Raw genomic sequence first — 72,089 nt, 5'->3', positions numbered from 1 at the left:
TGATGGAACTAATGCACAGTTGATCAAAGCATTTAGCTCCTCTAATGATAATGATATTGAAGAAGAAATCCAGAAGGTCATAAAGGAACATGGATTGTCCCCCAAAGGTTTCCATAAAACCATATTTTCAACTAAAAACTCAAATCCTGATAATTCTGCCAAGTTAAGCAGACCATATACTAGACTATTTACCTCAAAATCTTCCCAATGATCAGTACAATCATTTGAAATGCAAGGGGTATTAACACTCAAGGAGCTATGGAGAGACTCAAATCTCTTAAAAATATTCACCACCTTTCCTTAATTCTTATTTTGGAGCCATTTTCTAATAACTCTCAGTTGAACAATTTCACGAACCAATTGGCTATGGACCATGCAAAGTGTAATACCAATGATAAAATTTGGATATTTTGGACACTTGATATTGATTGTAATATCCTGAAATCTAATGAATAATAGCTCACCTATAATATTACACATGTCAAGATCCCTGTCTAATTCAACACTATCTTTTTATATGCTAAATGTACAAATCAACTCAAAAGGCCACTTTGGGACAAACTTCTACACTTTTGAAATGTCAATAACAGGATTCCTTGGTATATAGTAGGAGATTTCAATGTCATCATTTGTACTAAGGAGAAATTAGGTGGCATTCCTTACAATATGAAGAAAAGTTTTGAGTTTAATGGGGTTATTGAAGCGTGTGGTCTTATGGATCATGGTTTTAATTGCCAAAAGTTTACTTGGTCTAACTAAAGGGGGATAAATTTCAGAATTTGGAAGAGGTTAGACAGAGCCATGGTGAATGATAAATAGCTTGAAGATATGCCCACCACTACCATTTCACACCTACCTTCTGTTGGATCAGATTATTGTCCTCTTCACATGGAGATGACTGAGAATCATGAAACTTCTATTAAGTACTTCAAATTCCTCAATTGTTAGACTGATCACCCCACCTTTTTAGACACAGACAAGGAGTGCTGGGAGAGAATTATGAAAGGTAATCCTATGTGAATGTTTCACCAAAAAATGAGAAGACTTACTTCTACCCTTAGCTTGGGAGAGAATTATGGAAGGCAATCCTATGATTGGTTTTACTCCCAAAAGTCAACCATCCTAATAAACTCTTATAATTCAAACCCATTAGCCTGGGTAACTACACCAACAAAATAATATCCAAGCTCTTTTGCTTGAGACTTGAACCTATCCTCACCAACCTGATTTCGTTGAACCAATCAAGATTTGTTAAAGGTAGAAGCATTTCAGAAAATATTATGTTGGCTCAGGAAATTAGTCATCAAATCAAGAAATCTATCATAGGGGAAAATGTTGTTATCAAGTTGGACATGACCAAAGCCTATGATAGGTTGTCTTGGTCCTATATTAGCCTTGTTCTAAGGAGAATGGGATTTGGAGAGCCATTCATTGATATGACTTGGAGAATTATGGCTAACAATTGGTACTCCATTATTGTTAATGGTGGAAGACATGAATTTTTCACTCTACAAGGGGTCTTAAACAAGAGAAATCCCTATCCCCTACCCTATTTATTTTAGGTGCAGAACTTCTGTCACGACTATTAAACAATCTCCATCAGAACCCCTTATACCATGGTTTCTATTTGGAAAAAAGAGGACCTTAAATCAATCATCTCATATTTGCTGATAATGTGATAATTTTCAGATCTAGTAGAAAGAATTCCCTCAAGATGATCGTGCATACTCTGACCACTTATAAAGAAGTATCTGGACAACTGATCAACAAAGACAAAAGCCATTTTATGATTCTTTCAAATGCTTTCAGACCCACCACTAACATGATCAAGATGATCATTGATTTTAACCAAAAGAAAGATTTTATCACATACTTGGGTTGTCTATTTTATGTTGGTAGACAAAGAGTGATATTCTTCTCAGATGTGATATCCAAAGTTGTTAACAGGATCTCATGTTAGTTAACTAGGATCCTAAGCAATGGGGGAAAATCCACTTTACTCGAGCATGTCCTATAATCTCCTCCCATTCACTTACTTTTCGCTATTTCCCCTCCTTCAACAACCCTTAAACAGATTCATAGCCTTACAACTAACTTTTTCTGGGGATGGAATAATGATAGGAAGAAGTACCATTAGTCATCCTGGAAAAATCTCAATTTCCCTTATGAAGAAGGAGATATTTGGTGTGAGAATGATTACTGATGTTTGCTTATCCTTTTAATACAAACAGTGGTGGATTTTCAGGACCAAAAATACTTTATGGGGTGAGTTCCTTAAAGATAAATATTGTTAGATATCAAACCCCATAAGCAAGAAGTGGCATGCTAGGCAATCTTCTGTGTGGAAGCACGTGATGAAAAATAAACACACGATTGAACCTCACATACAATGGAAGATCAACACTGGTACATTCTCTTTTTGGTGGGATAACTGATTAGGAGTGGGTCCTTTGACAAATTTCAGAAGTGAAAGTACCAGACAGAACAACACTAGAGTTGCAGATTTTATGGTAAATGGACAGTGGAATCAGGATAGGATTATTCACCTGGCACCTCCACAGCATATTTCAAGCACTCTGGCAACCCAACTTCATCCAAATTAAATAGTTCTTGATCAACCTTTCTGGAAACCCAACATTGGTATGTTTACCTATTCTTCATCATGGAATGTGATCAAGGAACAAAGAGTGAAAACCAAGATCAACACTTACACTTGGCATAAGAAAATTCCATTCAAGTGTTCTTTCTTACTATGGAGAGCTTTGAGAGAAAATTATCAACTAATGAGAGGATTACCAGCTTTGGAAATGATCCAACACAATATTTCTACTGTTATATGCCTGACATGGACACTATTGACCATATTTTCATAGTGGACACTTTGCTACTAATACATGGAAGTTCTTTACAGATTCTTTGAGTAGTAGTAATGACTACAGACTCCTACGACACCAAATTATGAACTAGTGGAGCTTTAACTATAAGAATGAACCTCATAAGTTAATTCTCCATGCTACTCCCATTTTTATTTGTTGGAACTTGTGGAAAAATAGATATGCTTGCAAATATGGAGGAAAGAAATTCAATTTAGCTAGAGTTAAATATGTTATTTTCAGGGACACCACCAATCTACTTACCACTATTTTCCCTTATATTCACTGGCCAGCTTGCTAGAGGGACCTGGTCCTTCTAGTTAAAAGCTGCAAACATGAGATTTAGGTCACTACTGTCTACAAGCTAAAACCTACTACTCAATGGGTTAAGCCAAACACTGATGGTAGTGCAACTACCAACCCTAAAGAGACTGGAGTTGGGGGTATCCTTAGAAACCATAATGGGGATCTTATTTTTGCCTTTACAACTCCTTTAGGTGAAGAAACAAACAACCAATCAGAGATGGGGGCTACTGTTTTTAGCGCCACTTGGTGCCTTCAACTTGGTTATAATAATGTAATACTGGAAGTTCACTCAGAACTTCTTGTGAAATGGATAAAGCAACAAACTAAACTACCTTGGAATATTAATCACGAACTATAAAAGCTCCACAACATCATTAGCCAAATGAAAAACTTCAAATGCAATCATAGTTTTCTAGATGCTAACTACACAGCTGATGCATTATCAAAGCACAGTCACAAGATCAATATACCTCAGCTTTATTTCAGCAGTTAGTAGCTTCCACATGCAGCCAAATCTTACTTCCAGTTGGATAAAATTGGGATGACCAATTTTAGAAGGAGGAAACTCAAAAGGATCAAGAAACCACCATAGATAGTGGTCATTGTTGGGATTTGTTCTATTGCTATCTAACACAGGCTCTTTCTTCTTTTTGGTGATATTATGGCATCTTCACATAGGTTGTCTCTATGTCTTAGTAGTTATAGCTTTTTTGAAGTTGTTTTTGTTGTATTTTGCATTGTAAAGGAGAGAGTCTCCTTTATTTATGCATTCCTAGTATTTATGTTTTGAGAGGAGTCCTCTATTATAGGTGCTTAGATACTAGGATTTTCTTCTTTTAGTTATGCGAATAAGTTGGATGACCTTAGTAGATTGGCTGACTTATACACCGCCATAGGTAGGAGGTTAGGTTTTTATATCCCCTCTTCATGTATTTTGATGTTGTTTTTCATATATAATAAGGCCTGGGGTTGTTGATCAGCCCCTAACCCATCCAAGGGTCATCAAGATAAAAAACAAATCAACATGAATAGTCTCAAAAGAGAATAAGCCACAAATGTAAAGACGACATAGACTCCATGAACATCCAACATGCCTCTACTAATCTAGATAGGGGCATAAGACAAGCTCCTAGATCACTCAAAATAAAATATAGTCATAAAATATGAAAAGATAAATTTCTTGTCCTTAAAGCATGAGGGCTCACCAACTATGAGAAAATAAAGATCAACTCTAGATACGAGTGGAAGGAACGCGATGATTGTTGGTCGCTATATTATGATACAATATAGACAAAAAATATGCATTAGTACATGAAATACACTACGCATGTGAGAAGTATGCATGAAAAATAAAAATATGACATAATCAATATGAGCATGGGATGCATGACAAATATCGTAAAATCATGAGTAAAACTTGAAAGTATTTAAAATCATAATCATGTGGTCAATGCATCAAAACATCATCATGATAAATTATACCATTTCATATACCTTGAGAAAGCCTATATGGCCTTTTTGGAAACAACTTTCTTCAATTTAATCCAAGCGGGATCATCATCTTGCTTTGCTTTTACATCCGCCACAAGAAATATTTAGGAACCATTTTGTACAATAACTCCACTAGCGTTCAAATCAACCAATCGTACACCCAAATAGTCTAACCTATGCATATCCTAAACTATCTCTTTCTTTTCATCCTCAATATGAGCAAAAATATTCATGGACAATCTACTAAGAGCGATGAAAACTACATTTTTCTTACCCAAATGGTATAGTACATCATGTCATAATCCTTCAACAGTTCAAGCTACCTCCTCTGTCAAAGATTCAATTCTTTTTAAGTGAACACATATTGCAAACTCTTATGATCTGTGAAAATATCTATATGTACACCATAGAGATAATGTCTCCACAATTTTAAAGAAGCTACCATCATCGTCAACTCCAAGTCATGGGTTGGGTAATTCTTCTCAAGTACCTTGAGTTGCCTTAAAGCATAACCTATCACTTTTCTATTTTGCATTAGCACACAACCTCTCTCTTCTCGATATGTGACTACATTGGATTCCATGTTATAGCTCGCATGATCTTATATGTTGGTTAAAAGTCCTATCCCACACCAAGGTATATAAAATGGTATAAGTTCATATGATGATGTCTTAGTGTATTGACCACATGATTATAATATTTAAATACTTTCAAGTTTTACTTATGTTTTCACGATATTGGTCATGCATCTCATACTCATATTGATTATGTCATATTTTTATTGTTCATGCATACTTCTCACATACTTAGTGCATTACATATACTAATACATATTTTTGCCTATATTGTATCATAATACAAGGACCGATGATCATCGCGCGCCACCTACTCATGGCTGGAGTTGAGCTTTATTTTCTTATAGTTTATGAGTCCTCATGCTTTGAGGATGAGACATTTTTGTTTTCATCATTTTATGAATTTATGTTTTATTTTGGTTGAGCTAGGAGCTTATCTTATGCCCCTATCTAGATTAGTAGAGGAAGTTTGGATGTTCATAGAGTCTATATCGTCTTTACATTTGAGACTTATTCTATTTTGAGACTATTCATGTTGAGACTTTACTTCCGCATCCATGATTTAGTCATATTGTTTTTTTACTGTATGTATGCTCATGTATGATATGCTAAGAGGCTTGGTTGGGGTCCTTCGAGATTCCGATCATCATGTCACACCTAGGGCCTAGCATTGGTCATGACATAAGATCATGAACTTCATCAAGGGTTAGTATTGTGATATAATCTCGATAATTTATGTCATTTTTCATTGATTACTTGTGTTATTTATTTGTTTTAGACCAAAAACAAGGCAAGAGACTCTGAAAAGGGAAAGTTCAAGTTCCTTAGGAGTATTCAGACTTGGTTTTGAGTTAGGTGATGGTTTACTTTTCCATACGTATTATGTATGCCGGTTAACTACATCATTAGTATTTTTTGCATATATGTGAATAGGAAAAGATGGAATGAACCTAATGAAATGACTATTTATGATCAATTGCATTCAATGAATCTGTTGCTTGATTGTGCAATTGGGTAAACTATTCATTGTGATTGTGGTTGTTGGATCGGGTACCACCCTAGTATATATTGAAAGGGGTTTCACACCAACACACTAACTATTAGAACGGATGTCATGCCGGCACACTAACAGTTTGGGTATGGGTTCCATGAGAAGGCCACCTTTGATTGTTGCATTTGTTATTGACATTGTGAAACTGTGTACTGATCATGAACTGATAACTGGATAATCTATTCTCTATATGTGTTATTTACTATGTTGTGGTTACTTGTATATATTTCATTTACTAGAATGATCGTGTGATCCTACCAGATCATTATTGTTGTGTGTAATGATATTGTACTTACTCTTTCTATGTTGAGTGAAGGTCATCTTCAGGCAGCTAATGATAGACCTCAACTAGGAGATCACTGACTTGTCAAATTTAAGCGTGAGCCAGTTTTTTCAGCCTATCTTGGATCCATCTTAACTCTCAGTACATGCTTTCGAACTTAGGCTATCTCATTCGAACTTATTTTATATTTTTTTTTTCGGGTTGCATCCTTTTATCTTAGACTTGTTACTCAGTAGTGTTGGTACGATGACTTTCAGGTTCTAGGAGTTAACTTCTGCATATTGATGATTGTTTGGTTAGTTTTCTTAGTTTATGGGAACTCAGTTTTAAAAATATTAGTTAAACTTATTCCAACATCTTTAAATGTTTGTTTTCGTATTAGGATGTTTAGTGTAGGGTATAACATTGGTTTTCCCGTTGGAGGGTTAGTGTGGGTGTTACTCATAGCCCGATTTGGATCGTGACACTTAAATCTTAAATTTTTCTAGTTTTCTACTTTCACTTTGTTTCAAGAGTTACTATTCTTGGTCTAAGGTAAGTTCTTCTTTTTAATTTTTTTATTCTTTTAATTATGTTTATTCTATTGTAATATGCTTTTAATGTTTAGTTGTTATTTTTTTGTGTTCATAGGAAGAATAGAAGATCAATATCATCTTGGAGAATGGAAGATTGAATTCTACAAAATACATGTAAGTTTATCACAACTTATCAATCAAATTTAGAATATCTTTATAACTATATTTTTATAATATTGAATATTTTTAGTCAAATCTCCACACCCGTATTCATACTCGAATTCAAATCCCCGAATTTTAAAATTTAGATTTTGCCGAATCCGATTTTCAAATTCGCATTTGTCTCGGACACCCACACCCGAGTTCGAGCAACTTAGCAGAAAATACCTTCTTCATGAACACTTGTATGAAATTTATCAAAGCTTGAGGCATGTCAAATACTATTCTTATGGATATTTCACCTGGTTTAGGTGTATCTCTAGGATTCAACAAGCTCTTTTAGTATAATACTAGAAATCAGAAACTAACAAAGATTCAATAAAAAGAAACCACATCAAAACTATAGTATCTTTTAAAAGGAAGAATATATATGTATGTTGGTAAAAAAAATTAAAATGAAGAATATATATGTCATCAATATATAAACTTATGTTGGTACTTATGCTTAACACAATATCACCAAATTAAAGCCAAGTATCAACACTAGATGGATACAAATCGATCTTACAAGAAAATTAATTTTTTCAACAATAAAATCAATTATTGTTAACACTTATGCTAAACAAACGCATTATCACTAAATCACACTCTAAAAAAATTAAACAAACTCTAATCAAAATGTAAGAGTATTGAATCAAAAAGGTAGTCGAGAATATAATGATTACGATTCTCTAGAAAATTATACCTCATTTTTTCTTAATTAAGGCTAGAAATGGAGAGGTTGGCGGTAGTTGACTCGATGATGTCAAATAAAGAGAGCAAGATGTGCATCTATGCTCAACAAAAAAAAAGGATTTCAATCAAAATTAAGCGAGCAAAAGCATTGTATTTACTTTGATATGGTGATCGAGATTTCAAATAAATAAAGAAGACTATATTTTGTTAGCACATTATCATAAAACCGACTAAATGTACAAAACTAAACACATCCCAAATGAAACAAAAATAAATTTAATAGATTACCATATACTTATGAAGCAACGATGGAGGGTCAATGACTGAATGGAGGTCTTCAACGATGGAGCAGCGACAACTTAACCTAGCTTAGTGTTTGTTTTTAGAGAAAGAAAGGTGATGACTGAAATGGGGAGAGTGTCTACTACATTAAAAATACTGAGCTATGGAAGTCGGTATTTTTTTAAAAAAAAAAGTTGTAATATATATATATATCGACCTCTTGAGGTCGGTTTTATCAATTTATATTAAAAATAAATTTAATAAATATTAACATTGAAAAGTCAATATTATTTATAATAATTAAATAAAATAATAATTTTAAAATGTCTAATGAATACCAACCACAATAGGTTGTTGTAAAAAATAAAAAATAAATTTAACACACCTAGTTTTTGAGGTCAGTTTTATTAATTAATTAATATATATATATATATATATATATATATATATATATATATATATATATATATATATATATATCAATTATAGTAGTTTATATTTATTACCTCCTAATTATATCAACGTATTCACACATGGATTTATCAGTGTTTCTTTAATTTAAAAATTATTTTATATCTGAATCATTAATATATAGGGCTTAGTTTGATATATTACTATAACACCCCCCAAAATTCTTCACTAAGATTCGGACTCTTCTTCATATACGTGTAGGATCAAATCCGACTATTATGAAGTGTATGCAGAGCGTTAGAGTTGATGTGGGGTCATAAAGAACCCTTAGAACCAAGCTAAGTCCAAAGAATTTGTCTTGGCTAAGTTTTAGAATGAGTCCGTAGAAGGGGTCAACTTCTAGCGACCATATATTTTGCAATAGGACGATCTAGGTGGCCCATGACATATTAAATTAAAGGTCTTCGAGTCTTCTTTCCATCGCCGCCAAGATTGTAATTTTTGAAGTTCGAAGTCAAAAGTTATAACTCTCCTAAGATGGACTAGTACTGCAGGAATTTCAGCTCTGAGTGGCAACTGCTGGAAACCTAGGCTTGGCGCCGCAGTGGCGCGATGCGCCACTATCGCGCCAGGAACAAGCCTCAGTAGTTTGGTCCCTGGCGTGGTGCACCACTAGGAGATGTGTAGGATTTTAAACCTATTTTTCCAGAACCCAAAAAATATAGGCTTGGGGCTGTAAGGGCGCGACGCGCCACTATCGCGCCATAAAACAGCCTCAGTAGTTTGGTCCTTGGCGCGATGCGCCACTATCATATGTGCAGGTTTTAAGCCTAAATTCGACTTGGCACCGAAGTAGTGCGACACGCCACTAACGCGCTAGGAGCGTTTTAGCCTATTTTCTAGATTTTTGGAGAAAGGGCATTTTGGGTATTTTCCTAAATTATATATACATCAACCTTGAACATTTTTGGACCATTATTCCAGTCCCTCTCTCTCTCTCTAAAAGCCCTAGAAATTTCCCTCTCTTCTTTTTGTTCTCCATTTCCAACAAGGATTGCTTCAAGAACTTCAAGAATTCAAGCCTTCCATTGAAGACCTAACATCAAGGTTTCTTCAAAGTCTTCACTAAGGTATGTAAGGCTATTCAAAGCATGGGTTGAGTCCACCCATGTGCCCTACATCTTCTTTGAAATTTATTGTTCATAAGAATGAAGTTTATTGATAGAGTTAGGTCCAAATAGGCCATTTTCATCTATTACCCTAATTTCTATTATGTTGATGTTGTGGAGTCAAGAAAGTGATGTGCTACATGTTGGTATGAGTTGATGGAGATGAGAGGTCGATCATATATATTGTTAATTTCTTAACTATGTTGATTATGATAAAAAAAATGTTAAATTTCTTAAATGTGTTGCTTATCTAGAATTGTTGATTTAAAACCTTGGAGTTATGATGAGTCCCAAAAGATTTGTTAAATGAATAGAGAAAGGATTGCATATGTTTCTATGTTGTCATATATGCATATTTAATCTACTCTTGAAAGATATGATTGGGATTGATCAGATAGTATGATTGGGAGAGGTTTGATTGTGATAGAGTTGATGAGTTGACAAGGTTGTAAATGAGACTTGTCGGTATGATTTGATTGAGTTGATTGGATGGAGTTTAATGAGCATTGAGTCTTGGGAGGAGTATCCAGAACCAAATTGGGTAAGAGTAAGTAATAACTCGAATCCAATAACTACGTCACCAAATGTAGGAGGGGATTGAACCGTTAAAGTCGGATGCTTCCCCAAAATTATTGTTCTGACACTATAGGACTTAGTTGGATTGGATCCATGATTGGTTGATTCGTTCATACCCTGTAAAGTATGAACGGACGCGGCAACAACGACAGTTTGTTGTACTATCACTAGCTTATAAGTGATAGTTGTCGGATAAGAGAAACTCCCATATAGGTCTTGATAGTACTTTGAGTCGAATTGAGTTGAATGGTATGTGATTGGTCCCGTCTAAACCATATTCTTATTTAGACTTACGACACTTGAATGAGTTGTTCTTCTTTCTGAGTTAAGATTCCGAATTGGTTTGATTTCTTTCTAATGTTGTTTCATTCGGCCATTTTACATACTCATACATTCCATGTACTGACGCCATTTGGCCTGTATCATTTCATGATGCAGAGACAGGTACTAGATATCGTCAACCAATGCACCATTGAAAATCGACTTACTTCTAGCTAGTTGGTGAGTCCTCCCTGTTCTGGAGGATACCGAGATCTATCTTTGTAGTTGTGATTTGTTTTTCCCTTATTTTGATTTTGTGGTAGCCATGGACTTGTCATTGGCATCTCCTACATTGTTGATAGAGGCTTCATAGACTAGAGTGTGGGAATGATGAGTCATTTGCTTGACTAGTTTTATTCTAGCTGATTATTGATTTGATAGTGGTTTGGCCTTTGGCCCTATATTATGGATAGTATTCCTATGATTGAGTCTTCCGCTGATAGAATGTGAATGAATGAAAGTGTGACTGGACCAGGTGGTTCGCTTGAAGGCCAGAAATGGCTTTCGAGTGCCGACCACGCCTAGGGTACCCTCTCGGAGCGTGACAAACATGGTATCAGAGCACAGAGTTCAAGAGTCCTAGGGAGTCTATGAAGCCGTGTCTAGTAGATTCTTGCTTATGGGTGTGTTGTGCACCACACTATAATCAGGAGGTTATAAGACATTAAGAATTATTTCACTTCTTTCATACTCTGAATTCGTGCGATAGAGTTAAACTCTATAAACTTCCTTTCTAATTCATGCGTTTATACGTTACAGATAATGCCTCCTAAACATACTGTTATCTAGAGGAATGCTGATAACGTAGAGATTCCACAGTCAGAGGTACGCTCATCGAGGGCTAGGGGCCGACCTACGAGGTATGCGGAGGCACCTCAAGTGCCTACTACTCCGCCTGCACCAACTTTGGAAGCAGATTTTCGAGGAGCGATTGCTATGCTCACTCAACTAGTGGCTGCCTGAAATGGTAACCAGAGTTCGCCGACTCTTAGCTCTAGTTCTCAAGAGTCGTCTGCTGCCACCAGAATTAGAGATTTTCTGAGAATGAATCCGCTGGCATTCACGGGTTCTAAGGTTGATGAAGACCCCTAGAATTTTATTGATGAGATATGGAAGATCCTGAAAGCTATGCATGTTACGAAGATCAAGGGGGTTGAGTTGGTGTCTTATAAACTCAAAGATATGGTGAACATTTGGTATCACCAATGGGAACAAGGTAGAGGTGAGGATGTTGAACCTTCTATGTGGGATGAATTTGAGAGAGCCTTTCTTAACCATTTCTTCCCTAGAGAATTGAGGGAAGCGAAGGTGGAAGAATTTGTGAATCCGAAACAAGAAAGTATGACTGTTAAGGAGTATAGTCTAAAGTTCATCCAGCTGTCCAGATATGCTCCAGATATGATCCCAAATGTGAGGTCGAAGATGAGGAAATTTATCTCCAGTTTGGGAAGACATGTGAAGAAGGAGTGTAAAGCGGCATTACTAATCTCCGACATGGATATTTCAAGACTAATGGTGTACACTCAATAGGTGGAGGATGAGAAAAGGAAAGATAGAGAGGAGCACATGAGCAAGAAGGCAAAATCAGCGGGGCATGAAAATAAACAGAGGCAAAACAAGGGCAACAAGTCCTTCTTCCAGAAGAGGCCTTTCAACTATACCTCATCTATCGCCAGTGCACCTATGCCGCAGAACAGGTATGATCGGCAGGGACAGAGTTGCCAGAATTTTAGACCCCAGGGTTCTCAATCCCAGGCTAGCGTGGGTTAAGGTTCACAAGAGAAGCCACCATACGGCAAGTGCGATAAGCTCCACTTGGGAGAGTGCAGAGCAGGAAGGGTTGGTTGTTATAAATATGGCCAAATAGACTATTTTCAGAAGGAGTGTCCAACATGGGGGAACAGAGCCCACTATTTTACCACTGCACCACCAGCTAGGGGTAATTAGAGGGGCACTACTTTGGGTATGAGCGGAGGTACGAACCATCTATATGCTATGGGTAGTCGCCAAGATCAGGAGGACTCCCTAAACGTCATGATGGGTATGATTTGAGTCTTTTGTCTTGACTATTATGTTTTGATGGATCCGGGTACCACCCTATCTTTTGTGACTCCTTACGTGATAAGTAAATTCAATAGAATTCCTGAATGTCTTCATGAGCCTTTCTGCATAGCTACTCTTATCGGTGATTCTGTCGTAGCTGAGAAAGTCTATAGATATTGCACTGTGTCAATCCATCACAGGGATACCTTGGCTTGCTTAGTTGAGTTGGACATGGTCGATTTTGATGTGATCCTTGGCATGGATTGGCTTTATGTCTATTATACCTCTATTGATTGTAGGACTCAGACTGTCAAGTTCAAATTCCTGAATGAAGTTGTCATAGAGTGGAAGGGTAGTCCTGTCGTGCCTAAGGGTAAGTTTATTTCGTATCTTAGGGCCAGAAAGCTAATCTCAAAAGGGTGTATTTATCACATTGTCTGAGTGAAAGATGACAAGGTTGAGTCTCCATCCCTTGAGTTAGTTCCGATTGTCAGTGAGTTTCCTGAAGTCCGACTTGCCTGGAGTCCCTCCTGATAGGGAGATCGACTTTGGGATTGATGTTCTTCCTGATACCCAGCCTATCTTCATCCTTCCATATAGAAAGGTTCCGGCTGAGTTGAAAGAGTTGAAAGAACAGTTGAAAGACCTATTAGATAAAGGATTCATTAGGCCGAGTGTCTCACCATGGGGTGCTCCTGTCCTATTCGTGCGAAAGAAAAATGGGTCCCTTAGAATGTGTATTGATTAAAGACAGCTGAACAAGGTCACCATAAAGAACAAATACTCTCTCCCCAGAATAGATGACTTGTTTGATCAACTTCAGGGTGCCACCTGTTTCTCAAAGATAGACCTAAGATCGGGCTACCATCAGTTGAAGGTGAGGGAGTGTGATATACCAAAGACAGCTTTTCGGACCCGTTATAGCCACTTTGAGTTCTTGGTGATGTCCTTTGGGTTGACTAATTCCCCCGCAGCTTTTATGGATCTTATGAACCGAGTATTTAAACCATATCTTGATATATTTGTGATTGTATTCATAGATGATATTTTGTTTTACTCCAAGAATAAGGAGGAGCACGCCTATCATCTTAGAGTCGTCTTGCAAACTTTGAAAGACTAGGTATTGTATGCAAAGTTCTCCAAATGTGAATTTTGGCTTGTATCGGTGGCTTTTCTAGGCCACATTATATCTGGAAATGGTATTCAGGTTGATGCTCAGAAGATTGAGGCAGTGAAAATTTGGCCTAGGCCCACATCCCCAACAGATATAAGAAGCTTCTTGGGTTTGGCTGGCTATTATCGAAGGTTTGTAGAGGGATTCTCATCTATATCATCACTATTGACAAAGCTGACCCAAAAGAAGGCTAAGTTCTAATGGTCCGATGCTTGTGAGGAAAGCTTCCAAGAATTGAAGACCAAGCTAACCACTGCTCTTATTCTAACTTTGCCCGAGGGAACAGAGGATTTTGTGATCTATTGTGATGCATCTAGAGTTGGTTTGGGATGTGTGTTGATGCAGAGGGGAAAGGTGATAGCCTATGCTTCAAGACAGCTTAAGATTCATGAGAGAAATTACCCTACTCATGACCTTGAGCTGGCAACTGTGGTATTTGCTCTTAAAATTTGGCGCCATTATTTGTATGGAATGCATGTTGACGTGTTCACCGATCATAAGAGTTTAAAATATATCTTTAGCCAGAAGGAACTCAATCTGAGACAAAGGAGATGGCTCGAGCTACTCAAGGACTATGATATGAGCATCCTCTACCATCCAGGTAAAGCTAACATTGTTGTTGATGCTCTTAGCAGGTTGTCTATGGGTAGCACTGCCCATATAGAAGAGGGAAGGAAAGAATTGGTGAAGGAGGTACATAGGTTAGCTTGATTGGGAGTTTGCCTTGAAGAGAACAATGAAGGCGGAGTTAATGTTCAGGATGGGTCTGCATCATCACTTGTGACAGACGTAAAAGAGAAGCAAGACCAAGATACCATCCTTCTCCAGTTGAAGGAAGTTGTTCATAAGCAAGAAGTGATGGTTTTTACCAAAGGGGGAGATGGTGTGTTGAGGTACCAAAATAGATTGTGTGTCCTAGATATTGATGATGTGCGAGAAAGGATTATGGCCAAAGTGCATAGTTTTAGATACTCTATTCATCCTGCTCTACAAAGATGTACCATGACTTGAGGGAAGTTTATTGGTGGAATAGAATAAAGAGAGATATCACGGAGTTTATTTCCAAGTGCCCGAATTATCAACAGTTTAAAGTTGAGCATCAGAGGCCATGTGGGTTAGCTCAAAATATAGAGATTCTAGAATGGAAGTGGGAAATGATCAACATGGACTTTATCATGGGTTTGCCGAGGTCCCGAAGGAAATATGACTCGATTTAGGTGATTGTGGATAGGATGACAAAATCAGCTCACTTCTTGGCAGTTAAAACTACTGACACCACAAAAGATTATATAAAATTATACATTCAGGAGATCGTTAGATTGCACAAAGTTCCCCTGTCTATCATCTCAGACCGAGGAGCTCAATTCACTTCCCAATTTTGGAAATCCTTCCAAAAGGGACTGAGTTCAAAAGTGAATCTTAGTACGGCCTTTCATCCCCAGATAGATGACCAAGTAGAGCATACCATCCAGACGTTAGAGGATATGTTGAGGGCATGCGTACTTGACTTCAAAGGAAATTGGGATGATCACTTACCTCTCATAGAGTTTGCATATAATAATAGCTATCATGCAAGCATTCAAATGGATCCTTATGAAGCTTTGTATGGGAGAAGGTGTAGGTCACTAATTGGGTGGTTTGAAGTTGGTGAAGCTGAGTTGATTGGGCCTGATTTTGTTCACCAAGCCATGGAGAAGGTGAGAGTTATTCAAGATAGGCTAAAGACAGCCCAAAGCTGTCAAAAATCTTACACCGATGTGAGGAGGAGAGACTTAGAGTTCAAGGTGGATGATTGGGTATACTTGAAAGTATCACCCATGAAGGGCGTCATGAGGTTTGAAAGGAAAGAAAAGCTGAGTCCTCGATACATTGGTCCTTACCAGGTTGTGAGGAGGATAGAGAGTGTCGCTTATGAATTGGAGTTACCCTCGGAGCTAGCCGCCATTCATCTGGTATTTCACGTTTCGATGTTGAAGAAGTGCTTAGGTGATCCCTCATTGGTATTCCCCATTAATAGTATTGAAGTTAAGGATAGTTTTTCCTATGAAGAGGTTCCAATCTAAATTCTTGATTGCCAAATTCGCAAATTGAGGAACAAAGAGATTGCCTCAGTCAACGTCTTGTGGAGAAATCAATTTGTTGAGGAAGCCACATGAGAGGCAGAGGAAGATATGAAATATAAATATCCACATCTATTCGTGCCTACCGATGAGAATGTTGAAGGTAATATCCATTTTCTTAACTTAAATTCATTTGTGCATTTTGAGTTTGGATGGTAATTATTTTGAGAATTTGACTGGTTGCATTGACTGAATTCTGATTGTGATTTGTAACCTGAGTCCATCCTTGGTTTACGCATCATTCGAGGATGAATGACCCCAAGGGGGAGATAATGTAACACCCCCCAAAATTCTTTACTAGGATTCGGACCCTTCTTCGTATACGTGTAGAATCGAACCCAACTACTGTGAAGTGTATGAATGAGTAGGATGAGTTCACAAGTAATTGAAGAGCGTTAGAGGTGATATGGGGTCATAAAGGACCCCTAGAACCAAGCTAAGCCTAAAGAATTCGTCTTGGCTAAGTTTTCGAATGAGTCCGTAGAAGGGGTTGACTTCTAGAGACCATATCTTTTGAAATAGGACGATCTGGGTGGCCCATGACATATTAAATTAAAGGTCTTCGAGTCTTCTTTCCATCGCCGCCAAGATTGTAATTTTTGGAGTTCGAAGTCAAAAGTTATAACTCTCCTAAGATGGACTAGTACTGCAGGAATTTCAGCTCTGAGTGGCAACTACTGGAAACCTAGGCTTAGCGCCGCAGTGGCGCGATGCGCCACTATCGCGCCAGGAACAAGCCTCAGTAGTTTGGTCCCTGGCGCAGTGCACCACTAGGAGATGTGTAGGATTTTAAACCTATTTTTTCAGAACCCAAAAAATATAGGCTTGGCGCTGTAAGGGCGCGATGCGCCACTATCGCGCCATAAAACAACCTTAGTAGTTTGGTCCTTGGCGCGATGCGCCACTATCATATGTGCAGGTTTTAAGCCTAAATTCGACTTGGCACCGCAGTAGTGCGACGCGCCACTAACGCGCTAGGAGCGTTTTAGCCTATTTTCTAGATTTTTGGAGAAAGGGCATTTTGGGTATTTTCCTAAATTATATATACATCAACCTTGAACATTTTTGGACCATTATTCCAGTCCCTCTCTCTCTCTCTCTCTCTAAAAGCCCTAGAAATTTCCCTCTCTTCTTTTTGTTCTCCATTTCCAACAAGGATTGCTTCAAGAACTTCAAGAATTCAAGCCTTCCATTGAAGACCTAACATCAAGGTTTCTTCAAAGTCTTCACTAAGGTATGTAAGGCTATTCAAAGCATGGGTTGAGTCCACCCATGTGCCCTACATCTTCTTTGAAATTTATTGTTCATAAGAATGAAGTTTATTGATAGAGTTAGGTCTAAATAGGCCCTTTTCATCTATTACCTTAATTTCTATTATGTAGATATTGTGGAGTCAAGAAAGTGATGTGCTACATGTTGGTATGAGTTGATGGAGATGAGAGGTCGATCATATATATTGTTAATTTCTTAACTATGTTGATAATGATAAAAAATGTTAAATTTCTTAAATGTGTTGCTTATCTTGAATTGTTGATTTAAAACCTTGGAGTTGTGATGAGTCCCAAAAGATTTGTTAAATGAATAGAGGAACGATTGGATAAGTTTCTATGTTGTCATATATGCATATTTAATCTACTCTTGAAAGATATGATTGGGATTGATCAGATAGTATGATTGGGAGAGGTTTGATTGTGATAGAGTTGATGAGTTGACAAGGTTGTAAATGAGACTTGTCGATATGATTTGATTGAGTTGATTGGATGGAGTTTAATGAGCATTGAGTCTTGGGAGGAGTATCGAGCACCGAATTGGGTAAGAGTAAGTAATAACTCGAATCCAATAACTATGTCGCCAAATGTAGGAGGGGATTGAACCGTTAAAGTTGGATGCTTCCCTAAAATTATTGTCCTGACATTATAGGACTTGGTTGGATTGGATCCATTATTGGTTGATTCGTTCATACCCTAGCAAAGTATGAATGGACGCGGCAACGTCGGTTTGTTGTACTGTCACTGGATTATAAGTGATAGTTGTCGGATAAGAGAAACTCTCATATAGGTCTTGATAGTACTTTGAGTCAGATTGAGTTGAATGGTATGTGATTGATCCCGTTTAAACCATATTCTTGTTTAGACTTAGGACACTTGATTGAGTTGTTCTTCTTTCTGAGTTGAGATTCCGAATTAGTTTGATTTCACTCTGATGTTATTTTATTCGGCCATTTTATATACTCGTACATTCTATGTACTGACGCCATTTGTCCTGCATCATTTCATGATGCAGAGACAGGTACTAGAGATCGTCAACCAGCGCACCGTTGAAGATCGACTTACTTCCAGCTAGTTGGTGAGTCCTTCTTGTTCCGGAGGATACCGAGATCTATCTTTGTAGTTGCGATTTGTTTTTCCCTTATTTTGATTTTGTGGTAGCCATTGACTTGTCATTGGCACCTTCTACATTGTTGATAAAGGCTTCATAGACTAGAGTGTGGGAATGATGAGTGGTTCGCTTGACTAGTTTTATTCTAGTTGATTATTGATTTGATAGTGGTTTGACCTTTGGCCCTATATTATGGATAGTATTCCTATGTTTGAGTCTTCCACTGATAGAATGTGAATGAATGAAAGTGTGACTGGACCAGGTGGTTCGCTTGAAGGCCAAAAATGTCTTTTGAATGCCGGTCACGCCTAGGGTATCTTCCCGGGGCGTGATGATTACTTGGCGAGTACATATAACTCCTTGAAATCAACATACTCCATATATACATATATTCGATGGCTTGTAGTAAACACCTTTTGTCTACAACATTTCTACATGAGATATTCATTCAAGTACGGACGTACAAATATATATTATAATTCTTCATGTTATATATATATATATATATATATATATATAAAGTAAGTTCTATCAAGATTTGTACGTCCGTACTTGAATGAATATCTCATGTAGAAATGTTGTAGACAAAAGGTGTTTACTACAAGCCATCGAATATATGTATATATGGAGTATGTTGATTTCAAGGAGTTATATGTACTCGCCAAGTAATTATCACGCCCCGGGAAGATACCCTAGGCGTGACCGGCACTCAAAAGCCATTTTTGGCCTTCAAGCGAACCACCTGGTCCAGTCACACTTTCATTCATTCACATTCTATTAGTGGAAGACTCAATCATAGGAATACTATCCATAATATAGGGCCAAAGGTCAAACCACTATCAAATCAATAATCAACTAGAATAAAACTAGTCAAGCGAACCACTCATCATTCCCACACTCTAGTCTATGAAGCCTCTATCAACAATGTAGAAGGTGCCAATGACAAGTCCATGGCTACCACAAAATCAAAATAAGGGAAAAACAAATCACAACTACAAAGATAGATCTCGGTATCCTTCGGAATAAGGAGGACTCACCAACTAGCTGGAAGTAAGTCGATCTTCAACGGTGCGCCGGTTGACGATCTCTAGTACCTGTCTCTGCATCATCAAATGATGCAGGACAAATGACGTCAGTACATGGAATGTATGAGTATATAAAATGGCCGAATAAAATAACATCAGAGAGAAATCAAACTAATTCAGAATCTCAACTCAGAAAGAAGAACAACTCAATCAAGTGTCCTAAGTCTAAACAAGAATATGGTTTAAACGGGATCAATCACATACCATTCAACTCAATACGACTCAAAGTACTATCAAGACTTATATGGGAGTTTCTCTTATCCGACAACCATCACTTATAAGCTAGTGATAGAACAAAAAACCGACGTTGCCGCATCCATTCATACTTTGCCAGGGTATGAACGAATCAACCAATCATGGATCCAATCCAACCAAGTCCTATAATTCAGGACAATAATTTTAGGGAAGCATCCAACTTTAACAGTTCAATCCCCTCCTACATTTGGCGACGTAGTTATTGGATTCGAGTTATTACTTACTCTTACCCAATTCGGTGCTCGATACTCCTCCCAAGACTCAATGCTCATTAAACTCCATCCAATCAACTCAATCAAATCATATCGACAAGGGTATCTTACCGGGGCGTGATAATTACTTGGCGAGTACATATAACTCCTTGAAATCAACATACTCCATATATACATATATTCGATGGCTTGTAGTAAACACCTTTTGTCTACAACATTTCTACATGAGATATTCATTCAAGTACGGACGTACAAATCTTGATAGAACTTACTTTATTATAATTCTTCATGTTATATATATATATAACATGAATTATGAGAGTGTCATTGTCTATAGGCCTAATACATAAATATGCCCTTTAACTTGGCTTCAGATGTCATCTATATCCTCCAATTTTTGGTGTGCACAAATAGACAGTGAAACTTGTATAAAATTGAACAAGTAGACACACATGTTATGTGTGGCATAATACATATAGGACGCTGTGTAGGATATAAAATTTTCATGTAGGATTCCATGTAGGAGGAATGTGTCTATTTATTCAAGTTTTGAATAGCTTAAGTGTCTATTTGTGCAGTAATAAGTTTTGATGAGTCGTTCACTTGACTAGTTTTATTGTAGATGATTATTGATTTGATAGTGATTTGACCTTTGGCCCTATATTATGGATAGTATTCCTATAATTGAGTCTTCCGCTGATAGAATGTGAATGAATGAAAGTGTGACTGGACCAGGTGGTTCGCTTGAAGGCCAGAAATGTCTTTCGAGTGCCGACCATGCCTAGGGTACCCTCCCGGGGCGTGACAATTACTTGGCGAGTACATATAACTCCTTGAAATCAACATACTCCATATATACATATATTTGATGGCTTGTAGTAAACACCTTTTGTCTACAACATTTCTACATGAGATATTCATTCAAGTACGGACGTACAAATCTTGATAGAACTTACTTTATTATAATTCTTCATTATATATATATATATATATATATATATATATATATATATATATATATATATATAACATGAATTATGAGAGTGTCATTGTCTATAGGCCTAATACATAAATATGCTCTTTAACTTGGCTTCAGATGTCATCTATATCCTCCAATTTTTAGTGTGCACAAATAGACAGTGAAACTTGTATAAAATTGAACAAGTAGACACACATGTCCTATGTAGCATAATACATATAGGACGTTGCGTAGGATATAAAATTGTCATGTAGGATTTCATGTAGGAGGAATGTGTCTATTTATTCAAGTTTTGAATAGCTTAAGTGTCTACTTGTGCAGTAATAAAGTTAGAAGTCATAGTTGCCATCTGAAGCCAAGTTAATGTCATATTTATATATTATGCCTTGTCTATATCATCAAACGAGATAAATTTCAATATACTATTGATAGACAAGATTCGATGAACTCTCTCCCTCCCCTCTCTCTCTCTCTCTCTCTCTCTATATATATATATATATATATATATATATATATATATATATATATATATATATATATGACTTGATTTGTTACATTTCTAAATGAGAATATATGACCTCCTTAAATCAATGTATTTCATACATCTTTAATTTGATGAATTATCTTTACCTTTTTGCTTACGACTTGATTACTACATGCGACCTACATTCAAGTTCTGATATATAGACATTGAATTCTCTTTGTACAAAATACATGAGTATATGTGTATTACCTCGTAGAATCAATGAATTATCAGTGTTTTGTGGGCTATATCATTAAACAAGATAAGAAAAATTAGGGTTTTGAGCATCTTCTTCAAAGCTTCTTCGAGAACTTTGTTCTTCTAGGTATGTGAGGCTAATCGAGGTGTTGAACTAAGTTCATCCTCGCGCCCTACATCTAAATTCAATCAGTAAAAATTTTAGTTAGGATTTAAACCCAATTCGCATTGAGTTTTCGAATGAGTCTTGGTTCTTTTCATTGAGTTTTATATATGTGTGTTATAATTGTATTCAATTATATAATTCTGATCCTTGAAGTGTAGTTCATGCTTATTCCACCTAAACCCTGATCGAGTTGTCTCATTGCTTGTCATTATGCATTGATTTTCATATTTAAAAGAAAGAGAATTTCAAAGCTAAGAGTAAAAGAAGAGTTTTGAGGGAACACGAGTATTTCAAGTGCATTGTTTAAATCTTGAAGTTTACATTACTGATTTTGTACATAATTTTCAGAGTTGGTTAAGTTAAAGTATTACATTTTACTTTTATTTTGAGAATGAATTTGAGAAAGAAGTTTGAGTCAGTTAGAGTTAAATTTCAAAAAAATAATTAAGAGAAGCATTTTGAGTGTTTTACTTACAACTATAGTATGAGCATTTATTGCATATTTTAAGAGTAGTATTGAGCATCATTTTGGGAAAGAGTTCAGACAACTCAAGTCCCATAAACTATATAGACAACGTAGGATATGAACGCACCGAAATTCGGGCGACTCCTCATTTGCTCTAAGAAGGCTCATTAGATAGATTCATAAGTTAAAAGTTGATGTCCTATACTCGGTAAGGTATATGATGGCTCTGGAAACATGGGCAAGACATTGTATCATCACGAGTCTTATAGTGATGGTTGTCAGTTAGAGAAACTCCCTAAAAAAAGTAAGTATATTATTTTTAGTATTTGATATCATTGCATATCTCAGTTGTGAATTTTTACATGTTTTCATTATATTCATGTTTTACTTCTAGTCAAGTTATTTTCAGCATTTCTTTCGGCATGAATATTCAATTCAGTAATTGTTTCATTTAGCTTTATTATTGTCACGCTCCAAGAGGGTACCTTAGACGTAACCGACACTCGGAGACCATTGCTGGCTTCAAGCGAACCACTCAGTCTGATCACTCATTCAATCACTCAGCAGAAGACTCAATTTACAGGTAGAATAATCCAAGTGAGAAACTCAAACATCATGATCAATAGATAAACAATAGGATTAAAAAATACTCAAAGTATAAAGCAGTTCAATATCATAAACACAATTATAAATGTATGTTTAAAACAACTATGAAAAGACCATCTATCTCAATGCTGACTCTGTCTACGAAGCCTCTATAGACTATCCAAAAGGTATCGGGACAAGCCCACGACTATCTCAAAAGAACTAATCAAACCACGAATGAAACATAAATGATTCCTTCGATTGAGAGAAGGTCTTACCACTAAAAAGGGAAGGAAATAGATCTTCAACGGAGCGCCTATTGATGATCTCTAACACATGTATCTGTATCATAAAATGATGGAATGTACGATTATGTAAAATAGTTGAAAAGGAACACAATCAACAATACTCTACCTCATGCAACTCAACTCAATAGATTCACTCTAAAATGACTTAATTTATAAAATATGAAATAGAATAATACAATGCTTTAAATGATATGCAATACGAGATGCAATTTAGTATATAAAAGTATAATATTTTACTCTTGGGGAGTTTCTCTAACCGACAACCATCACTTATGAGCTAGTGATGATATAACGCTTTGTACTGCCATTATCACAGCCGTCCAATACCTTACCGGGGTAAGGGATGATCACCCTCACCGGATCTATAATCAATTAAAGTCCATCGTCTTGGGACTTAGAGAGGCATAACCTCTAAATATGCTAGCTATGTAGTATAGGGTTTGAGTTGCCTCTACTCTTACCCAAATCGGTGCTCAATAAAAAGAAAGGGCAGTTCAGTGCACTAAAACTCCCGCTATGCGCGGAGTCCGGAGAAGGGCTTGACCACAAGGGTCTATTGTACGCAGCCTTACCTTGCATTTCTGCCAGAGGCTGTTTTCAAATTGGTGCTCAATACTAGTCCCAAAATACTTTATTAGGTTCATATACATCAAGTGAGTAAAATACTCAATTAACTCATTTAGTTTGTTTTGGACTTGGCTCAAAACTCAACTCATCTTAACTCAAAGAATGTATTTAAAACATAATTTAATTCCTCAACTCAACCTCAAACTAGATATTTTAAAATGTTCACTCATTTATACTCAATAATTCTCTTACTCAAAATAATGATTAGAGACTTTTGTACTCATGCTCAAAAAGTTAAATGAAAGATTTCTCAAACTCAACTCATGCTCAATTTTTTTTTCAATCAAAGATGAAAAACTTTCATTCTTTAAACTCAAATAGTGCATAAAATAATTGATGCAAAATTCAACTAGGGTTCATGTGAATATAAACATGAATCCATACTCCAAGTAAAACTCAATTCATGAAACTCATCGAGGTATATTATAAATATATACAAGAACACAATAGAATTTATACACAAAACTCAATAGAAATTATAAATAATTCAAGAACTCAATTTATGGAACCTCAAAACTCAACTCAACTCGAATTAATGAAGATGTAGGGCACGTGGATGAACTCGATCCATGTTATGAGTAGCCTTACATACTTAGAAATAGAAAGAACAGTCAAACTTGAAGAATGGAGGTTGAACGCTTGAACCTTAGCCCCTTTTCTCCTTTCCAATCCTGATTCTCAATTGATTTAAGTGTTAAATAAGAGAAAATACCCCTAGGGTATTGATAAGGGATGGATTTTTGTCCCAAAATGGGTTGGGTTAAATTTGAAAAAAGTGGAGAAAAGACTGAAACGCTCCTTACTAAAACTAAAAATGGATAAAAATTTGGCATGTGGTGGAACAGGTCCACGATGTGGACTGGTTCCCCCCATAAATCATTTTTTTCAGAAAAATTTAATGGTGATATTTGAACCAAAATTGACCAAGTCCGCGATGGGTACTTGGCGTGCACTCTACTGGTTAACCAAAATTTCACACACAAAAATCCTTTCCAGGTTCGCGATGCGGACCTGGTCCTCCATAGTTCATTTTTTTCACTTTTTCCTTTTTTCTCCGGCTAATCTTTGCTACGTAAAATTACGGGGTGTTACAATTACATACCGTGTATTTTATGTACTGACGTCATTTGGCGCTACATCATTTTATGATGCAGATTCAGGTACTCACGATAACAGACATTCAGTAAGATCTCTTCCCATCAACAGTTGGCGAGACCTCCTCGTTTTCGGAGGGCTCCAGTTTAATTAGTTCAGCTTATTTGTTTTATAGTCAGTAGTCATGGATCTTGTCTCAACACCTATCTTCAGTTAGTAGATGCTTCATATATAGTTAGAGTTAAGAGTGTTAGATCAATCTTTTGTATTAAGAAGTTTTAACCTCATTATTATTAGAATTTATATTCAGACCTATTCAAATTTTGCATGAGATTTACTTAAATATTTTTTTAAGTTTCACTTTATAGAGTTTACGCATGTATATTTAGTATTCCGCTCAATAGTAGCTAGGCCACTGGTTCACTTAGGACCAACAATGATTTTTAAGTATCGATCACGTTCAGATTATAGGCTCGGGATGTGACATGTATATGTTTTTATTGAGTATATATTGATTATATATTTATTATGCACCAATTAATAAGTGAGCAAAAATATGGTAAATATTGATAAAAATCTATATAAGGTGTATATATATATATATATATATATATATATATATATATATATATATTGTTTAAAAGTGTATATACGTTCTATATAACACGTATGCAACTATTGTTCAAAGTTGAACGTGGGAGTTTAATTTTTAAAGTAAAATTGAGGGATGTAAATGGTTTTCATTCATGGATCTATTTGTAAAGTTAAGTCGAGAAGCATTACTAATAAAAAAATTTTGAGACACTCGAGTTAAGCTATACACATATAGAAACATAAGCACATGCCACCGAGCTACATTCGATTGTCCGACTTATGTCTTTACTATTTTCTATAAAAACTATTTTGGACCAACTTCGAGATGAACAACCCCTACTTATAATCATACTTTCAATTTTTATTTATTTATAAAAAATAAAAAAATAAAACTTTTTTCCAATAAAAAAATCTCTCAAATTAAGGGATAAGTCGAAACTATTTAGTTTTACAAAATAAATTTTACCAATGACATCATAAAGTGAAATCAATTAAGGACCCTAAAAATTGTGAAATGCACTTTAAAAGATATTTTTTTAAAAAAAATTACAAAATGAAGAACATAAAATCAAAAAAAAAAACTTGTCATATTCAAAACCCAAAATTCCCCTCATGATTAAGAAACCAAAGTGCGATAAAAAAAAGCGAGTATACACACACTATATAAAAATTTTGTAACCCAACAACAATAATTAAACAACAAATTTGAAAAAATAAAATAAAATAAAAAAGGGAGGAGACCCCCCTCTACAAGCTTCTTTTGATTTATCCCACAAAAGAAGCAATTTCATGATAATCCAAGATTCTTGAAAAATTGATCACAAGTAAATGCCGGCCGTGAGATTAGATGACATATGTCGCCGGCGTTGACCGACACCGGAGATTTGCATCTACGTAAAGGTCAGTTTTTTAACGCTCAATCTTCATATAATAATCATTCAGAGCAGAAAATAGCTTCAATGGATCACAATCTTGGGTTCACTCCATCGGATTTGAATCCGTCTCCATTTGGTTCTTCTGCTTCATCAAGGCTGCAAAAACCCAGATTGTTTAAAAAGAAATATACAGGTGCTCATAGAAAGGACCAAATTTTCAACCCTTTTAGGGGCGTTGGGGAAATTCAAGAAATGAACATGGGTCATGTGGAGTCGGTTTCTGGGAAATTTGGGAATGTGGGTTTTGCTTCTGGGGTTGATAGGGGTAGTGGGGATGTTGGTAATGAAGGGTTTGTTTTTGGAGCTAGTAGAAATAGTGGTTTGTTTGGAGCAAATTTGAGTATGAATGTGAGAAATTCTCATGTAAATATAGGGGAAGGAACAATTCCTGTTGATGAAATGAAGAAACTGAATATTGAAAGTGAGAAGAAAATGAATGTAGGTGGTGGTGTACACAATGTGGTTTCTGGTGCTGATAAGGGAAGGTCTTTTGTGTTTACCGGTGGCGATGCAAAACTTGATGAAATGGTAAGCAAGGAGGTGGAGAACAAGTTAAATATCAAAAGTGAGGGAACTGTTGACTCTGCACGTAATATGGACAGTGTAAAATCCAAGTATAACGTGTTTGGCAGCTTCTCAAGTAGTGAAAATGTTGATAATAAAAATGGTGGGGGTGTAGGAGTTGAACTCCTGAATGAGATGGACAAATTGAATATCAAAGGTATAACTGAGAATGACATGAAGGACTATGCATATAAGGAAAGCGGCTCTCTAGGTGGAAAATCTGAGACCTTGCTCCATGATCAGATGAAAAACATGCATATAAATAAGCCTATGGGTTATGTTGCTAATGAGAATGTTAAAGTTGATCCAAGTTCAAGTGACTCTATTGGAAATGCTGTTAATAAGAGTGCCAGTGGAATTTCAGATTCAGTTCCTTCAGGATTCTCATTTCAGGCAGGGACACAGAATAGTCACTTTACTAATCAGGTTCATCCCGGACCTCATAGTGGTGCAATTTCAACATCCTCATTTCCCTCCTTTAATATCCCTGGTGAGTCTATGATAGGTACTTTTGAAGCACCATCAACTGATAGAACTGGAAAGAAAGTTGAATTTAGTTTCAGTACTAAGTCTGATGGTATGCTAATGCAAAATCTTACACCAACTATTAAAGGGAGCTTAAATAAGAAAGTTGAAAGTAGAAGGGAAGCAACTAGAGATCCAAGATACAAGAAAAAGAAAATGAAACCTAAGCAAACATTCTCAATGCCAGTTAACTTTGCTCAAGACATTGCCTTCAGAGGAAGTTCGGAAGAGAATGCTGAACCTTCCGAACTGTATTCACCGATGGATATTTCTCCGTATCGTGAAACACCAGCAGATAATACACTTTCAAGAGGAACATCTGTGGCTTCTGATGAGTCGTTCATTCTAAATGAGAATCATGGATCTAGTGATTCACGTCCTGCAGTTCCAAATGATTTAGCAGATGAAGATCTGATAGATGCAACAGTACGCATGAATATCAATGAAAATGACGTGACATGTAGTGAAACACAAGAAGTAGAATCTAGACACTCTAGTCATCATGGTGTAGATATGGACGGTCCTTCTGAAGAGTCTATATCTATATCTGGGGCCGAGACTGAAAGCTTCAAATCTGCTACAGAGCATTTAGATTATAGTACTGATTCTTTCATAACTGCAGCAGATACTGAAGTGACGTCTAAATTAACAATTGAGAGACAAGATAGTGACGGGGGCAATCAATTTGATGTTGCTTCAAATTTAGAAGAGGCTTGCCAGGGTAGCTTCATATTTGCTGCATCCTCTGTTGCTCAAAATCAGATAGCAGCGGCTACACGCCAACAGAAGAAGAAAAATCGAACGAAGCTCATTAATGATTCGTCTAGTTCAACTACGAAATTGTCTTACTCCTCGTCACCTGGGCAATTTTTTCAAGTTTCTGGATCATCTCCTCTTTCATCTCCCACTCAGGGTAAGAAAGGAGATATACCTGCTAGGATAAGCATTAGCCAGGTCAATAATGAAAAAGCTAGGGTCAAGGAGGTCAACCATGAAACAGTTGCTGCAAGCATGGCCGCTCAGGAAGCATGTGAAAAATGGCGATTGAGGTACAAGTTACTGTTTTTTCTTAATCATGGAGGGGTCTACCTTGATCAAAGTTGGGATGAAATTTTGGGCCTATACTGTTATTGGATTGACTCTTTGTTAGTACGTGTACATTGTACTTCCTATCATACATGCCAATTTCTTCTTCCACTGTTCAATATTAGGGTGTGATTGTTCAGTCATTTATTCCTTTTTTTGCGTATCTTTATCCTAAGTTCATACTTGTGATATGAATTTATATCAGGGGGAATCAAGCCTATGCAAATGGGAACTTATCTAAAGCAGAGGAATGCTACACACATGGACTAAACTGTGTGTCCGAATGTGACACATCTAAGAGCTGTCTTCGGGCTTTAATGTTATGCCATAGCAACCGTGCAGCAACACGTATGTCTCTCGGAAGAATGAGAGAAGCACTAGAGGATTGTATGAAGGCTGTTACATTAGATCCGAACTTTTTCAGGGTACAAGTTCGAGCTGCAAAGTAAGCTCCATGTATTATTAATTTTACCTTCTCTTTGTCACAAGTTCCTTTAGTCTCTATATTGTATACGTCTAGCTTCCTCTTACCTTTTTGAAGATTTGGTTTGCTGACAGAAGTTTGATCACTGGCCTTTAGTATGCATAAACATGTCTGTTTTAAACAATCACAGTGCGTGAAACACATACAATGTTGTCTTGAAAAGTAGCTCACCATTCTGTCATTCTTGTTGGGTAAACCTTCTTTGAGATGCTTTTTTAACAAAAAACCCATCTTTAATGTGATAAATTAGTTATTTTTTTGATAACCGAGAAATCACAAGGGCCAGTGGCACACGCTTCAATACTTGGTGGGTAATGTCTGCTCTTCCACCCTTATCCATAAATATCAGGCTTCTGTTCGCAGCATAGTTCGAATCTGTGACATGCACCTAGCCTACACATCATGCTCTGCGCTCGTACCACTAGACCAAAGCCCTAGGGCTAATGTGATAACTAGTTATTGGGTTTTCATTGAAGCGTTAGCATTTCTTGTATAACTTCATCGAAAAGACTCATTTGTGTAACTGAACGTCAGTAGTACATCTTTAGGTTCTTCTTTTAAATACCTCGGGATCCGTGTCTTCAGAAATGTTGTGCATTTATTCCACTCAATGGTACAGCTTTACTCTAGCATTTTCTGTCTGCTGGATTCAAGGCTTATAAAAAGGTCCCAACTTTCTCGCTCAGCTAAATATATAATTTGAAGCTTCTTAAGTTTTGCTAGTCTAAGAAATTTCTGCGGTTCTATTTACAGCTTCAAGTCTCACGAGTTTTCTTCAGTAGTCTTAGTAGTGCCATTTGAAATTTTGAATGTTGTGGGCAGTTGCATTCCAGCATCCAGTTATAGTAGTGTTAATACATCTCATATAAAAAAAATAGTAGTGTTAATACAATATATTAAAAAGTAGATACTTTTTTTGTAACTGTGTTTTGTTTTGCATTTTCTTAGCTGTTACCTTGCCCTTGGGGAAGTCGAAAATGCATCAAAGTTTTTCATGACATGCTTGCAACATGGGCCAGAGGTGTGTGTGGATAGAAAGATATTGGTGGAAGCCTCGGAGGGCTTGGAAAAAGCACAGGTACAATTATTAATTTCAGTAGTTTGCTTTACATTCTTCCTATCAGGACTTAATCTTTTGCAGATTCTTTCCCTTAATAGGTACCACCTTTACTGCTCCTTTATCTGAATTGTCTTAGCTGTGTTTTTCTTGCAATTATTACCTCAACATAACACACGTAATGTCATTTGTGCTCCAGCTTGTTTTAAATCCACCAAGTTGCTTGGTGAAAGAAAAAGAGAAGAAAAACTTGCAACAAGATCTATTGATATCATAATATCAGGTTTTGACTGATATTATCTGGAATTTTAAGCCATAGAAATTTTGAGCTTGTGTAGCGCATCTCAAGCAGCTCCATGAACAACTTGCTTATGCTATCTCTTATGAAATGCAAGGTAATTTAGAGGCCCCAAAATTGAATTAAAGAAGAGAAAATAGGGACAAGATGAACACAGGGTGCATTTAAGTGTCTGTTACTGGATTAACTTCTTATGTATGACACTCCCGTTCGTGTACCACATCTATTATTCTGCTAAGTAGCAAAAATAGAAATATGTGGAGAGAATAGGTAATTTTACTTAGATTCTGGTCTTGACATTCTAGTTGAAGCTTTAATTTTGATTTTCTTTTCAGCTTCTTCATGAATAATAATGCTTAAGAAACTTGTGAATGCTCAGCAAACAAAATGAGCTTAGTTGTACTTCTTAATAAAATGAAAAGTTGAAAGCTAATTGTTCTTTTCCGATGCCCTCAGAGGGTATCAGAATGCATGAAGCAGTGTGTGGAACTATTGCAAAGACGAAGGCAAAGTGATGCAGAGTTGGCCTTGGGTGTGGTCTGTGAGGCTTTGACAATAAGCACCTATTCGGAGAAACTACTCGAATTGAAAGCAGATGCTCTTCTTATGGTTTGTGTCATTGAACCATGAGATTGTAAAATTGAATTTTTGTCTGCTTAAATTTGTTACATTGCACCATGTGTTCCAGAAATCTTTGGAATTTCTTGAAATAAATTAATTTTGTTGAGTTTAATGAACAGCTGCGGAGGTACGAAGAGGTGATTCAGTTATGTGAGAAGAAACTTGAATTTGCTAAGTCGAATGCTCCGCCATATAATTTCAGTTACCAGTCATCAGAGTTAGATAGTCCGAGAAGTGCTTCCTCTGGGCTCTGGTGTATTTCTAAAACAGTGAAGTCATACTTTTATCTCGGGAAGCTTGAAGAGGCTGATAATTTTCTGAAGAACCAAGAGAAATCGATGTGTCTCATGGAAAGGTGGCTTCTATTTTGGGAAAGATATCTTTATCCTCTTTTTACATGTAGGTATTAGCTTACGATCATATAATTTGAATTTGCAGTAGTGGACTCAAGACTTTAGAAGCTGTTGTTCCTCTTGCTGTAACAATACGTGAGCTCTTGTGCTTTAAGGTGAGTGCACTTTGTGCTTTATGATCTTTCCCTTTTTAAACATGCACCTATCACTTGTTATATTCAGCTTATTCCTATGTTATGTGTGTAATTATATATACCATTATAGATGATAATTATACATTTAATTTTTATTAACTATAAGTAGCACCTATATTTGAACTATAGGTCATTATTTTTTATGGAACTTGCAAAATTATTTACCTGTTAATACTTTTGAAAATCTTCTGGGATGAAATCTGAAAGGAAAATGAAATAGCAATAACTGAACTACTGAAGAGAAAAAAACAATTATGGTCTCTGGCTGAATTAGCTAGTTAGAACTCGTTATAAATGAGTGATAGTAGGTATGGAGCAAAGGCGGAAATTTTATTTGAGGTTGTACCTTTGGATCTGTAGGACCTTAAGTTTGCTAGACTGCTGTGTCAATACTAAGTTGCACCATTTAAGGAGAGCCCGAGTTATGGTATGTGAAGTAACAGCATACGTGGCTCACTGCTTTTGTTAGCACCCTTTTACAGGGCCAATTAGATCAGCTTGGGCCAATTTAGTGTCCACTCAAATCTTGGGTAGTTGAGTTGGGATTCGGTGGCTCAACCGACCCATTCAGGCTCTAGGTAGACACACACACACACACATATTTGGTTTCTTACACATTGAAGTGCAAGAATACTTCGATCTTTACATACACCATGCAGATATTATTAAACCTTTAAAATTGTATGTCTTCAAGTGGTCATTCATGGGATGACTGATTGTGAGAGAGTATTTTTAATTTTTTTAGTTTATTGAGGGATTTATCCGTTTTGTTTAAATGCTTGGAACTTATTTCAAATAAGTGTTTGCTGATGAGATTGACTCATTATTTCAACTTCAAATTTGAAATATTGAATTTGATGTTTGAAAAACAGGTTTTAGGAAACTTTCAAGCTATCACTCATAAGGCTTCAATTGTGTTTCATGTCCAAACCCAACTTCAACTTCCAAAAACTACTACTACTTTTGAATATTAACCAATTCATATCCAAAGTCCTACTAAATATTGTCCTTGTTATCACTACTCTTTTTTCAAGCTTCTTGAAGTGTTTTGGTTGGTCGGCAATCCTGAATTTCCTAGCAAAGTTTGTGTTTGCTGTTAGTTTTATTTTTCTTTTTGGAGAAAGGTGTTACTAGCTATTCTTGTGCAATATGACATTTAAGCAGCATGTTTTTTTTTATGAAGTTTAGTCCTTTACCCGACCCTTGGAAAATAAATTTATTTAATGCCTTGCTTTTTTTGGTAAGCTCCTAGTACGAGAAAGCTACTGCAATTAGTAACCATTGTACTTTTTCAGAAAAAGAAGAAAAAATACTTTTGGAGTATTCCTTTGTTCATAATACAAGTTAACTTTTTCAAAAAAAAAAAGAAGAAAAAATAGATGCAATAAAACTGTATACTGAGGAAGCCTATAATAATATCCCCGTTCTTGTCAATTCTCAAAAATATCCCTGTTCTTGTAACTATATGAGGTACAATTATCTGCATCATCTGTTTGTGTTTGTAGTGAAAACCAGAGTCTATATCTACTTTGAATTACTAATTCCTTATGGTCTGTGTCCATCAGCCAACATGAAATTGTAAGGTTGCTCCATTATGATTGTAATGGTTTCATTTGGGTTCCTGAAAGCAGTGATATCCTCTAGATTTAAATAAGGTGTTCTGTCTAGTTTTTTCTAGGTTCTACCCTAAGGGAACACTGTCAGCTGAGTTTCTTCGGTTCAGTGTGATCTTGTGAAGAGCTAGTCTATGGCTGCAAATATTTGCTATTACCTATCCTGGAAGTATTGTGAGGCCTCATTTTGGTATCTTACTAATTTTGTTGATTAAAGACGTACAAACTGAGCGAACTATGACTCTTGTTTATAGTTGCTTCAGACTCTTGTTTGCTTCTGTATAGCCTCTTGACTTGTTTGTTAATACATTAATTTTAAATGTTTTCCTACCTTTGTTTGACTGTTCATCTTCATTGCATTTTTCTGATTCCTGGCATATCTCAGAGCAAGTAATGCAAAATTTTGTGGTGCCAACCTGAGAAAAAAAGTAATGTTAAATAATGAAAAGAACATTTTGCTTTCCATTTCAAGAACATTCGCCCTTTACTATGCAGGCAGCTGGAAATGCTGCATTTCAATCGGGAAAGCATGCAGAAGCTGTTGAGCACTATACAGCTGCAGTATCATGTAATTTTGAGTCACGTCCTTTCACAGCAATCTGTTTCTGCAATCGTGCTGCTGCATACCGAGCTATGGGTCAAATTTCAGATGCCATTGCAGATTGCAGCCTGGCAATTGCCCTTGATGGGAATTATGCAAAGGTATGGTTCTAAAACGCACTTTTTGGTGCAGCTATTGAATGCAATTTCTCTCTATACTGCATTTTCTGTTAATCTTGCCTTGAAGGGAAAACCTTTCAATTACCCTTCTTTGAAATTACATACGGGAACACAAAAATAAAGTTAGCTCCTGTACAAAGTCCCTAGAGCTAAAGTGAAAGAACTAACGAAGTCCCAAGAGCTGGACATAGCTATATACGATAGCAAGATTGTTCCAACAAAATTAATTAGGAAGACATTTAACCTCTAGGGAATGTGTCGGAAATTCCATCAAAACATCTGCAGTTCCTCTCACTCCACACACACCAAAAAATACTTGCAGGGATCTTGATCCAGATTTTCTTGATGGTCCTATCAACTATCCATGACCACCAACTTTTGTAGGCATCTTTGACTTTAAACGACATGACCCAATTGAGTCCAAAAAGAGAGTAGAAATATTCCAGAAGTCATTAGCAACTGAACAGTGATGAAGAAGTGACTAATACTTTCTGAATTGCTTGAGTACATGTAGCACCGGTTCACAAGCTGAATACTTCCTTGCTAAGGTTATCTTGATAAACATGTCTCATTTAGAACTGTCCAGGTGAAACATATGATTTTGTTGGAAGATTTGTTTTCCAGATAAGTTTTCAAGGCCAAAACTCAATGATCTGATTCTGCACACAAAGTTGACTGTAACATGCTTTTACAGTGTATAAACCTCTTCTTGAATCATCCCAAAGTAGTCTGTCAACTGCTTCTTCTTCAGGGATGAAATTACCAAGCCTGCTCAGTAAATCTAGGAGATCCTGTAATTCCCAATCACGAACATTCCTTCTCAAGTTAGATGCTGCCAGTCTATCGTCAGCGATGGTGGAATAGGTTAGGATAGGCTTCCTCCAATGTAGAATTGTCAAACCATTGATCTTTCAAGAAGAATGTGAGCTCCATTACCAACTTTGAATCAGATTCTTTGAGAGAAATTCATCTCAAAGTTTGCTAATTTGCTTCCAGGGTCGCACCCCAATTAAAGACCTAGGAGTGTTAGTGCATAATGGTTTCCAGTTCCCCTGAGCTATACCTCTAGAGCCATTTTTCAACATACTTTTGTTATGTTTTGCAAGATCCTTAATCCCCAGACCACCTTTAAGCCTAGTTGAATGACTTTGGCCCATTTGACTAAGTGAAGTTTATGATTTTGACTGTTTCCCTTCCACAGAAAGGATCTCTGATTTTATCATGCTAAGCTGATTTTATTAAGCTGGCTTAGCACCTTTCTGGGCGTTGGAAATGTAGACATGATGTAGGTTGGAATGTTGTCTAACACACTGTTAATCAATGCGAACCGGTCCCTATTGAAAGATACTGCTGTTGCCAAGGATCCAGCCTCTTTTTTGGGTTTCTCAATGGTCCCATTCCATACATCTGCTGACTTGAATTTAGCCTCCAAAATATGTAGTAGGGGATATATCAATACAACCCATGATACCTGTGAGTTGTTAGGTACAGTATTCACTGGGTAAGTGACATTATTTAGGATACTAATATGCAGCCCTGAGATGGCTTCAAAGATGGGCAAAGATGAGCAAAAAAAAAAAGGTTGAGGTATAGCAGTTGTGACCTATCTGCTTCATAAAAAATCAATGCATCATCTGCAAATAGCAAATGAGACACTGAGATACGACCCCCTAATGATGTGCCCACCTTAAAACCTTGAATCCATTGCAGCTGGCTAGCTTTGTCAAGCATTTTTTGTGAGACCTTCCATTGCTAAAATGAAGAGGAAGGGAGATACCGGACCCCGTGCCTAATACCCTTTTATGGAGAGAAGAAACTAACTGGACTACTATTTACTAAACCTGAGTATTTAATTATGGTAATACTGAACTTTATCCACCTTATCCATCTATTCCCAAAATCCATTTTCCTCAACACAGAAATGAGATAAAACTAGTTGACTTGGTCAAAAGCTTTCTCCACATCTAGCTTGAATAAGATAACAGGAATACCACTTTTCAGTCTCCAAGCTAGGGCTTCATTTGCAATTAAGGCTGCGTCAGTCATTTGTCTATTCTTGATGAATGCATTCTGATATCCAGAGACTAACTCGCCAGTAACTTTCTTGAGCCTTTCTGCTAGTATCTTCGCTACAATTGTGTATACACTGCTGATGGGGCCTATAGGCCTGTAATCTCTCAATTCCACCGCTCCTTTTTTCTTTGGAATAAGAGCAATAAAGTAGCATTGCATGAGCTCACCATGTGACAGTTTTGGTGAAAGTGATTAAGAGCTCCCATCACCTCTTTAATTAATATAATGACTTTTGGAAAAAAGCCATGATGAAGCAATCTGTTCAGGGCTTTTATCTGGAGTAGAAGACATGATTACAGATAACACCTCTTTTTCCTCAAACGTTCTTTTTAGCCAAACTTTCTCCGCCCATGAAATATTGCCAAGGTCATCAAAGTTAGCTTCAGGCCTCCATACTTCATTCTTGGAGTAGGGTTTTTGGTAGTAGCCAAGGAGCTTCCTCCTTTTTGATCCTTGTCTTTAATTATTTCATCTAAATCATCTCCCACCTTGAGTTTGTCAATAGAATTATACCCCCTGTGCTAGTTAGCAATCCTTTGAAAATGTTCAGTGTTTTTGTTCCCCTTCTTTAGCCACAAGCATCTTGACTTTTACCTAAAGATGTTTCTTCAGCTTTAGCCAACTGCCGAAGTTCCATCTTAAGGGACAAATTTTGAGTTTCTCTCCTTGAAAGAGTGCTCTGGTTTTTTTTTTTTTTGATGAAATAAGAAGGATATCACAACAAAAGCATCAGAAAGAAAATATCAGCTCCCAATATGACAAAAACAGCTATCAACAGAGATCTATGGAGCTGATAATTCTAAGAATGAATTAACAGTAATTACAGAGGAGAGGTTAACCCGACTAAAAAGATGAACTAAACATCTAGCCTTAAATGAAGGAACAGGAGTTGAAATGCCATCAAAATATATTTTGTTCTTTTCTGTCCATATGCACCACAAAATACAGGCTGGAACCAGTGACCAGATCTTTTTCATGGGCTTCCCAACTTTTCAAGAGCTAAACACTCAAAAGCCTCCCCAGTGAGCTTGCTGTGGCTCAAGAAAGTCCAAAAAGAGATGAGAACATGTTTCATAAGTCTGCTGCAACAGTGCAATGAAGAAATAGGTGGTTAATAGATTCTGAGTTGCACAAGCACGCGTAGCATCTGTTGGCTATTTGGGAATTCCTGCAGATGAGATTAGCCTGAGTTAGGCATGAACCATTTAGTGTGGCCCAGCTGAAACAAATGACTTTTTGTGGCAGCTTAGTTCTTCTAATTAACATCCATGGCCATAGGTCAATTAGAATCTTCCTGGTGCTTTGATGTACTGTGGACTGGGCTGTAAGAGTTAAACAATCTTCCAATTCCCAGTCATTAAGATTCATGGTCATAAGAAAAAAGATTCATCCTCTGAATCTAATTCCATACATTATCATCCCTGTACTGAGAGATGGTTGAGTCTGGATTGAATGCAATTTGAAAAATGATTGGGAAAGCATTCATTAAGAGAATGTTTCCTATTTTATCTGTGATACCTTCGTTATTTATTTTCCTATAGCGCTTTGAATTTCTTAATCTTATCTGACCCCCTTTTTATGTCTTTTATTGAGCCGAGGGTCTTTCGGAAACAGCCGTCCTACATTGGTAGGAGTCAGGTCTGCGTACACTCTACCCTCCCCAGACCCCACGATGTGGGATTTCACTGGGTTGTTGTTGTTGTTGTTGTTGTAAAGCATTCATTAAGAGAATGTTTCCTAGTCAAGTATCTTTCGAACTAGATATGTTCCCCATTTCCCACCTTGAGAGAAGCATTGCTAAAGAAGACCTCTCATACCTTCCTTATACCTTTCCAACCATTGTGCCATAAGAGTTTCTGACTTGATTAGAGCACTACCATATTTTGCTAGGATTACCTCCTTTCATAGACCGACCGCCTCCTGATTGTATCTCCAGTGTCACTTCAAAATTATACACTTGCTATGTTTGGCCAAGTCTTTAATCCCTAAGCCTTCATATTGCTTTGGCATAGTGACTTTGGCCGAGTTCACAAGGTGGAACTTGTGGTTCTTACTGTTGCCTTTCCAGAGCATCTTTCCTGTTCTTGTCAAGTTGCTTTTGCACCTTGGCTGGCAAAGGGAAGACGGACATAAATAGGCGGGGATACTATTCAACACACTATTGATGAGGGTTAGCCTACCCATTAGAGAGGGGTACTGCTGTTGCCAAGAAGCCAACCTTCTCTCAAACTTTTCCACAATCACATTGCACACTTCAGTTGATCTATGACTGGCTCCCAAAGCCAGACAAAACTTTGGCCGAGTTCACAAGGTGGAACTTGTGGTTCTTACTGTTGCCTTTCCAGAGCATCTTTCCTGTTCTTGTCAAGTTGCTTTTGCACCTTGGCTGGCAAAGGGAAGACGGACATAAATAGGCGGGGATACTATTCAACACACTATTGATGAGGGTTAGCCTACCCATTAGAGAGGGGTACTGCTGTTGCCAAGAAGCCAACCTTCTCTCAAACTTTTGCCACAATCACATTGCACACTTCAGTTGATCTATGACTGGCTCCCAAAGCCAGAACTAAGTAGGTAGTGGGAAAGGAGCCAGTTGAGCAGCACATAATGTCGGTCATTTCTTTCAAGTTAGAGACCCTATTAACAGGGTAAATAATGCTCTTGGACATGATGTGGAGTCCTGACACGGCTTCAAAGCGCATAAAAGTGAGATTTAGATATTGCACTTGAGATTTCTCAGCACCAGAGAAGATCAAGGTGTCCTCAGCAAACATAAGATGTGAGATGAGACTGTTATGAATACATCCACCCGCAACCACATATTTTCAAATTTGAAATATGATATTACATTTTCCCGTTCTCCGCCCGCTTTCCTATAAGATAAGGTTTTTGATCAGTACAGACCTACCTTGTCGAAAGAGGGTTCAACTGATTTCACTTCGTTGGAAGAAATATTATTTTTATTTGTCAATGTGATAAATAAAGGAGAAAAATATTATTAAAATTGTGTATCCACATTATTACACCTAACCTATTTATAGACACTACGTTACAATTCTTTTCCAGGTAGGATACTATATGCAAACCCTATTCCTATTCCTATTCTCGTACTCCCACTCAAGATAGTGCATACAAGTCATATGTACTGAGCTTGTTACAAATGTAACTAATACAAAGATCAGCGATGGATCGGGTGAAAATATCTACAAGCTGATCACTCGATTTTATTAGTTCTGTAACAATATCTTCGGGGAGTGTCTTTTCTTCAATAAAGTGACAGTCAATCTTACTATGCTTAGTCCTCTCATGAAATACTTGATTTGATGCAATATGAAGGGTCGCTTGGTTATCACACACAAGCTCCATCTTACCGATTTCTCCAAATTTTTGTTCTTCGAGCAACTGTTTAATCCAAACTTGCTCACAAGTTGCTACAACTATTGCTCAATTTTCTGCTTCTTTACTAGATCAAGCAACCACACTTTGTTTCTTACTCTTTCAGAACACCAAATCACCTCCTATCAAAATTCAATATTCGGATGCAGATAGTCTATCAAAAGGTGATCCTACCTAATCAACGTCTGTATATCCAACGATCTGCTCATGGCCTCGATCTTTGAAGAGTAGTCCTCTACCTGAAGCTGACTTTAAATATCACATAATGCAAATGACTGCATCTTAATGACTATCACAAGGATAGTTCATAAACTGACTTACAACACTCACGTGAAAAGAAATTTTAAGTTTAGTCACTGTGAGATAATTCAATTTACCAACCATCCACCTATATCTTCTAGGATCACTGAGTGGTTCCCTGTGCAAGACATGAGTTTAGCATTTAGAAAAATAGGAGTGTCAATGGGTCTACATCCCATTATTCTTGTCTCCCCTAGAATATCTACGGCATACTTGTATTACGAAATAACAGTACCTTAGCTGGATTGAGCAAACTTAATACGTAGAAAATAATTTAATTTGCCAAGGTCTTTAGTTGGGAAATGCGTTAAGAGATGTCACTTTAAATTAATGATACCATCCTGATCATTGCTGGTAATAATGATATTGTCAACATAAACCACCAAATAAATACATAGATTTGGAGCAGAATGTCGATAAAACATAGAGTGATCAACTTCACTATGAGTTATGCTGAACTCCTGAATTACTGTGCTAAACTTCCCAAACCAAGCTCCAGGAGATTGTCAGACCGTAAATTGATCGGCGCAGTCGACACCAAGCTAGACTTTCCCTGAGCAACAAAACGAGATGGTTGCTCCTTATGAGCTTCCTCCTCAAGGTCACCATAGAGAAACACATTCTTAATGTCCAATTGATAAATATGCCAATGGTGGACAACAATCATGGATAGAAGAAAACGGACATATGCTATTTTGCGACGGGAAAGAAAGTATCACTCCAATCAAGCTCAAATATCTGAGTATACACTTTGGCAACAAGACGAGCCTTAAGCCGATCGACTTGGCCATCTAGACCAACTTTGACGACATAAACCTGGCAGCAACCAACAACTTGAAGAAAGAGGAACAAGCTCCTAAGTACCACTCACATGTAAATCACACATCTCATCAATCATAGCTCATCTCCATAATGAGAAAGTTCTTCACTTGTAGACTTAGGGATGAAGACAGAGGCCAAAGATGACACAAGGACATATTGGGGTGATGATAGACGATGATAACTTTAAAGAGTATAATGGGGGTAAGTATTACGAGTGGATCATATACCTTTTCGAAGTGCAATTGGTTGATTAGGAGGAAACAATTCCGTAGTAGGTACGGGGTCCGATGCAGGATGTAAATCATCTGGGTTGGATGCTGGATGTAGACGATGATGATAGGTCAGGAGTGGTGGTACTATGGATGGAGATGTAGAAGTAATTGTAGATTCCTCAAAAGTCTATATGGGTAAACTGGCTTCATTGTGGATGAAGATGTAGTAGAAACCTCATATTTCTCAAAAGTCTGTACAGGTAAGACCTCAAATGTGTCAGGATGATTAGAAGATGTAAAGCAAGGTCTAGACTCAAAGAATGTGACATCAGCTGATAGAGATTGCCATTGCGGGATTCTTAGATCTAGTCGGCGAGAAGTTGTCCTCGGAATGAAAAAACCTAATGGAAAAAAGAAGTTTTTAGAAAATTTTGTACGTGACAAAGACTCGCTTGCCGGAATAGTAGATCTAGTCACGCGTGAGGACCTTTGAGGACTTGTTACCTGTGATGTGACGTGTACGTTACATGTGATGTGATGTGTACTCTGCTTTGGTCGGCCGAGGTTGCTGGCCCTTGTAGACATGTTAGATTTTGCACCACCAACGAAAATAGAGATAGCGATCTCATCCACTTGAAAATTCGTGTACAAGTTGCGAGTAGTCACCGGAAATTGCACAGTGATTATTTTCCCTCTATGATACCATGTGAGAAATAAAGGAGAAAATATTATTGAAATTGTGTCTACATGATTATGCTCACCCTATTTATCGTCACTACATTACCATTCTTTTCCAAGAAGGTTACTAGGTACAAATCCTATTCCTATTCTAGCAGTCAGTTTGACTGACAAAATAGAAAAGTCTAATATCTATTATAGAATGAACCCGCTTAACGCAAGGGATTGCCTCAGTGCAACGGTCTAGTGGATTCAAACATTGGATGAGGTCACATGTTTGAGCCCAGGAGTAAGCTTCTTTGCACTTTTTCAGGTAGAGCTTCTTTCGTTGACTCTCATACGTTGCCTATGTTTGTTTGTGACATTGTTTTACTTGGTTCCATTACTTTGTTTATAATTTATTGGTACAAGGCATAAGTACCCCCTAAACTATGACTGAAATCACAGCGACACACCTTAACTTAACTCAAGTCCTACTACTCCTTGAACTCAAATTTTGTGTATTTTCATGCACCTTTTGTTCTGAGTGGCACCTTCTACTAGGTAAAGTTGGTTGCGTGTATAACATGCGCTGTCACATGTGTAAATATTTTTTTTAAAAAAAAAAATTTCAACTTTTTTTTTAAATCCTCATATTTTCCTTATCTTGTATTTAAACTAAGTTAATACACGTAATAGTTTTAAAATGTTTTTGCCTTGTATTTAAATCTTTTTTTTTCATTTTTTTACCTTCATTCATTGTGTTTTCTCTCTTTTTTTCTATTAATTTTATTTATTCTTTTTATTTTCTTTGCCTTTCCTTTTGATTTGATTTCAAATTAAATTTCAAATGTCTTGTATTTAAAATAAGTTAATTTCCAACGGATATCAAAATAAGTGACGAAAATCAAATAAAACATAAAAAAATTAAAACGTTAAAGTTAACGGACACTTAAAGTAGTTATTATTATTATTATTTTAAAAAGTACATGTAATTGTTCAAAAATAATTAAAAGTGAGGAAAAATAGAAAGTTTAAAGTGAGGAGGGAAATAAATATTTTACAAAGAAAGAAATGAAAATAATTAAATATCTATAAGTTTTATTTTTGGTCCATACTGTACCTAAGGATCTGGGGACATCACCCTATTTTTAGATAGTTTATGAGGGAGATACGTGTTTAGATTCTTTTTGATAGTCCCTCTATACTTTTGATGTAATTACTACAAGAGTTAACTATTGGTGTACTTCTCTATTTATAATACCAGTTAACTTTCTCAAAACAATAATAATATAAGTTTTAATGTCAATAATTATGTATACTAACTAACTTTAAATAGACCAATTAAGAAAGGATATGTGTCCAATTTTTTCGTTGTTCACTTGCCTTCAAGAGAGTGTGCACTCTGTCTATGCCACATCAACATTTAGAGTGTATTTATTCCATTTTAAAATAGTTTAGGAGGATAATGGGACCCTAGTTAAATTTAGGTGTGTCGCTGAGATTTTGCTCATAGTTTTGGGGGTACTTATGCCTTATCCTTGATTTATTTGTATTACTTTGCTTATTGTTTATTGTTTATTATAGTATAAGATTTGTTATTTATGTTTTTTTTTGTGATTCTATAAGTTCAGAATTTATTATTTTATTTAGTAATTGTGGGTTTAGCCTATTAAGCTATTTTTTTTTAAGTAAGAGAAAGTAATGTTACTTTTTGTTTCAAATTATTTGTTTGTTATTATTTACTTATGTGTGTTAAATTTTTACATTCTAAAGCTACCATTTTCAACTTATTTTTTTACATTCTATGATTTATCAATTACAAGATCAAATTGTAAAATTTCATAATCGAAGGCTTTAAAATATAAATCATTTGTGAAGTACTTCGCTAGGTGTTGTATCGGCTGATCTCTTTTCTATCTCTTTTTCCGGTTTGTACATTATTACATTACTATGAAGAATATAGCCGTAAGATGACTCAAATAGGAATTGTTTCCCCATATGCTTCATGAGTTCTTTGCTGAGTAAGTTACTGGTTCAAGGATGGTAGTTTTATTGTTTCTCTCATATAAACTGGCTGGTAATCACAATAGTTCTTCAGGCAGTTCTAAATATTACCCAAGAACTCTGCATGACTACACTCAATTATTTCTGTGATCTAGTACATTGAATTTGTAGTTTGGCAGCGTTTTTCTAGTTGAGACCATAGCAATTTTGCTAAGTTAGTTACCTGATTTTAGGATACAGTATATCTTCGGTTAAATGTCAACACAAATAAATGCAGGCACTCTCAAGACGAGCTTCTCTTTTTGAGATGATCAGAGATTACGGACAAGCAGCTTCAGATCTTCAGCGACTTGTATCACTTCTGACAAGGCATATGGAAAATAAAGTTGGTGGATCTGGATCACATAACAAAATGAGTTTTGTAAATGAGATTCGGCAAACACAACAAAAGCTTTCGGCCATGGAGGAAGAAGCCAGAAAGGAAATCCCCTTGAATTTTTACCTCATATTGTAAGTTTCTTAATTCAGTCAAGTTATTGATTTCCAGAAATAGTATTCCCTCCGTCCCAGTTTATATGATAGTGTTTGACTAGTTACAAAGTTTAAGGAAAAAAAAAACATTTGAAACTTACATTCTAAAACAAGCCATAGGCATTTGTGCGGTTATAAATTATCTCATGAAGGATAAAATGGGAAGTTTAAAGTTAAAATTATTTCTAAATAAGGAAGTATGACAGTTCTATTGATATAGACTAAAAAGGGAAGTATGACACATTAATTGGGACAAAGTGAGTGTTATTTTCGAGTGTTCATTCTTTGGAACATTTTTTGGACTGCTTGAGAACATAATTTAGTATCAGTGTTAAATTTGCTGTTTCCTCTGTAGTCTCTACCTTCACAAGGTAGGGGTAAGGTTGCATACCCACCATATTCCCCAGACCCCGATACACTGGGTATGTTGTGTTGCATATCTGTAGTTGTCTGTCTTATCTTCCTATTTTGTTGCAAATTGCTTGTAGTTGTCTGTTCATATGTTCTTTGGAAGTGACAATCAATTTTAATCCTTCTGACTTTTGATTGTCTAGACATGCTCGAAGTCCTGGATGTGAATTGATTACTTTTTACAGGGAACTATTTTTTTTTTTTTGACAATCTTTTGTTGGGAACTGTTTGAAAGCTTCGGGTAGTTGTCCAGACAGGGAACATCTACTTTGAGCAATCATCAACATGTTGGTTGTCAATCCTGTATGATTTATGACATAATCGATAAGTTGTCTGTTTGGGTCCTTCAGTAATAAAGTACTATGCAGTGCTTGAGTTGATACATGTATTTGCTCCATTCCATTTTATATGAAACTCTTTCTTTTGGTCCATTCCAAAAAGATCAACACCTTTCTACATTTCGAAACTCTTTAGTTTTCACATTCCCATTTTACCTTTAATGACATGCTATAGAAATCTGTCTGACATGTTAAAAATACATGATATTAATGGTACTTTTGGTATGTTATACATTTTTTGATGAGGTAAATTCTTTTATTAATATTGAAAAAAGCTCCCGTATACTGGAGGTATACCAAAAGCTAGAGAATCTACATTACTTTTGGTATGTTATACATATTTACTTGGTCTGTCAAAAGTCTCTTTTTTTTTTTTTTAACTGTGTGGGAGAGTATTCCTTCGTGAAGTAAGAATACATACAGGTGTATGATTATGTACTATTGTTTTTCTAACAATTGATGCAACAACGACAGGGGAGTTGATCCATCTGTTGGTGCATCAGAAATTAGGAAAGCCTACAGAAAAGCTGCACTCAAGCATCACCCTGATAAGGTTCTTTAAAGTCCTTTGCTACTTTATAACAGCACTTTATGGTGACTTTATCTGAACATTGTTTTGTTGATCTAGGCTGGGCAATCACTGGCTAGAAATGACAATGCAGATGATGGACTGTGGAAAGAGATAGCAGAAGAAGTCCACAAAGATGCTGACAGGCTCTTTAAAATGATAGGAGAGGCCTATGCAGTGCTTTCGGACTCTGCAAAGGTATGTTTTGGTTCATGGTTGTTTGCCTGAGACTAATTTGTGACCTGGGTATGTTGTTGTTGATCAAAGAATGTGTGATTGCAATGGGGTGTAAAATCACCAATTTGTTTCTAGCCCTTCTCTCGGTCTTGCATACTCGTGGATCTTCCCTCGGGTGTAGGTTGGCATGAAATTAGGGGCTTGTAGCAAGTTTATGTAACAAACCTGCTTGATAGTGCGTATTAATTTCAGAGTTCTAAATATAATTGAAGATAGATATCTTTTGTTGGTCTTCTCCCATGTATCTGGTTCCTAGTTTCTGGGAGATTGCCGTTGTGGAGCCTATGGAAGTTAGATGTCCTTTTGCCCTTCAATGGATTTTTCTTTATTGCTGGAGTCTTCCATGTTATCTGACTGTTGTTTCGAGGAGCTTTTCAGGAAAAAGCATCTGCTGTAGTAGACCAGTGTATAACTTCTACCATATTGAACCGGCTTTACATTTATTATATAAACTAGGAGCGGATTTCCTTGTATCATGTTGCTAACATTTAGGTTATGCAGTAGTCTCTCGTTTGTTGCTTCTCTAATTTCTCTAACCCACTATAATCTTTCCGCTCCACTTAAACTGAATTATTGAACTCAATATTTCTCATACCCAAGTAAGAATCCAAACGGACTTAGAGTTGAACATCAAATTAGAAGCAAAGAAATGAGAGAACACAGGTAAGGAGACTTAAAATATGGGTGTTGTTGGGGAAAAAAATTCTCTGGAAATTGCAGAACTTGTTTGTTTGACAAAGAAACAAAAAATCCCTAAGAAGAGAACCATCATTAAAGTAGGTTTTAGGGAAGGGGGCAGATGTGATATGTATTCAAGAAACAAGAATGGAGTTTGTGTAGGGTAGAATTATTAGAAGTATGTGGAGGGAGGGGGAGGGGGGATTGTGGGTGAAGTATGACTATATTCCGGCTTGGGGTAGTGCAGGAGGAATTCTAATCCTTTGGGATGATAGAAAGGTAGAGTGTATGGAGGTTAACAAGGGGGATTTCATGTTAGGGGTGTGATTTAGAGACATTAGCAACGGAATGGAATGGGGATTTAGAGGGATTTGTGGACCTATAGGGGAGGGGTCAAAGGAGACCATTTGGGCAGAGTTAGGAGATGGAATGGAAAGGTGGGAAATACCTTGGGTACTAGGGGGGATTTTAATACTATACGATTCCCGAAGGAAAGAATTGGGACTACGGTGGTGTCTAGGGTCATGGAGGAGTTCTCAGAGTCTATTGATAACCATATTTTTTTATTGATTTGAGTTTGACACTTGGTCTAGATCGGAGGACTCTTTATCTAGATTGAGATTAGACAGATTCTTGGTGTCTGCTTCTTGGGAGGAGTTGGCACTCAACGTGATCCAAGCTTCTCTTCCTCGGCTATTGTTAGATCATTCCTTTGTAAGATAGACGAGAACTCCTTTCAGATTCGAGAATATATGGTTACGCGTGAATGACTTTGGTGATAGAGTGGTTGATTGGTGGAGTAGTTATGAGGTTAAAGGAAGGCATTCTTTCAGGCTTGCAAATAAGTTGAAATTAAGATGAAAATGAGGAATGAGGGAGCTAATGAATGAGGTGGGGGAGTTGGAAAGAATAGAGGTGGGAATAGTGTTTTAAGAAGCGAGAAGCGGAAAAAAGCGATGAGGGCTCGCTTCATAGAAGCGAGAAGCATGAAACGAAGCGCACGCTTTTTTCCAGAAAAAGTGCTATTTAGTATAAAAATAAAAAATATTAAATATGAGTAGATAAATAATCAAGAAGTCAATAGAGGTAACATATTAAGAAAATCCTTCAATTCTTAGATTAGAAAGTAAATAGATAGCAATAATCCTCACAAGTCATAACAGTAACTCAGTCACAGAAGTCAGAACAACAAAAAAACAAAGGAAAAAAAAAATAGAGACAGAACAGAGCAGCTGACAGCAAAACAAAAAAAACAGAGCATACAGATAGCTACAAACAGAGCATATTGAGAACCCCAAATCAGGAAAAAAAAGAACAGAATAATGCTACTTAAGTTAAGTAGCATTAAAAGGGCAGCCCGGTGCACTAAGGCTCCCGCTATGCGCAGGGTTCGGGGAAGGGCCTGACCACAAGGGTCTATTGTACGCAGCCTTACCTTGCATTTCTGCCAGAGGCTGTTTTCAAGGCTTGAACCCGTGACCTCCTGGTCACATGGCAGCAACTTTACCAGTTACTCCAAGGCTCCCCTTCCAAGTTAAGTAGCATTACAAACAGAAAATTGAAAAAAACAAAACCTAGTTACCTTCAGTAACAGTCGCGCAGAAAATAAAGAGAAAAAGAAGAAGAGAAGAGAAAAAGTGAAGAAGAGTAGAAGAAGAGAAGAGAAAAACTAACCTTTAGTAGCAGTTGCAACAGTAGTCGGTAGGAGGGAAAATAATTGGAATAATCAACTGTAAGTATTTTTACAATTTTTTTTTAAAAAACCGTAGTAGCGCTTTATTTCAATTAAGCGAGCTTTTTCTCGCTTTTATAAAAAGCGCGCTTCTCGCTTCTACCCAGAAGCGCACACTTTTTCAATATCGCCTCGCTTCAAGGCATTAGAGTGCTGGCTTGTCGCCTCGCTTCGCTTCTCGCTTTAAGCGAGCGCTTCAGTGCTTTTTAACAACACTGGGTGGGAAGAGAGGGAAAAGGAGAAGAAAGAAGTTTTATTAGCGGAGCTAGCTTCTTTGGCTTTGGTTCAAGAGACTAGTTGGAACAAAAATCGAGGGTGTTGTGGTTGGAAGACGGGGAATCTAACACAATTTTTTCACAAGGTAACAATTGCAAATAAGCGTAGGAATCTGATAAGTGTGTGGAGGTGGGGGGGGGGGGGGAGAACATATGAGTTGGAGGAAGAAAAGGGAGCAATTGGTCAGTTCTATGAACGATTGTTCAAAGAGGAAGCAGAGTGGAGGCCAAATTTATTTTTCTTTTTTGGGGTGGGGGTGGGGTTGGATTTCAATTAGATTGGAGGGGAGAAAAGTGAGTGGTTAGATAGGGCTATTAAGGAGTAGGTGCATGTGGCGGTAAAGTGTTGTGCGGGTGACCACGCTCCCGGTTTGGATGGCTTCGCTTTGGCTTTCTTTCAACATTGTTGAAGCCCGGTCAAGCAGGTTGTTTTGAGTACCATTGGTGAGTTCTAGGAGGGGTGAGTTTGAAAGGAGTCTAAAATGCTTCGTTCATTTTCATGATTCTTAAGAAGGAAGGGGCTACTAGCATCGGGGACATAGGCCCATTAGTCTAGTGAGAAATATCTACAAGATTATTTTTAAGGTGCTTTTTGATAGACTTAAGAGTGTTCTTTGGAAAAGATTGTTTCTTCTTCGCAAAATGCCTTTGTCAAAGGAAGGCAAATTCTGGATGCAGCTTTGGTGGCTAATGAAGCGATAGATTCGAGGAAGAAGCAGGGTGTATCGAGTGATTTGTGCAAGTTAGATCTTGAGAAGGATTATGACCATGTAATTTGGATGTTCCTAGATTTCATTATGTTGAAAATGGGCTTTGAGGAGAAATGGAGGAAGTGGATCAGTTTTTGCATCTCTTCAGTGAAATTCGATTTTGGTAAAAGGCAATCCATGTGGTTTTTTTTGGTGGTTCGAGGGGTTTAAAACAAGGAGATCCTTTATCACCGATGCTTTTTATCTTGGTGATGGAAGCTTTGAGTAGAATGATGGACAAAACAATTTTAGGTGGACATATCAAGGGATTCAAAGCTGTGGTTAGTGGTGTAGGTAACATGCGGTTACTCATCTACTTTTTGCAGATGATACTTTGGTGTTTTGTGATGTAGATGGGACCTAGTTTGACTTCCTTGGGCAAGTCTTAACTTGGTTCTAAATGGTGTTGGGGCTTAAAATTAATCTTAGAAAATGCGAGATCATAGCTGTTGGTGCAATAAAAAACATTGACATGCCTACCAAGTTCTGCAATGCAGGGTAGGTTTTCTCTCTGCTACTTACCTTGGATTGCCTTAAGGCGCATCGAACAAGGATTTAAATGTTTGGAATCCGGTTATTTAGAAGGTAGAGAAAAGGTTAGCTGGTTGGCAAAAAAGATACTTGTCCAAAAGAGGCAAGGAAGTGCTTATTAAGGGCACTTATCGAGTATTCCTACATATTGCATGTCAATGTTCAACACACCTACAATTGTGATAGGGAAGATGAAAGGCTACAAATAGATTTTCTTTGGGATGCCGTTGACGGGTTAAAGAAGTTTCACCTAGTTTGTTGGGAAACCGTGACATCTCCTAAATAGTGGGGAGGACATAGGGTTAAGGACTTGAAGGTCTTTAACAAAACACTCTTGGGTAAATGGTTGTGTAGATTTGGGATGAAGGGGGAAGCTTTATGGAGAAGGGTGATAGCGGATAAATATGGAGAGATGGAAGGGGGATGGAGAACAAATGTGATCATGATGCACTTCGGGTGTAGTGTGTGGATGAATATCACGAAGGGGTGGGATGCCTTTAATGATAATATTGATTTCAAAGTTGGGAAAAGGGTAGGGTTAGTTTTTCGGGGAAAAAGTGGTGTGAAGGTTTGGCGCTTAGGGATGAATTTCTGGTATTGTATAGAGTCAAATTGTCTGTTCAACAAGTTAGGGGGGCTCATAGGGATGGGACCTTATGAGATTTGAGGTTTAGGAGGACTTTCTGAGATTGGGAGGTGACCAAGTTCAGAAATTGCTAGGTTTACTTCAAAGTAATGCAAGCCAGTCGACAAACCCGATGCTTTGTGTTGAGAGTTGGGGACTAACAAAGTGTTCTCGATTATGTCATTCTATGAGAAACTTCTAGTTGGGACAGATGATAGTTTTTCATTTATATCGGTCTGGATACCGAAGGTGTCGAGGAAGGTGTGCTTCTTCACGTGGTTAGCTACTAGAAGAGTGATTTTACAGCGGAAAATCTTATTAAAAGAAAAGTTGTTTGCACGAGCTGGTGTTCCTTTGTAAGGAGATGGGTGAGGGCGTGGATCATATTCTGTTACATTGCAAGTTAGCTATGAGGTTAAGGGAGGATATCTTCAGCTGGTTTGAAGTTTCTTGGTTATGCCAAGAACCGTTAAGGAGCTGATGCTTAGCTGGAAGAGTGGAGCTAGGTGAAGAAGGCACAAGACTTTGAATGTCACTCCTCTTGATGTGGGTCATTTGGAAAGAGAGGAATAGGAGAGCTTTTGAAGGGGTAGAGATGAGCTATGCTCATTTGAGGAGTAGTCACTGATCCCTTGTTTTCTTTTGGAGCACCCACATAGTTTCTGTTTGTATTGAGGATTGGGTGTCTTTTGGAGTGAAGCATATTATGTAGGTTTCTCCTTTTTTTGGTATATCACTTGTATACTGCCAACTTGGCCTTGTTACTATCAATGAAACCTTTTACTTGACCAAAAAAATAAATAAAATCACAATAAAGAGAACATGTTGGGAAAGAACTTCTCCAAAGAATTTTTTCCGATTAACCATCCAAGCACCATTGGATGCATATTACAGTTCTTTTTCTTCTCTGCCCATCCCAACCCATCCTGAGTAGGGCAACCCTTGTTGGATGCACATCAGGCTTAATCACTTAATCGTGTTTGATCTTTTGTTCTTAGTTTATTTGGTATCCGCGGATGTGCTCGGTTTTCTTCCTCCTTTTCTTCTTTGATTAGGTGTCCTTGATTGCTTAACATTTCCTTCTATAAATTGTATCTCTTGTTTGCTAAAATTTGAATCTTTACTGAGTTACTGCTTCTTTCTTGAAGCATTCTCGTTATGACCTTGAAGAAGAGATGAGAAATAGTCAAAGCAGAGGCAATGAGAGCAGCACATTTAGAACACACACAGATTTTAACAATTATCCATTTGAGAGAAGTGGAAGTAGAGGCAACTGGGAAGATGTTTGGAGAGCATATAAGAGTACCCAGTCCAGAGAATCAGATAGAAATAGAGCAAACTGGTAGTTGTGATGAACTTACAGTACTAGAGATTCATACAATTCGATGCACCTCATGTTCAGCATTCTGCTTGCGTGTGTAGTTTGCTCACCCCAGTTACTTGAGAGAAATGACTTGCAGAACTTGAAAGAACAGGCATGAAATATGTGGATGAAGTATTCAACATACGGACACCTCGGCCTTCCATATCTGGCACTTCCTGACTGGTCATTCGAGCAGGGTGAACGAAAAAAGAAATTGTTGCATAAAATTCCCAACAACGGGCTTGGTAGCTTGGAGAGGGATTATCATTAAGCCGAATTCATGCATGCAGAGATATATTTAGGCAACAAACAAGGAAGGTCTACATGATCCCTGTTGTATAGTTATCAAACAATGTGAATTAATACAGAAGCTGTTCATGGCCCCGGAAACCCTGCTAGTTTTGGTGCTAGCGGAGACCAACTCAACAGTTTGAGAAGGCTGCTGGGGATGACTAATTTTGCTGAGTCTGTTTGTCTATAATTTTCTGTGCTAATGTAAATCTTCATTTAAATTTTAAGCTATACTTGTAATTTTGTGTGTGTATAGTGTGTCTGCTTGTATTTGAAACATCCTAAGAATGATAAGAGTGAGGTTACTTTACTTCTTTGAGTTTTTTTTTCTTTTCATTTTCTTGATTGTGGGTGGGGTTTTCCGTTGTAATACACCAAAGTCAATTATTTTTTTTGATTATTTGATTTGTTGAAACATCACTCCTGAAAATTTCATTTGAAAAACTTTTGGCGTGGGTTTACTAAGCATTTTCCCCCCTACCTTTATAGTCAGTCACATAGGATTACTCAAAGAATATTTGTAACAAACATTTGATTGAGTAGGCAGAGATGACCAGTGCCAGCACAAGTTCAATGATGAAAAATTTGAGATATTTTTTAGGGAAACTGCCTAGTTAGACAAACATCTCTATTATATCTACTAAATCTCCCTATAATTTAAAATATATACGTATATGATTTAACAAATTATAATTGTATCGGGACAAGGGGATAGCTAGATTCCTCTGTAATTAATTATATCATATTCCCTTCATAGTCCCAGATCTCCCTTTCCTTTCCAAAGGATATAGTATTTCTAACCAATGAGCACCCTTTAATTCAGATACAAGTACAAATATATGTACTTGGATAACAGAATATTTTTTCTAAATATGTATTTATGCACAGATACACTTAATACATCACAAAATCGAAAGCAGATAGATGTATTTATGCACAAATATACTAGATACATCACAAATATGCGGGATATACAATGGATGAAATTGATATACACAAATACGTTAATGCATATTTGAAATTAGATACACAAATACATGAAAGTGTGAAACACATGTACAAAGAAGTAGAAGGACGAGCGAGGGAGAGGAGAGAAGAGAGACGAGATACAGTCGCTAGATACAATGTATCTAAAGGCAAATTGGACAAAATGCATAATTATTGAGACTATAAATGCATTGAGTAATTAGCACCTATACTAGCGTGCTTTATGAAAGTTGCTCTTTTTTTTAAAGTCAAATAAGACTTTCAATTGATGCATCTATTTGTTGGTAGTCTAAATTCTAAACTCTCCATTTAAATATGCGAGTGTAGCTAGTTGTTTCAGCTGGTACCAAGAAAGATAACATTATACGGATCAAATTATTGGCAAGTGTTACATTGTTTACATCTATCACATAGGGGAAAACAGTGGAGTGTTTCTGTCCTATTATTAGTCTTCTTTGTAGCCTCCTCCTTAGCAGCTTTTGACCAAAAATACCTGTACAATACGGTGATGAACTGTTAGTTCTAATATACTCCATTAAACAAAGAAGAGAAGAAAGACTCTATATCTTTGCTAAAGTGTTGGGTGAAGAAATAAAAAAGGAGCAAGTTAATATTAACATGTTTAGATGACAAAGCTAATAGGAAAATAGATCTAGTATATCAGTATCAATTGAAGTAATATAGGCATCACTCAGAATCCAACACTTAAAAGACATATGTTCTACTTAAATTTAATTCCGCAAAATCCTATTAAGTAAGTTCAATTATAGATTTATAACTTGATATTACTTTTCAAAAGATGTAGGTAATACTAATACCCAAAAGAAGACTACATGTTGACACTGATTCAACCTTTAAGCTTTAACAGATAGGAGAAGTAGACATAGAGGTTTCAGTCAGTCTAAAAACAAAAAGGGAAATTAAATCTCATTCTTGAAATCAAATCCACTCGAAAGAGAAAGTTGGTTTTGAAAATAATATTTTAAAAAGGTGAATTAATGCAGAGATATCTATAAGAAGAGTATATGTTGATATTGATGCAACTCTTATCAGATATGAAAAGCAGAGAGAGACAGCTGAACCATCCTTAAATATGCCAATTCTGTTGTGTCCATCTAAACATTCCAAATCTACCTGTTTCACAAAAGATCAAAACAATTTTGTGAGCTTACTGCTTGCAAGTAAGGTTCTAGAATGTTAAAGATATAATTAGGTAGAACTGTACCTTCTCTAACAACTTAAGCTTTTAGATGAGGTACTCACACAATTAACAAATAAAACTAAATAAACTAAAGATAATTGGCAGTCATCTCACTCGCATTGAGACTTCCTCTCCAGCTGTTCCGTCAAAAGCTCGAACAACTTGATAGAATAGTTGAACCAGCTGTTACACTTTGCTTCTATTCCTCAGGAAATCCTGCAGAATTTGTACTGTGTGATTGCAACACCTATTGAGCATGTGATATATACTTTTAAAAGTTGGACCTTGGGGGGATCCCTTTACTACCAGAAAATATAGTAAATTGTAAGAGTATTTCAGAGCTGATTACTGGATACATCAAGGTCAAAGTGCAAAATGAAAATCAAATGTTTCATCTACAAACAAATCAGAAATTTCCAAGCCTATTTTATTCTCTCTCTCTCTCTAATTATTCTGTATCCATTCTCTGCTCCTACATGTCCAGTATATTAAGAGGATTTATCATTGTTAGACTTTCTTACACTAGTCATTAATAAACTGCATTCGGGTGTGAGGCCAGCTAAAGTTTGTGAAGTCACATAGGTGGAGTTCTATTTCAAAATTTTAAAATATATAGAGATAGGATTGCGTACCAAATAGGATTTGAGCATCCAAAAATGAGACAGCAAGTATCAAGTTGAGAGACCATCTTGAGGAAGTAAATTTCGCATAGCAATCATTCCCCAATTCCACAAGAATGGATCTGTTCCAAACTGAGCACTAACAGTTGGTACTCCGAGGACCTCATGCACACTTTTCTCCTAGGCAGATTTCTGAACATTATGAGATTTTCAAAATATTAGAACTTGAGGGATCAAAGGATCACACACATGGAAGATGTAGATACTAACGAAGTACAAATAACTGAAGTAGATACTCCACCAAGTTTTGAACCGTGGTCCGTGGGGCACTGGCCCTTGAGGATTTCTCAATTATCAAAAAATGGGCCAGTATATTGGAAGCTAGAAACAAACTTATTACATGATAAATGACTATTTCAGAAAATTACATCATTGATGGTCAAAAAAGCTTTATTTAAGCTCACTACCTCTGGTTGGCTGAGATATGATTATGTGAATTTGTTTACCAATACTAGGTAGCAGTAGGAAAATATATCCTTTGACACCTTGAGGAAACTATATGTCAATCTTGTGGTGTTTCACCAATAATCTGCACATGAACAGGACCCATATTGAAAACTATGGAACCGATTGACATCTCTTACAATTATCACTCTCATTGTGACCTTTGAGATAAGCTTCAAAGCAGAATGGCAATCATCACATATCCTGAGATTCTTAATAACATGAATTGGTGCTTGGGATGGTGTTTTCATGAGAGCATATGCTACAGCCAGTTTTTCGCTGTGGTAACTAAGATAACCCTCTTGTTGTTCTTGCTCAACATCATGCAAGACAGAAGCCGTGTCTGGAACATAACCCAATGGTTTTATTTCAGCCAACAATTTTCTCACCTTCTCATGGATTTGAGCTGTCTCTGGGTGTTGAGTGTCATCAGAAACAAACACATGAGTTTCATTTCTTATTTCAGTCCAGCTCAATCCTGGTTCTTTCTTTATGTTCCTTTCTCTTAATAACTTCCGCATCTTTGCTACACCATCCCACCTTTTCACCTTGGCATGCATATTGGACAACAAGATATAGGTTCCCACGTCGTTGGGGTTCAATTGTAACAAATGGTCTGCCACTTTCTGTCCTAAACCATAATTGCGGTGGACGTTACAAGCATTTAGCAAAGTACGCCAAGCAATAACATCCCATGTGATTGGCGTCGACCTCATGAACTTCTCAGCCTCATCAAGTTTTCCAGCTTTACCTAGGAGCCCTACAACACAGGTATAGTGCTCCAACCCAGGTTCAAGGCCAAAGTCCCTCATTAGATGCTGCAAGTAGTAAAATCCTTCTTCTATCCTACCCAAATGTCCACAAGCCAAAAGAACGCCGACAAAGGTTACATAGCTTGGTTTCTCTTTGGCAGCTAACATGTCCTGAAACATATACAATGCATCCTCACCAAGCCCATGATGAGAGAAACCTGATATTATCAAATTCCAAGTAACAGTATCTCGACATATCATGCTTGAAAATAAGGCCCTAGCGGCTTCAATATGGCCACTCCTAAAATACATATTGATCAGAGCATTCCCCACTACGACAAAAGGTCCATGTCCTGTCTTCTTAACACGTGCATGTAATGTTTTCCCGCACCCAAGTGCTGATAGACCCGCACAGGTATTCAACAATACTGCAAATGTGTATTCATTTGGCACAACATCCTGAAGTTCCATTTGTAAGAACATTTTCAGGGCTTCCTCAAAGCACTCATTTTGGAAATTTGCAGCCAAGATTGTTGTCCAAGACACCACATTATGGTCAGGATAAGAATAAAAGATATATCTTGCACCTAAAATTTCACCACACTTTCCATACATGTCCATGATTGCACTGCTTAAAAACACATCAAGCTGAACACCTGACTTCAACATTCTGCAATGAACTTGCTGACCCAATTTCAAATCCTTGAGACGAGCACAAAGACAAAATATATTCACATAGCTGATTTTGTCCCCCAGCGAGCCCTCAGACAACATCCTTGAGAAGACATCCAATGCTTCATTTGTATACCCATGATCCAAGAACCCCTTCAGTACAGCATTATAAGTAATGTTGTTTGATCCAGGAACAGACTTCAAGATTTCCAGAACCCCTTCCATATCTGAAGACATTGTATAAAAGGATAGAAGAGCATTTTTCACATACTGATGAAATACTAATCCTGATTTCAACACTAATGCGTGACACTGCCGCCCTTCGTGTAGCAAACCACAACTAGAACAAGAAGAAAGTACAGTAGACAAGACATACTCATTTGGAAATAAATTATCCACTGAAACCATGTCTTTGAACAATTTGGGTACTTCCCAAGTAAACCCATTGTGCAAATATCCTGTCATTAAAGTGCTCCAAGAAACTACATTTCGTTGCTGCAATCTGTTGAATACGTGCAGAGCAATAGCAAGTTTTCCACACCTTGAGTAGAGATTAATGAGACAATTATTCTGAATTACGTGGTATTCTGAGGCATGATTAGATACAATAAGAAGTGCATGAACAACTTTTCCCAATTTGAAGTTCCCATCATCAGCTAACCTTTTCAACAACTTTACAGCATACTCCACAGAAAAGACACTTTGGGAGTTCAATTGGGATAGAGAGGACAAACTCGCATGCAGAGGAGCGCGGTGGACAGTGCTTGTCAAAAACATAGTCAAGTCTCACTGTGGTTTTGTTTGTGGAGTAATACAACTCCAAGCACTTGAAGGGTATGTTGACGGGACAAAAGAAATGATAGATCTGAAAATATAACCAAAGGCATGCTTAGAAAATGTACTGTTTAAACTTATATAGAAAAAACACGTGCAAGAAAGATGTATTCAAGTTACTTTGTGATGCATTTGAAACCAAGATTCTTCTCTTATATTATTTACATATTGTTATATGAGTTTCTTCTCCCCCCAACCACCGGACACAACACTCATAGTTTTTCATTTAACAACAACTATACCTCAATCCTAGGCAAGTTAGGGTTAAATTATTTATGGACTATTAAAGGAAACGTTTGGTTAGCGAACTTATGGAAATGCTGGAAGAAAACTTCAGTGCACAAAGAAGATGCTAGATTTTTCAATCATTCCATTAAACAACAAGAACACTATTAGTTACCACCAAAGTCCAATCAGGCACTCAGCATAATAAACTCTTGCCACATTTCAGAATTAATAACCACAGACCAATGAAAAAGCAAACACAATACATTAAACAGACCATGACCACCAAAAAAGGCTTTGAAAACAGAATCAGCGTCCCCCTCTTTGGCAATACAGCAGTGATAGACCCAATGATGAAGTGAACACAAAACAGTAATTACGCATAACCACTTAATGATGTATTAGATTTTTTTAATTTAAAAAGGGAAGTAAATAAGGATTCAGTGTTTTGGAGAGTGAGAAGCGTGAAACAAGCGTGGATGAGGATCTTGACGAACTGTTGGCTGCTGAAGCAAGCAAGCATGGATGAGGAGCAAAATGGAATATGCATATGCTTCTTTGTAATTGATTTAGTAGCAGACAAAGCTGCATTTATAGAGTTTTAGAGGAGAAATAGTAGTTATTACCTATTGTCTGGGTTCACTCTTTTCTCAATTCTTCATTATGATCACTTCTATCCTTCATTTGGAACTCTTTTAATAGAATTTCTTTTTTAAAAAAATTATTAGTGTTTTTTACCACAATTATTAATTTTAGTGCATAATTTTCATTTTGTTAGGAAATGGGAGAGGATGTCATATTACCTTATTTGTGTGATTACGCTATCATTAGTAAAATATTATTACTTTTTTCGTTTATTGCAAGCTTGTACATAATTATAGTGAATTCAAATGTAATAATTTTACTTTTTTAGGGATAAATATCCCCTATTTTATGTTTTAGCAATAATAATATTAAATTTCACATTGGATTTTGGTCATCTTTTCCATTGTTCATAAATAAATGAAAAACGACGAGTATGATTATCTACATGCTCCCAAAACAAATGAAAGCTTTAGAAAATATAATTATTATCTTATCTCAAAATGGTTGATATGATTTGTTGCTTTTTCTATGTTAAATTCCTAAAGTTTTGAAAACATAAGTTCTTAAATATATTTACTGCAGAAATCTTAAGAAAAAAATTGAGGAGGATCAAAATTACATACAATTGTCTAAAGATGTGCAGAATTGTTAAGGAAAAGAACCAGATTAAGAATATCTTTCATTAAACCATTTATTAGATAAAAAAGTATTATTTGAAAAAAATGTGACTGCATTAGTTCTGACCATTAACTCAGGCAATTTTTGTTCAATTTCGCATAGTTGAATGCAATTTAAATTGGAACCACCCCACTCTTAAGGGACTGCTATACATTGTCATAAGATAAGTTGCTACTCAGACTTCACAAAGCCCTTGAGAAAAATCTGCTGGGGAAATTAATCAAACACATGGAGTGCATAGTTGTTCTTTGCAAGTTTTATCACACTAAAGCTATAGATTAGCCCCTCAAAATCCGTTAATTGTAGCAAGTTACTCACTTTGAAATTCAAAATACACACCACAAACCTTATTTGATCGGAACTTCAGTTATCTCATTCACAACTTAAGCACACAATCAACACCAAACAAAGAGAAGAGAAGGGAATGTGTTTTGGGGCTTGGGCTGTTCATGCTCGACGGGGGGGGGGGGGAAAGAGAAGAAGAAAGTGTACCTGGTGAAGTTTTTCCAATGGAACAGCCGAACAGTAATGATTTGAGAGGGAGAAAGAGTGGTCGGAGAAGAGAGATAGCAAGGGGTGATGTTCGGGTGTTTTAAAATAACAATTCTGGTATGGAGTTTAGTATACATTTTATAAGGTCTAATCATAGATTTCTTATAGAAAAGAAAAAGCCTAATTACAAAAAAATTATTCATATATACAAGCGTTCAAGGGGGATGTGCTGTCCCTATTGGCCTGGGAGTAACTCCTGGGAAACTTACATAAATATATAATATTAAAAAAATATTTACTATTTATAGCAATAAAAAAAATTATTAAACACTTATAATACAGTTTTAATATATATTGCACAGAACTATTTATAAAACATATATAATACAAGTTTTATAGATTGATAATATATTTATCACATACTTTAATAGACTTATAATACATTATGTTAGTTTCTTACTGCACAGACATAATATATATTTTAAAACACTTATAATACATTTATATTGTATGCATAATTCACTTTTAATACAAGTGTAGATTTATCATAGTATTGCTATATATTGCTATAAATGGTAATAAATAAAAAATATCGCTAAAATCAGTAATTAATTTTTAAAAAGCACTCAATCAAGTAATTTTTCCTAACTCTTATCAAACTTCTAAAAAGAGTCTCAAAGCGGCGTTTTAGTTTCTTAAATGTAGTTTGAAGACCTACAACAAGAGGTTCAGCCACTTGACTGGTCGAAGAGGGCGCTCAGCCACTTGACTGGCCTAGATGGCAACCTAACTGAGTACGTCATAATTGAGAAAGGGAAGACCCACCCCCCAGAGCGACCTTTTACTGGACCTCGAGGATCGGCTTAAACTTGAAACTGCCAGGTCTAAATCTATCCGTAGCCGCAAAGTTGACATTAACTTTTACTTAGATATCTCAACTAAGGAAACGATCAAAGTCAATTTTAAAACTTAATTAAGTTAAGTTGGGACCAAATATTATCAAAACTTCTTAATCTTTTTAAAATTCAAAGACACCCCATTCTTCAACTACCACATTTAATAAAATATACCTATTTTAAAAATAAAAATCATTCAAACTTTCAATGTTGCAAACTCCTCCTCTATAACCAACAACCTTGCTTCGTCGTTGCCGTCACTCTGTCCAATACTCAAAAGACACCTCTTGTTCAACCAACAACCTCGCTTCGTCGTCGCCGACCGTAAGTCATTTTTTTGGAACTTTTATGATTTTGTGAATACGAACATTGTTGAACTCGTTTTATAGTTAAGAAAATTGAATAATAGGGTTAATGGGTTTGTGTTTTATTTTTTATGAAAGAAAATCTAGAAATTCAAAAAACCCTAATTTTTGGGGACGAAAAGTCATATGTTGCAATAGATGACTCATATGTTGGTAGAAATTCCCACAAGATGGTCATATCTTGCAGCAGGTAACCCATGTGTTAAAGCAACAAAATGCTCATATGTTGCAATAGGTAATCCATGTGTTATAGCAACTGAAGGGTCATCTGTTGTAACTGGTGACCCGTATGAGGGTCATATGTTGCAACATAAGGATCATCTGTGGCATCAGATGGATCATATGTTGCAACAGCTAACTCATTTTCAGAAAGTTTTTTAAAACTTTTTTGAATCAGTTGTAACTTTTTTTATCTTGTAGATAAAATGTCAAGAGAAATATCATCTACTCAATCTTTTGTTGCTCCCTCTTCTAACAAATGTTCTGCTTGTCAATGCAAAAAATATCAGCATAAACATGAGGATTTTATTAAAGTGTTACTGAATTGACAAATACTATTAAGGAATTGACACATAATAAGGGTGTCATTTCGCCAAAGAAGAATGAACATCCTTTGCAGAAGAAGTTTAGGAGTTTGAAAAAATTAATTTGCAGATCACTATCAAAAAATAAAAAAAGACCATTATCAACTCCTGCTGCTTCACTATTTTCTATACCTTTGACAGATTTTGGTTCAATCTCAATAGCCAAAGAGAAAGTCACTTTTAATGTGTGAAAAAAGTATCCATTTGAAGATTATTCCATTTTTGACAAGGATCCAACTTAACTAATGACATCTTTCTCGGAATAGATATGAGAGGGCCTTCACAAACAACATTCGCCAAAGTAAGTCAGTCAGCTATTTTTAATGTTCCTGTTGTATATTAATTAATTATAGCTAATGTTTATATGATTATAGGAATACAAAAGATGAGCACTATACAGATAAATGCTCGAGTCTTGGATTCGAACGATTAAATTTTGTCATTGCATATTTCAATACAAAGGATTGGATCTACCTAATGTCCCAACTCAATAAGTGCTGGAATGATGAGGTATACTATGTCCACTTATCTTTTGATTAAAACCTGCTGGTGTATACATACGAATAACTGATACGTAATGTTGTTGTTTATGCATGTGTGCAATATTTGAATATTATTTTGTACTATTTGCAGAATAAATCGAAGAAACAAAATAATTCTCAATATCGATATAACACCACAAATTATTTTTTCAAACATACTTTCACAATGAAAATGTGTTGCTAATCATCAGGAGAGAGTTGGTGGCACTATCAAATGATTTCGTATAGCCGATGGATTGCCTTGACACCTGACGGATTAGGTGTATGTCCCAGTGAATTATGATGGGAAGTTTCACTAGGTCTTGATAGTTGTTGTATTGAAGAAATGGTGCATAAAGGTGTATGATTCGAGTTCCTCATCGAGGAGAATCAGAAAATCTAGTGAGATTTAAACGTTGGCTACAACGTTGCCAATGTTTTTTCAATAAAGTGACTTTGTTTTAGCAAAAAGACCAAACCGACTGGTCAACCCTCGAATGTTACAAGGGCACTAACAAATATTTCCATTCAAAATCAAATATATTGATGCATTACCCATCAAGTAAGTGATAATTTGTACGTATCACATTTTTTTCTTTTACCAATTACCTGATGTTATTAGTTTTTTAATAGATGATAAATGATTCAGGGATTGTGGACTTTTTATTGCTACATATGTTGAGTTTCTAGTGATGGACTACAAGTATCATCTTTTGGGATTGTCCCTGAATCCCTTCGCATCAAATATGCCTCGCTTTTATGGAATTATGGAGTTATAAATGCTCAAAATGGCTATGTTAGTGACAATGGAGACCCACAGAGACTGCCTAGAAAAAATAACATATCTCCAAATCAAAATTTATGACCATTGAATAGATGTAGATCTGTTGGTTATGGTTAAGTGTAACTTTAGAGTTAACTTTTTGTTGATACATTATAAAAATAATAGGTGAACTATTCCTTTTTGGTGATTGGCTATGACTACTTATATGTTAATATAGTATCTCACATGTTGCAACATAAGACTAGGGCTTCGTATCGGTCGGTTCGGTTTAGTGTTGAAGTTTATCGATTTGACTTATCAATTATCGATTTATAGATATACCAAACCATTATAGAACTATTAAGCTATTGACTTATCGATTTATCAGTTATTGATCATTATTGGTTCGGTTATCGGTTTTATCGTTAATATTTGATACAAAAAACCATTGAAAATCACTTAGAAACAAGATGACAAATCAAATAAACCATGCACATGAGTTGATAAATTGTGCCTAGCTCAAAAGCAAATGTAAAACATTGTATAATAACCAAGAATTTGAGACAACAAGAAATAAAAGTATGAAAATTAAACCCTAAGTGAAAGACTTTATATACCGAATAGTAATAAATATAAATTATTAAGTTACTATTAGGTTATTGGTTAATCCGTTAAGAAAAAACCTTAAACCATTAAGAATCGATAATTCGAAAATAAAAAAATTTAAACCATTACCAAAACCGCTAAACTAATAACCCATTAATGATAAATCAAGAACTTTTTTTCGGTTTGATTTATCGATTTCGATTCAATTTTGAACATCCCTATATAAGACTCATATGTTGCAACATAAACTCACATGTTGCAACATAAGAATCATATATCGCAACATAAGAATCTGATGTTGTAACTTGTGAGTCATATGTTCCAACATAAGGCTTATATGTTTCAACTTGTGAGCTATATGTTGCAATATCTAAATCTTCCTTACTCTTGAATGACATACCATTGTAAATATCAGTTTCATCATCCAAAACATGATTCCTCTATGTTGATTGTGTGGTTAGCGGTGTATTGCTAGCAACAACTTCAGGATTAGGTAGCTGCTCAAATCCAACACTTTCTTTGTCTAGAAAATCATATTCATTATTTAACATTTGTTGGTTTTGAGATGTATTGGGATTCTCTACCAACTTTTCAACCAGGTTGTAACACTCCCTAAAAACGTTGTATGTGATGTTCCAAATCTCGAGGAAAATGCTACTGCTTTTGTATTTTGGGCATAGCTCTTCATAGGGTAGTCTAACTTAGGTGATTCAAATTGAAGAATAACCCTAACATCACTACCTATAAATTTTGTGAAGACAATAAGTTAATATTTGGAGGCTAAGTAGGTCAAACAAATCAATTTTTGCAAGACCTGGTGCTGTGATGAAATGGAGTGTATGTAGAAGCAAAATCATAACTCATTGTAGGATGATCCTATTCAGTTGATTCTTGAACGGTATGAAAGGAGACTTCTGGAGCTACCATTTATATAAGAAACTAAATCCTAATTAGGAAGTTATCTTGTTCAAATATAGCTCCAAAAAGGATATTCCGTAAAAAGAAGATTCATCTCACCAACCATAGAAGATCTAGATCCATTTGACATCACCCATGACATCAATAGTCCTCCATTTGACATCACACATGAGATCACAATCTTCCATTGAATTTTTAAGATTATCCTTTGTAATTATTTTATTTATTGGTAGGTCCCTCCTTCACACCTATAAATACCTACCTTATTTAATCATTTTGTTCATCAAGCTTTTTCAAGCAACTTTTCTTTCTATATACTTCTTTACTCATTTTCAAAATATAGTTTTAGTTTTTAGTAGTTTAGAAATACTATTTTGATGATTCATATACTCCGGATAGTACACAAAATTCTCCGACGAGGAGAAAAGTCTAGGATTCAAGAGTGTTCATTAAGTCCTTCGATTCTGAGTAAAACTTCAGATTCTATGTATGTAAGGCTTCAATGAGAGTATTTATTCCACTCTCATGCCTAAATTATTTTGATTATATGATAAATTATGTTTATTTACTCAATTTTCTTCAAGCTTTACTCTAAGGTATGCGGGTATTTATCCATGGGTTCTTACACCCATGGAGTCCAAAACTCTTTTAACTAAATCACTAGATTTCAAATAAACTTTTTTTATGGGTAATTCTTATTTCTACTTAGTAGCATGAATCATGGTTAAACTAATGATTATTGGTCTATTTTGATATAAAATTATTTCATATGTATGGATTAATGGTTTGCAAGTATTTTCTCTACTTAGTTCTTTAAAAGTTCTTAAAATTTCATGGTGGATTGTTTAAAACATGATTTTTAATTGATGTATTTTAAAGTATTTATGCATAATTTTATTTGCATACATGTTTGAAAGTTGAAGTGATTTGAACCCACCTAATTTTACTATGTTTTTAATGAAGTTTGACTTGAAAACTTTTGACTCCAAGTGAATGTTTATGAAAGCAATGTCTATGATTAAAATAGAGTCTTATGAAATGAAAGAATGATGAAATGATATGAATGATAGATTTTTTATGCAATAAGGACAATTCTTGCATATTCAAATCACCAACGATTTTAATGAGCTATTCTACCTAATATGATGTTTTGAATTCTCAAGCTATATGCTATGACTATTTTGAAGTATTAAACTATTTTGTGGGATTGACTTAGCACCGAATGGGGCATTGATGTGGGGTTCGGTAGGGGAATCCTAGTAGTAACCCCTTGTTTCATTAACTATGTGCCAACATAGAAGCCCTCGTAAGCTTAGGCTAGTGGATCCACGAAAGTCCTTAAAGTTAAAGTTAAAGAATGAATGTAAAGCTGATGGAGTTCTACCCTAGGAAAGTAGACTCCCCGCCAACGTAGGGGGTTATGTTGGATTTCATGTAATAGCTCACATGGTCTTAATGTCGGCTATAGTCAACTTCCTGCAAATGAATATTTCAAATGCTATTTACATGATTACTCATGCATGTATATATCCACATGTGTATGATTTAAATACTATCTACTTGATTTTTCATGCATGCACTCATTTATGAACTTTACCTTATAAATGTCTTAAATATTTTTCATGTCTACATACTTAGTACATTCAAAGTACTAACGCATACTTTTGCCTACATGATATCACCATGTAGGAATCAGTGCTCCTCCTCGTTCTCCTTCATATCGATAGTTGAGATTTTGTTTGAAGGCTACTTTTGGTGAGTTCCCATGTTCCGGGAACAATATTCATTTATCTTTCTAGATTATGATATGTTGAGACCTTTAGACATTTACTATGATATTTTATTCTATTTTGATTGAGGGTGTACTAGGGACTTGTCTTAGCCCCGTTAAATCTAAAAGTTAGAGGTATTGTTGGACATATGTAAGTTGAAGATTTACTATTTTGATTTTTACTTGTTTATTTATTTTCATTACCTATGAAAGACTAAAAGAATACTAAGAGGCTTGTTTGAGGTACTTTCGAGTTCCTCATTCGTCGTGTCACGCCTAGGCCTTAGGCTTGGGTCGTGACAAACTTGGTATTAGAGACTGAGGTTTTGAATGGTCCTTGGAGTCCAACATACCGCGTTTAATAGGGTCTGGTTCATGGTTGTGAAGCCCACTTTTGGACCATAACAGAATTTTGGTCTATATCGGTACCGTAATATCAGATTGGAGAGGAAGATCTTCCCTAGAATTAATTTCGAATTAATTGATATGAATCAACATACATATTCTTTTAGAGCCTAGATTAGAATAATAACTTTATCCAGTTTGGTGATATGTTCAACCAACCCCAATCCTTTTACCATTAATATCTTAGAAGATTTCACAAAGCCTTGGGTCAAAATAGCACTTGGTTTAGTTATTTTACTTAAAATTAAAATATTTTTTTTGAAATACGAAATTATATGAATAAGGGAGAAACTCCGAGTCTGTGAGGCATTTAGGAAATGTTTCCCTTCTTTTATGATTTTGTGCCTTAGAGTTTTCCTAAGACTTTCTTTATCTAACAAATCATTTCGTGCTCTCTAGATAATGCCTCCAAGAAGGGTACCTCCACCTAGAGCAATAGATGGTAACAAGGACCAAGATCCTCCAATTTCCGAGGCTTCACATGATGAGGGAGTTACAGATGTGGAGTTTTGAAATATCATCACTTTGTTGGCCCAAGTCATGGACAACTAAGCTAATCAATGTGTTGTTCCTCCTCTTTCTCAAATTCGTACTCCAGTTACTGTTATTCGAGAATTTAAGAGGATGAATCCGCCCGAGTTTGATGATTCCAAAGTAAATAAGGATCTAATAGAATTTATTGAGAAATTTTATCAGATTATAGTAATTATGAGAGTACCTCCAAATGAAAAGGCTGGGCTAGTGGCCTATCAACTCAAGGTTGTAGCAAGAGTTGGTTTGAACAAATTATGGTTGAAAGGGGTGAAGGTATGTGACCTATAGAGTGGGAAGATTTCAAGGGTGCCTTCTTAAATTGTTTCTTTCTTTTAGAGCTAAGGGAGATAACAATTCAAGAGTTCATCAATCTTCGCCAAGGGAACATGAATGTGAGAGAGTATGCCCTCAAATTCACCAAATTGTCTAAGTATGCTCCTTTCATGGTTTTTGACCCAAGGGAAAAATGAGTAAATTCATCTCCGATGTTTCTAGTTTGGTGTCTAAAGAATGTAAGACAGCCATGTTGATAAAAGAGATGGACATCTTTTGAATTATGACATATGTGAAACAAATTGAGGATGAGAAATTGAGGGAGAGGTCAAGAGTGTTTAAGAAGGCCAGAGGTGATGGTGGAGGGTTCACTCACCAAAAGTCCAGTTATAGTGGTGGAAGAAAAGGACAAGGTGGGCAAAGATTCACGGGGCAAGGTCTCATCAATACTCCTCTTCCAAGGTTCATCAAGGAAAAACGTGTCAATCCTATGGTTCCAAGGGATAATGTGAGTGCTCAAGCTCTCCCCGCTTGCAAGAAGTGTGGAAAGACTCACAAAGGGGGATGCTTAGTCGGCTCTAATGTATGCTTCAAGTGTGGTTAACCCGATCACCAAGCTAGAGATTGTAGAAGTGGTGGTCATAACCCTCAAGGCCAAATTATTCATGGTGGATAGGCTCAAGGTAGTGGCCAACGCACCAACTGATTTTATGCTTTTACATGGAAGACAAGAAATTGAGGAAGCACTCAATGTCGTCATATGTATGTTAAAGATTTTTGATTTTGATGTGTATGCATTATTAGATCTGAGTGCCAATTTGTCATTTGTTACTCCATTTCTTGCTTATAAGTTTGATGTGTTACCTGAAATGTTATTAGAACCATATTTGGTATCTATCCTTGTTGGTGAGTCAGTTGTTGCTAGAAAAATCTATAAGGGTTGTCCCATGCTTATCTTGCACAAAGTTGTTCCTTGTAATATCATTAAGCTTGACATGGTAGATTTTGGTGTTATTCTTGGGATGGATTAGTTGCATGTATCATATGCTTCTACAGATTGTAGAACTCGTAGAGTCAAGTTTCAATTCCCAAGTGAGCCTATTCTTGAATGGAAAGGTCATGATTCAATAGTAAATGGTAGGTTTATTTTTTTCTTAAGGCTTGAAAATTGATTTTTACGGGTTGTATTTATCATATTGTGAGGGTTAGGGATGTAAACTTTGAAATTCCTTCTCTTGAGTCAGTCCCCATGGTTAAGGAGTTTTCCAATGTCTTTCCTGACAACCTTCCTGGTGTCCCTCCCAAAAGGGAAATTGATTTCGGTATCGATCTCCTCCCCGATACCTAACTATCTCTAGTCCTCCCTACCGAATAGCCTCGACTGAATTAAAGGAGTTAAAGGAACTATTAAAGGACTTGTTGGAAAAAGGATTCATAAGACCAAGTATTTCACCATGGGGTGCTCCCGTGTTGTTTATGAGAAAAAATGATGGGTCACTTCGGATGTGCATAGACTACAATTAATTAAACAAGGTGACCATTAAGAACAAGTATTCAATTCATAGGATTGATGATTTATTTGACCAATTGCAAGGGGAAAATTATTTCTCAAAGATTGATCTCTGGAACGGTTGTCATCAATTAAGAGTAAGGGAGTGTGATATTCCTAATACGACATTTCGAACATGCTATGGTCACTTTGAGTTTTTAGTGATATCGTTTGGATTGATGAATGCACCGATGATGTTTATAGATCTAATGAATAGGGTGTTCAAGCGTTACCTTGATACGTTTGTAGTGGTTTTCATTGATAATAACTTTATTTATTCTTGGAGTGAGGAAGAACATAAGGGTCATTTGAGAATTGTGCTTCAAACTTTGAGGGATAAAAATTGTTTGCCAAGTTTAGTAAGTGCCTTTCCTTGGTCACATAGTGTCCGGAGAGAGAATCAAGGTTGATCCTAAAAAGATGGAGGTGGTATGGAATTGGTCTAGACCATTGTCTCCTTCAGACATTAAGAGCATTTTGAGTCTATACGGGTATTATAGAAGGTTCGTTGAAGGGCTTCTCTTCCATTTCATCTCCTTTGACGAGATTGAACCAAAAGAAGGCAAAATTTCTATGAATGGATAAGTATAAAGAGGAGTTTCCAAACTTTGAAAGATTGACTTACCTCTGCTCCTATCTTGATTCTACTGGAAGGAATAAATGGGTTCAATATATATTGTGATGCTTTGAGGGTGGGTTTGGGTTATGTTTTCGTGAAAAAAGGCAAGGTTATAGCCTATACTTTTAGGCAACTAAAAGTACACGAGCGTAACTACCCTACCCATGATCTTGAGTTAGTGGACATTGTGTTTTCTCTAAAGATTTAGAGGCAGTACCTCTATGGGGTACATATAGATGTATTTACCGATCACAAAAGTCTCCAATATATGTTCACAGAAAAGGAACTCAACCTAAGGAAAATGAGGTGGCTTGAACTTCTCAAGGATTATGACATGAGTGTGCGTTATCATCCCGATAAGGCTAATGTTGTTGTCGATGTGGTTTGTAGGGTGTCTATGGGGAGTGTGTCTCATGTTGATAAAGAGAAGAGGGAGTTGGTATGGGATGTTCACTAGTTGGCTAGATTGAGAGTGAAGTTAAGTGGTTCCAATGGCGTGGCGTGTGTGCGAAAAATGGGTCCAAATTGTCTTTGGTAGTAGATGTTAAGTCAAAATAAGACTTTGATCCAACATTGGTGGATTTGAAAAAATTGGTGAAAGAGAAAAAAGTAGAAGTCTTTTCACAAGGGGGAGATGGAGTACTTCATCACCAAGGTCGGATATGTGTTTTGGACATGGATGGCCTAAGGGGATTTGATTTTGAAAGAGGCTCATAATTCTTCATATTCTATGCATCCTGGTTCGACCAAAATGTACAGGGATTTGAAAGATGTGTATTGGTGGGTCGGTATGAAGAGGGATATAGCAAAGTTCATGGTCGAGTGCCCAAATTTTCAACAAGTTAAGGCCGAACACCAAAGGCTGGGTGGCCTAGCACAAGACATTAGAATCCTCACTTGGAAGTAGGAAGATGTGAACATGAGCTTTGTAATAGGATTTCCTCATACTCAGAAACATCATGAATTGATTTGGGTGGTTGTTGATAGTATGATGAAGTCAACTCACTTTTTACCGATCAAGAATTCTTATAAGGCCAAGGATTATTCTAAGTTGTACATTCGGGAATTGGTAAGGTTGCATGGTGTGCCGTTGTCAATTATTCTGGATTGTGGTACCTAATTCACTTCTCATTTTTGGAAATCATTTCAAAGGGGACTTGGTACTAAAGTGAAGTTAAGTACCACATTTCATCCTCAAATCGATGGGTAAGTCGGATGGACAATTCAAATACTAGAAGATATGTTGAGGGCTTGTGTTTTGAAATTCAAGGGAAGTTAGGACGACCATCTACCGTTTATTGAGTTCGCTTACAAAATAACTACCACTCAAGTATTGGGATGGCACCGTTTGATGCTTTGTATGGGAGACAATGTAGGTCTCCAGGTTGTTGGTTCAAAGTGTATGAGATGACCTTGTTGGGTCCCAATTTAATGCTTGATGCTTTGAAAAATGAGAGAGTCATTAGAGAAAGGTTGAAGGCAGCTCAAAGTCGTCAAAGGTCTTATTTCGATACTTGTAGAAGGGATCTTGAGTTTAGTGTGGATGATTGGGTATAATTTAAGGTTTCACCCATGAAGGGTGTAGTTTGGTTTAGCAAGAAGGAAAAGTTGAGCCCTAGGTATGTGCGGCCTTATAGAATCTTAAGACGTGTTGTCAAGGTTGCGTATGTGTCGGAGTTGCCATTGGAAATATCTATGGTAATACGATATTCCATGTGTCTATGTTACGAAAGTGTATAGGTGATCTAAGTTCCATTTTGCCTTTAGAAGTAGTGAACGTTGAAGAAAAATTGACCTATGAAGAGGTTCCGATTGAAATTTTGGACCAATAAGTCAAAAGGTTGAGGAAAAAGGAATTTGAATCCGTCAAAGTCATTTGGAGGAATCAACAAGTCGAGGATGAATATTATTAAGCGATACCCTCATCTTTTTCCCTCTACCCAAACCTAAGGTATTAAGTTTTCCTTGCTCAGTTACTTGAAATCCTTGCATTTCAACTTTTCTTGTCATATGCATGCAAAATTATGAAATATGTTTCGAACGATGTTTTAAATTGCACTATTGCATTAATGATGGGTTTTTGTCTTACCACTCTACTTTACTCAATCTAAGTCTTGTCTCATTCGAGGACAGATGTTTCCAAGGGGGAGATAATGTAACACCCCCTACAATTCATATAAAGACACCAAATCCTAATTATGAAGTTAGCTTATTCAAATGTAGCTTTGAAAGAAAAAGGGTATTCCCTAAAAATAAAATTCATCTCACCAACCATGGAATATCTAGATCCAATTGACATCACCCAAGACATCAATATTCCTCCATTTGACATCACCCATGAAATCACAATCGTCCATTGAATTTTCAAGTTCATTCTTTATAATTATTTTATGTATTGTTTGGTCTATCTTTTACACTTATAAATAACCTCCTTATTTCATCATTTTATTCATCAAGCAACTCTTCTCTTTATACATATTTACTCATTCTCAAAATATAGTTTTATTTTTTAGTAGTGTAGAAATACTATTCTGGTGATTCATATACTTTGGGTAGTACACAAATGCTCCGACGAGGAGAAAAGTCTAGGATTAAAGAGTGTTCATTAAGTCCTTTGATTCTGAGTAAAGCTTCGGATTCCATGTATGTAAGACTTCAATGAGAGTATTCCTTCCACTCTCATGCCTAAAGTATTTTGATTATATGATAAATTATGCTTATTTACCCAATTTTCTTCAAGCCTTACTCTAAGGTATGTGTGTGTTTATTCATTGGTTGTTCCACCATGGAGTTCAAAACTCTTTCAGCTAAATCTCTTGATGTCAAATAAGATTTCTTTATTGGTAATTCTTATTTCTACTTAATAGCATGAATTATAGTTAAATTAATGATTATTTTTCACGACCCGAATTCGGGCATAGTGGCACTTGTCC

At 36.4% G+C, this 72,089-nt stretch overlaps 2 protein-coding genes across 6 annotated transcripts; one reads left to right on the top strand and one right to left on the bottom strand.

The window, feature by feature from the left end:
- Nucleotides 1-26,253: 26,253 nt before the first annotated feature.
- On the top strand, nucleotides 26,254-52,246 carry LOC129902448 (uncharacterized). Its single transcript, XM_055977685.1, has 11 exons — nucleotides 26,254-28,629; nucleotides 28,872-29,111; nucleotides 30,099-30,228; nucleotides 30,962-31,114; nucleotides 31,246-31,481; nucleotides 31,565-31,634; nucleotides 33,782-33,988; nucleotides 43,751-43,983; nucleotides 45,228-45,306; nucleotides 45,382-45,519; nucleotides 51,297-52,246. Exons 1-11 carry the CDS (start codon nucleotides 26,411-26,413, stop codon nucleotides 51,492-51,494), a joined length of 3,903 nt encoding a protein of 1,300 aa, XP_055833660.1. The 5' UTR covers nucleotides 26,254-26,410; the 3' UTR covers nucleotides 51,495-52,246.
- An 874-nt stretch (nucleotides 52,247-53,120) lies between these two features.
- Nucleotides 53,121-59,499, bottom strand: LOC129903893 (pentatricopeptide repeat-containing protein At5g39680). 5 transcript variants are annotated; one of them, XM_055979413.1, is made up of 6 exons: nucleotides 59,353-59,499; nucleotides 55,078-57,403; nucleotides 54,623-54,802; nucleotides 54,105-54,206; nucleotides 53,872-53,923; nucleotides 53,121-53,282 (listed from the first exon to the last, which is right to left on the bottom strand). In XM_055979413.1, the coding sequence occupies exon 2, from the start codon at nucleotides 57,313-57,315 to the stop codon at nucleotides 55,189-55,191; it is 2,127 nt and encodes a 708-aa protein (XP_055835388.1). In that variant the 5' UTR covers nucleotides 57,316-57,403; nucleotides 59,353-59,499; the 3' UTR covers nucleotides 53,121-53,282; nucleotides 53,872-53,923; nucleotides 54,105-54,206; nucleotides 54,623-54,802; nucleotides 55,078-55,188. The 5 variants fall into 5 exon arrangements, with proteins under 5 accessions (XP_055835388.1, XP_055835391.1, XP_055835389.1 ...); XM_055979416.1 differs by having other exon boundaries at nucleotides 54,105-54,292; nucleotides 54,623-57,403; XM_055979414.1 differs by having other exon boundaries at nucleotides 54,105-54,237; nucleotides 54,623-57,403.
- Nucleotides 59,500-72,089: the final 12,590 nt, after the last annotated feature.

This window comes from Solanum dulcamara, chromosome 9, assembly GCF_947179165.1.
Source record: "Solanum dulcamara chromosome 9, daSolDulc1.2, whole genome shotgun sequence".
NCBI classification, from domain to species: domain Eukaryota; kingdom Viridiplantae; phylum Streptophyta; class Magnoliopsida; order Solanales; family Solanaceae; genus Solanum; species Solanum dulcamara.
The sequence above is the reverse complement of the archived record's forward strand: the minus strand, read 5'-3'. Positions and strand labels throughout refer to the sequence as shown.

Excerpts from the sequence above, each read along its gene's own strand:
- LOC129902448 (XM_055977685.1), top strand. The coding sequence starts at position 26,411 with ATGTCGCCGGCGTTGACCGACACCGGAGATTTGCATCTACGTAAAGGT. Across the intron at positions 31,115-31,245 it reads AAGCAGATGCTCTTCTTATG|CTGCGGAGGTACGAAGAGGT; the intron begins GTTTGTGTCATT and ends TTTAATGAACAG. Across the intron at positions 43,984-45,227 it reads TTGAATTTTTACCTCATATT|GGGAGTTGATCCATCTGTTG; the intron begins GTAAGTTTCTTA and ends CAACAACGACAG.
- LOC129903893 (XM_055979416.1), bottom strand. The coding sequence starts at position 57,315 with ATGTTTTTGACAAGCACTGTCCACCGCGCTCCTCTGCATGCGAGTTTG.